The sequence below is a fragment of the Marasmius oreades genome, chromosome 6 (assembly GCF_018924745.1).
Source record: "Marasmius oreades isolate 03SP1 chromosome 6, whole genome shotgun sequence".
Classification (NCBI taxonomy): domain Eukaryota; kingdom Fungi; phylum Basidiomycota; class Agaricomycetes; order Agaricales; family Marasmiaceae; genus Marasmius; species Marasmius oreades.
Genome location: NC_057328.1, coordinates 1 through 66,569, shown reverse-complemented (window position 1 = coordinate 66,569; position 66,569 = coordinate 1). Strand labels below are relative to the sequence as shown.

General features: G+C 45.9%; 18 protein-coding genes and 1 non-coding gene across 19 annotated transcripts; 10 read left to right on the top strand and 9 right to left on the bottom strand.

Moving 5' to 3' along the window:
* Nucleotides 1–1,066: 1,066 nt before the first annotated feature.
* Nucleotides 1,067–3,241, bottom strand: E1B28_009466 (uncharacterized protein). The gene is made up of 7 exons (XM_043154362.1): nt 3,017–3,241; nt 2,846–2,963; nt 2,547–2,789; nt 2,227–2,485; nt 2,027–2,173; nt 1,761–1,965; nt 1,067–1,689 (listed from the first exon to the last, which is right to left on the bottom strand). Exons 1-7 carry the CDS (start codon nt 3,077–3,079, stop codon nt 1,099–1,101), a joined length of 1,626 nt encoding a protein of 541 aa, XP_043006816.1. The 5' UTR covers nt 3,080–3,241; the 3' UTR covers nt 1,067–1,098.
* An 80-nt stretch (nt 3,242–3,321) lies between these two features.
* On the top strand, nt 3,322–3,909 carry E1B28_009465 (uncharacterized protein; the record flags this gene model as incomplete). Its single annotated transcript, XM_043154361.1, has 5 exons — nt 3,322–3,376; nt 3,452–3,520; nt 3,606–3,724; nt 3,781–3,839; nt 3,891–3,909. 5 exons carry the CDS (start codon nt 3,322–3,324, stop codon nt 3,907–3,909), a joined length of 321 nt encoding a protein of 106 aa, XP_043006815.1.
* A 237-nt stretch (nt 3,910–4,146) lies between these two features.
* E1B28_009464 (uncharacterized protein) lies at nt 4,147–4,751 on the bottom strand (the record flags this gene model as incomplete). The annotated part of the gene is made up of 2 exons (XM_043154360.1): nt 4,147–4,614; nt 4,668–4,751. The coding sequence occupies 2 exons, from the start codon at nt 4,749–4,751 to the stop codon at nt 4,147–4,149; spliced, it is 552 nt and encodes a 183-aa protein (XP_043006814.1).
* A 984-nt stretch (nt 4,752–5,735) lies between these two features.
* E1B28_009463 (uncharacterized protein) lies at nt 5,736–6,154 on the top strand (the record flags this gene model as incomplete). The annotated part of the gene is made up of 2 exons (XM_043154359.1): nt 5,736–5,986; nt 6,046–6,154. The coding sequence occupies 2 exons, from the start codon at nt 5,736–5,738 to the stop codon at nt 6,152–6,154; spliced, it is 360 nt and encodes a 119-aa protein (XP_043006813.1).
* A 2,389-nt stretch (nt 6,155–8,543) lies between these two features.
* On the bottom strand, nt 8,544–9,278 carry E1B28_009462 (uncharacterized protein; the record flags this gene model as incomplete). Its single annotated transcript, XM_043154358.1, has 1 exon — nt 8,544–9,278. One exon carries the CDS (start codon nt 9,276–9,278, stop codon nt 8,544–8,546), a length of 735 nt encoding a protein of 244 aa, XP_043006812.1.
* A 1,087-nt stretch (nt 9,279–10,365) lies between these two features.
* On the top strand, nt 10,366–10,822 carry E1B28_009461 (uncharacterized protein; the record flags this gene model as incomplete). The annotated part of the gene is made up of 2 exons (XM_043154357.1): nt 10,366–10,392; nt 10,457–10,822. The coding sequence occupies 2 exons, from the start codon at nt 10,366–10,368 to the stop codon at nt 10,820–10,822; spliced, it is 393 nt and encodes a 130-aa protein (XP_043006811.1).
* A 22,943-nt stretch (nt 10,823–33,765) lies between these two features.
* Nucleotides 33,766–34,176, bottom strand: E1B28_009460 (uncharacterized protein; the record flags this gene model as incomplete). Its single annotated transcript, XM_043154356.1, has 2 exons — nt 33,766–34,011; nt 34,078–34,176. The coding sequence occupies 2 exons, from the start codon at nt 34,174–34,176 to the stop codon at nt 33,766–33,768; spliced, it is 345 nt and encodes a 114-aa protein (XP_043006810.1).
* A 437-nt stretch (nt 34,177–34,613) lies between these two features.
* Nucleotides 34,614–35,544, bottom strand: E1B28_009459 (uncharacterized protein; the record flags this gene model as incomplete). Its single annotated transcript, XM_043154355.1, has 6 exons — nt 34,614–34,662; nt 34,722–34,800; nt 34,866–34,887; nt 34,949–34,993; nt 35,055–35,399; nt 35,455–35,544. 6 exons carry the CDS (start codon nt 35,542–35,544, stop codon nt 34,614–34,616), a joined length of 630 nt encoding a protein of 209 aa, XP_043006809.1.
* A 10,008-nt stretch (nt 35,545–45,552) lies between these two features.
* E1B28_009458 (uncharacterized protein) lies at nt 45,553–47,863 on the top strand (the record flags this gene model as incomplete). Its single annotated transcript, XM_043154354.1, has 8 exons — nt 45,553–45,593; nt 45,654–45,792; nt 45,848–46,478; nt 46,539–46,826; nt 46,888–47,082; nt 47,149–47,309; nt 47,367–47,431; nt 47,497–47,863. 8 exons carry the CDS (start codon nt 45,553–45,555, stop codon nt 47,861–47,863), a joined length of 1,887 nt encoding a protein of 628 aa, XP_043006808.1.
* Nucleotides 47,864–48,133: 270 nt separating this feature from the next.
* E1B28_009457 (uncharacterized protein) lies at nt 48,134–51,874 on the bottom strand (the record flags this gene model as incomplete). Its single annotated transcript, XM_043154353.1, has 25 exons — nt 48,134–48,178; nt 48,239–48,313; nt 48,373–48,439; nt 48,490–48,689; nt 48,748–48,894; nt 48,960–48,989; nt 49,047–49,220; nt 49,285–49,332; nt 49,392–49,550; nt 49,610–49,642; nt 49,701–49,765; nt 49,833–49,896; nt 49,950–50,020; nt 50,077–50,162; nt 50,234–50,446; nt 50,506–50,519; nt 50,586–50,681; nt 50,738–50,852; nt 50,908–51,037; nt 51,090–51,186; nt 51,242–51,265; nt 51,321–51,347; nt 51,409–51,426; nt 51,489–51,619; nt 51,667–51,874. 25 exons carry the CDS (start codon nt 51,872–51,874, stop codon nt 48,134–48,136), a joined length of 2,337 nt encoding a protein of 778 aa, XP_043006807.1.
* Nucleotides 51,875–52,749: 875 nt separating this feature from the next.
* On the bottom strand, nt 52,750–54,122 carry E1B28_009456 (uncharacterized protein). Its single transcript, XM_043154352.1, has 8 exons — nt 53,805–54,122; nt 53,596–53,751; nt 53,508–53,534; nt 53,394–53,453; nt 53,280–53,333; nt 53,200–53,223; nt 53,001–53,144; nt 52,750–52,949 (listed from the first exon to the last, which is right to left on the bottom strand). The coding sequence occupies exons 1-8, from the start codon at nt 54,028–54,030 to the stop codon at nt 52,855–52,857; spliced, it is 786 nt and encodes a 261-aa protein (XP_043006806.1). The 5' UTR covers nt 54,031–54,122; the 3' UTR covers nt 52,750–52,854.
* A 68-nt stretch (nt 54,123–54,190) lies between these two features.
* E1B28_009455 (uncharacterized protein) lies at nt 54,191–55,344 on the top strand. The gene is made up of 3 exons (XM_043154351.1): nt 54,191–54,387; nt 54,444–54,724; nt 54,788–55,344. Exons 1-3 carry the CDS (start codon nt 54,216–54,218, stop codon nt 55,094–55,096), a joined length of 762 nt encoding a protein of 253 aa, XP_043006805.1. The 5' UTR covers nt 54,191–54,215; the 3' UTR covers nt 55,097–55,344.
* Nucleotides 55,345–55,501: 157 nt separating this feature from the next.
* On the bottom strand, nt 55,502–57,746 carry E1B28_009454 (uncharacterized protein; the record flags this gene model as incomplete). Its single annotated transcript, XM_043154350.1, has 13 exons — nt 55,502–55,550; nt 55,614–55,821; nt 55,895–56,259; nt 56,329–56,396; nt 56,453–56,595; nt 56,657–56,753; nt 56,813–56,872; nt 56,928–56,957; nt 57,022–57,072; nt 57,146–57,249; nt 57,306–57,506; nt 57,566–57,579; nt 57,634–57,746. The coding sequence occupies 13 exons, from the start codon at nt 57,744–57,746 to the stop codon at nt 55,502–55,504; spliced, it is 1,503 nt and encodes a 500-aa protein (XP_043006804.1).
* Nucleotides 57,747–58,070: 324 nt separating this feature from the next.
* Nucleotides 58,071–59,149, bottom strand: E1B28_009453 (uncharacterized protein). Its single transcript, XM_043154349.1, has 3 exons — nt 58,871–59,149; nt 58,435–58,661; nt 58,071–58,348 (listed from the first exon to the last, which is right to left on the bottom strand). Exons 1-3 carry the CDS (start codon nt 59,070–59,072, stop codon nt 58,298–58,300), a joined length of 480 nt encoding a protein of 159 aa, XP_043006803.1. The 5' UTR covers nt 59,073–59,149; the 3' UTR covers nt 58,071–58,297.
* A 68-nt stretch (nt 59,150–59,217) lies between these two features.
* Nucleotides 59,218–59,316, top strand: E1B28_009452. Its single transcript has one exon. It is a non-coding gene; the product is annotated as a tRNA-Val (tRNA).
* A 47-nt stretch (nt 59,317–59,363) lies between these two features.
* On the top strand, nt 59,364–61,678 carry E1B28_009451 (uncharacterized protein). Its single transcript, XM_043154348.1, has 4 exons — nt 59,364–59,564; nt 59,621–59,758; nt 59,817–60,331; nt 60,404–61,678. The coding sequence occupies exons 1-4, from the start codon at nt 59,448–59,450 to the stop codon at nt 61,527–61,529; spliced, it is 1,896 nt and encodes a 631-aa protein (XP_043006802.1). The 5' UTR covers nt 59,364–59,447; the 3' UTR covers nt 61,530–61,678.
* Nucleotides 61,679–61,703: 25 nt separating this feature from the next.
* Nucleotides 61,704–62,217, top strand: E1B28_009450 (uncharacterized protein; the record flags this gene model as incomplete). The annotated part of the gene is made up of 2 exons (XM_043154347.1): nt 61,704–61,922; nt 61,981–62,217. 2 exons carry the CDS (start codon nt 61,704–61,706, stop codon nt 62,215–62,217), a joined length of 456 nt encoding a protein of 151 aa, XP_043006801.1.
* A 351-nt stretch (nt 62,218–62,568) lies between these two features.
* On the top strand, nt 62,569–63,507 carry E1B28_009449 (uncharacterized protein; the record flags this gene model as incomplete). Its single annotated transcript, XM_043154346.1, has 4 exons — nt 62,569–62,673; nt 62,730–62,809; nt 62,877–62,983; nt 63,047–63,507. 4 exons carry the CDS (start codon nt 62,569–62,571, stop codon nt 63,505–63,507), a joined length of 753 nt encoding a protein of 250 aa, XP_043006800.1.
* Nucleotides 63,508–65,147: 1,640 nt separating this feature from the next.
* Nucleotides 65,148–65,681, top strand: E1B28_009448 (uncharacterized protein; the record flags this gene model as incomplete). Its single annotated transcript, XM_043154345.1, has 1 exon — nt 65,148–65,681. The coding sequence occupies one exon, from the start codon at nt 65,148–65,150 to the stop codon at nt 65,679–65,681; it is 534 nt and encodes a 177-aa protein (XP_043006799.1).
* Between the last annotated feature and the right edge of the window lie 888 nt (nt 65,682–66,569).

Below are 66,569 nucleotides of genomic sequence, written 5' to 3'. Positions count from 1 at the left end.
GAGAAGTAGAGGAGTAATTTCATTTTCAAGCTTTCACCGGTGAGCGGAATGTACATTACATTGCCCGTTCGTTCCAGGAAACTCAGCACTCCGTAGTCCTTCTTTCACTCGAACAGGACACCCTCGCGCCTCTGCAGCCCCTACATTTTCGCTTCATCTATTTGGTCATAACAGGCCATTTGTTTGATTACTCCATTACTCCATTTTCCAAGACAACGATTATTGTGTAGCCATTTTACCCTTCCAGAAAATTGTGTTATAATTTCAGGTGTTGATTTTGACCTTATACTAGTGTTTTTCTTTAGTCTGAGCCTGATATTGTGTGTAAACAGCTGACGGTTGGGTATCTTCACAACCGTTCATACCCGTAAATTTGACTCATACCACGGTACTGTACCTGTGCCTGTACCTTGGATGATGGCGTTGCTCAGGATACCATTGATCTTTTCTTTACTAAACCATACTTATGGAAATATGTAAGTACGTACAAAGACTGGTGGCTACTAATTTTTCTCTTCTCGTGTTCTCTACCGTTATCGACTCCACACTCGGCATGGCGATTATCCACTGATTATCCTGAAAACCGGTTGGTCGCATGTCCAAAAGCACTTCAACGTCCGCTCCTGGCTACCAGTGCGACGCGGAAATCAGAACAAATGGTACGAGTTTTCACTTTTTTCTTCTTGGCTTCTGGTCCCTGGATGTGGTGGAGCTCGCACGTCGGCATAATTCGGTTTGTCGCGTTATCGGAAGATAACCCAAAATAGACTGGACCGCTGCCTCGTTTCGCAACCGCAATGCTTCCTTCATTGACCTGGTCAAGTATTATCGATGATACATCTCTTGATTCGCCTCCGAACAAACTATTTCCGAACTAGATGACTTCCCTACATCCCGCCTCCTGTCATTCTCAATACACTTGCGGGTGGAAAGTTTTCTCGTCTTGAACGATGATGATTAATATGATTAACGTCTGGAATCCTCGGATTAGTTTGGTTTCCTGGTTCGTGGACACTGAATCTGGAATATCAGGCAAGAAAATAAGAGATAGCTGAATACAATCTTAAGCAGTTTCAATGCATTCCATGCCCCCTGTATTTAAGCAGACACGTGTTCGAAGGATTTGACTACTACTGATCCACCGAGCGCCCTCGTCGCAAAGTTAAAAATTCCAAATCGGTATCCCATGAAGAACTGCCACCCGTCGTTCAACTTCAGGGTATTCCCCAAACCCATGAAGGTATTTCCATCCGTACTGTACGAAAAAGTTGCCTCCTTGGATCCAGAGGAGCTAATATCCGCAGACACTCTCAACCACACTTGATTTCCACTCAACTCCACCTCGGTGGTAGCGATATCATCCCCTTTATTAGTGGTGCTCCAGCAACATGTCCCGCCAGGGTCCTGAGGACTCAAGTTGACGTTATTTCGCATGACGAGATTCCGACTGGTACCACTTTGTTGTACGGCGATGTAGCCAGATAGGTCCCGAAACATGGAGATACCAGCACGGTCGCCGTCCGTCATGCCGCTAACGTCAATGAGGATGGTCCCGTTAGCTTTTGGCCCCAGGATTCTGTGACATGCTGTGTTCTTGGCTTTGTACAAGTCGTCAGTGACAGAGGCGGTTTTGAGCACCAAGCCGCCTTCGATGGACCAAGCTGAGTTAACGGGGTTGTGGTTCCATTCCTAGAACAGTGAGCAGAGGGTAAGTTCACATCGACAGCCCTCACTAACGTATACGCAAAAGAATGACCTACCCACTCGACACCGAACGACGTGAATTTGTCCACACCAGTCCATGACTGTAGCGAGCCTGTGCTGGTGGGAAGGGAGAATGCGAGATCAGTAGGCCAGCTGTTTCCGGAGAAATTTGCCTGAGGCCAGCCATCCTCGGTCCATGTTATTGGTGCTAGAACAGGTGAACGCCCCTCAGGGAACGCCCATGCAAAAGACATAAAGTACCTGCCATATTATGGGATTCTTGAGCATGAAGAAAGACAGAAGAGTTATACTGAGCACGTACCAATCGCCTTCTGGAGTATCAATTAGGGAACCTTGAACGACGGTGCCCGAACCAGGAATTGGCGAGTTCACATTCTCCCAAAATGTCCGTTTCTCGTAAGGACCCAATGGGTTTTGCGACCTTAGTACAAGCTCAGATTGTCCTGGACTGTAGAATCGGTTAAAAAAAACTTCAAAATAACGCTGGACATGAATACTCACACATCGGTGATAATGTAATAGAATCCCTCCCTCTTGTACATCCGGTTTCCTTCCCTACCAACGTCGAATGTGAAAACCACCTGGTTGGACACTTCCTTTGTCCCAGTATCGTCGAGCTGGGCCACAGAAAGCTGCGTGTTGCCACCGTAGGCGACATACAACTTGTCACCTCCGTTACCATCTTCGTCAACGAAAAGTCCGCAATCGTAGTAACAGTTATTGATAATCCCGGCCTGTGTCCATTCACCGTCAACAGCATCTACAACGAGTCTCAGCAATCATTCAGGTCCAACCAGAGCTTGTTCATCCGTTCTGCTTACCTGCGGTATAGACGAAAGACCTGACCCAATCCACACACCCAATCCAATACCACTTTCCATTACTTGGACGGAATCTCAGAGTTGACGCCCAAATACCACGAATGTAAGCCGTAGAGTTCACGAGACCGTACGCGTTATCATCGAGGAAGTCGAGACGTGGGACTGAATGACCAATAAATTCCCAATTGACCAAGTCTTGCGACCGGAGAATCGGAGCGCCAGGAGAGAAGTGCATGGTCGACGCTGTTCAGCGGTGTTAGCAATTCCCTCTCTCTACAAAAGACCATACGTCTACGTACCAGAGAAATAATACGTGTCGTCGACTCTGGTAATATCGTTGTCCGCAAAATCTTCGTAAATCACAGGATTGGTCCTAACTTCGGCTGGGCGAGATGCGGCGGTGGCGTCATCCTGAGGCTAACAAAGTTATGAGCGTCAGACAGGTGTTTCATGAGAGTGTGAGCACATACCTGACTTAGTACGAGATTACTAGTTAGCCTCAGGGCCAATGCAGCTAAACTGAGAAGCAGCATCGGTGGGTTTCAATTGAGGAAGATACTCAAGTCGGACAAGTCCAGACAGAGGATAGTAATTTGTGCGGCTATAAGTAGCCAAAGAAGTAGTCTCGTGCAACCCCGAGGAATATTCGAACAAGTTCCGTGTCGAGTCCACCGAAGTTTGAGAGAAGTTCCTGCGATTCACGTTGAGAGATCTGCCACGCGTCCTCACGGACGAGGCACACACCTGCCGGAGTCCGCCGGACTTGAATATTTGAATGCGTGGACCAGGGAGACAATGTCCGAGAGGGGCTGTTGGTCCCTATGGACCGGGTAAGGGCATTTTTCCATCTCTGAGGTCCACAACCATAGGGATTTTCTGACGATTGGATCATTACGAACCCACAGAAAACCTTGCAGCTGGTACGGGTGCATTCAATGGCGTTGCAGGTGTTAAGCTGTGGACTAATGAAGCTAGTGAGTACCGCTGTATTTGTGCTTCCCGCTTCCGAGTCGTTGCCATTTGGAAATGATCCTAAATTCTGTATCTGTTCCATTACAGAGGACTATAATCCGAAAAACCCCCAGACGTCTCATTTCACTCAGGTGGTATGGAAAAATACAAAGGAAGTCGGGTGTGCTATCAAGACCTGCCCAAACTTGTTCGACAGCAAGTTCCGGGTACGGTTTCGGCTTTTGTTTTTTGAATATCTCTGATACTCATCTTACTCCTGCAGGACGCCCAGTTCTTGGTTTGCGAGTACAACCCTCCTGGAAATGTTATCGGCCAATTCCCGTATGTTGTCTTCTTCCTGTTCATTGTCCTTCCTTACATATTTTCGTGCAGTCGAAACGTTCAGAAGTGAGCGTAGCGCGGGCGAACAGAAATTTACGCAACGGGGTAATGTCGGAAAAAGTAATTTCGGTGTATAAGCGTTTATAAACGTTTCTGACATCCAAACCCCACTGACAGTTACCTGCATGGCCAGCATTGCTTGACCTGCCAAATATTTTTCGTTCCAGCACTGATAATGACTTGCAATCCACATCAACCGCTTTCTTCCTTCCACGATTACCTCTCTCATCAGCTCCTGTATATGCGACTACTCGTTCCCATGCTTTCCATTGAATATATTTCTCCTTCTCTCCTTGTATTGTTGGACATTCCACTGCCTGAGACTCAAATTCGGCCTATCCCGATGCTCAATTCCAAGCATCAGAGCATCTTGGAGGACTCCATCCGTAATCCATGTAGCCAGACGTATGTCCTCTATTCCGGGAATATTATTGAATATCCAGTTGATGAAATGTGACATAATCTCCAGAGAAAAGCCTCCTGTGAATGGCAAATAAGGGTGACGTTGTTGGTGCATGTCCTTGAGCGCCGGAAACTCGTCGAGTTGTTGGATGTTCAAACGGTTGAAGATGAGCTGTACAAACCGTTCATGATGAGGGTCTAGAGCTTCATGAATTTCAGGGGTGTATTTCAATGTACTCTTTGGATCTTCAATGATTGTCAGCTTTTGGTCATCAATATCTCGGCGTTCGGGGGTTGTAATGAACCGACCAAGCTAGTTGGAGGACTACGTCACTCAAAGTCAGGAATAATGAAAAGAGCGCTGACCTGGATTCCTCTTCGGCCAGTGACATCTCCATACAGTGCATCCACAATTCGAGAGGTCGGAATGACTTCAAAGTTACCGGGCATGTGCTTTTCCCCGTTGGCAACACAATTGTGAGCATGCCACTTAATGGTCCACTTAGACTTCGAGACTACCTTTGCGTACCTGTTACTTACCTGTTACTTACTTTCAGGTAAGTAACGTTACGCACCTCCGTTACGGAAAATTATATATGCCCGCGTAGCGCCTAGGTCCGTTCTGAGACAGGCTCAAAGTCGAGGATTTAAGTTTGCGATATTTAATTTGTTGGATATTGTTAGTTCATTCAATTTTTGAATCCGCTTGGTAGTTATGACACAATGAAATGGAATCATGAAATCTCCCGAAAGCATAAATACCTAACGCCTAATTCGATTCACTACTATACATCTACGGGCAGTTTGAGGCAAACTTCTTGGGGAAAACGAATCACTCCGCAGCGCGCGTTTCGGACAAATTGTGTGCTGGACAACGCTGGGAAAACCCTATTTTCAATAGTAAAGTTACAAAGTGGCACTGCCAGATTCCCGAAAGACTAGACTTAAATGACAACTTCGAACTGAAGGCTGAGTCTAGAAGATAAATAAGTCGTGAGCGGACCGATGACTCGGGGACTATGAGTCATGACGACGGCCTCATAGTCCGAAACACCGCCTCCATCATGGCTTTACTTCTTCCTCATCTTCCAACACATTCAACGATTTCCTACTCATCGGTTTCTTGATTACAAATGGCTCCCACAACCGAGTACTGAAATTCACGAGGAAGCCTTTTAAATTCTGTGACTCATTTCATTGAGGGTATGTCGCGATTCCTAAATTGAATATCAGTTTACAAAATACAACTACTTAATCAGCTGAGCTGAAATATTCTTTCAGATGATACTGGATTGACCTGAGAAACTCGGTGATAGATGTCCCCTAACCGAGCGAGACCCCGGCACCGAGATCAGCGATATTTAATGGTTCTTCCCAGCAGCCCACCATCATATTGTCATCGCCACTGTCACCAAAGTCATCATATCCAATATCATGTCTTCAACGTTCAAGATCTCCGTTCCAGAAGATTCTATCTCTTCCCTCAAACAAAAACTCGAGTTAACTCGATTACCTGACGAACTCGACGAAGCAAGATGGGATTATGGTGTACCGCTGTCGGATATCCGACGATTGGTCGCTAGATGGAAGGATGGGTACGATTGGAAGAGACTTCTGCACTGCTTTTCACCAGCGTTCTCTAAGTTTTTGAATACAGGTAGATTTGAGCTGGGATTTCCTCAGATGTGCGTCTGTTCAGCTCATTCGCTTTATAACCCACAAAGCAATTCTATTTGAAATTCAGGTATGATGGCGCGGTCATTGTAGAGCGCTCAATTGCACTCGGTCAACCGGCCATTTATGTTTCAATGAATTACCAGGTTACGAAGAGGATGAGAAGACGAAAGAGGTAATAACAACGTCACGGTGATGGCTATGCAGGAAATCTACCAGCCTGGTAAATTCCCTCAGGAACACCTCGTTACTCGTATTGGCAATCGCGGTCAGAGTCGAATTGCTCGAGTTTCAAGCTTCAAGGCTGACATCCGTTAACGTTGTGTCATCCTCCGTTCAGGTTCTCTCCTCGATTTGTTCACCAAATGACGAAGTTCACCTCGCCTTCTGCATGGCCTTCTCATGCTACCTGTGTGCTGGCTAAAATCACGTTGACGCTGTTATGACCGTGGAAGTAGGAGGTCGAGTCATGAGGTGCTACGCTCAGTAATTATAATTTGGGCCAGCCATGGCCGCTGCATGCCCCAAATCTCCGACCCCGTACCGAACAGAATGGATTGGTCGCTGTCATTGATTGGTGGACGGTGTATAGTCCGTATGTCTCCCTCAGCTATCACTTCTCAATCTGTTACTTTTGTCTTACAGAACGCCTTCAGATTCATCCATTGTACCCCTATTGAACGTCACCATCGCGTGCGGTAGCATCTGTTGCCTCTGAGCCGGTTTGAAGAGTTTGATGTGTGATACGGCCGCTTCGAAGCTTCTTCCCTGGAAGTGATCCTCAAATTTCTCGCGATCCCACTACTTATTTATATCTCGGTTCTGTCGGACGCTTGTAGAATCTTGGGTCTAGCTCGGATCAAAGCAATAGAGGTGGTAATCATTCGAAATGGTCGGAGTAGGACAATTACTCCCTGTACGACAGTCGCTAGCGAAGCTCGACGCTGTACGCAAAGGACGGTGCGATTCCTTTATTCCAGTATATATAGGTACGTCTTTCTCCGTCTTATCGTATCATCAATCTTCAAAGATGGTGTTTTCTCAGCGTGGCGTGGTGCAAATTAGTCCCCATATTTACTTCCATCATCTTGCTCACTCGAAACTCTGCTCAACACCTTTCCATACCCACAAATCACACACCTACAGCTCCATAACAACACCGACCACGTACTCGATGTACTCCGCCTTTGCCCCAATCTCGTATTGATCAGGATCAGGATCAGGTATGGGGATTCAACTGCAATGCGGTATTGGGACCAGTGGGCCACGTCGAGTCCCGAGATACATCTGCCTTCGTTACGGACTCTTTCCATGAGAACGGATGGTCTCCTTGAGTACTGGAAGCGCAATACTTCCATACTACGTATCTTCATAGAATTCCTCTTGGGTCTGCCAGTGCCGAGTAGTAACAAGGACACTGAGACCGGGCCCAGCTTAATAATATGGATGTGAAAGTATTAAAAAATATCTGAACTCATCGGAGCTGTGGAGCACTCACCCACTCTGAATCACCTTATTCTCCTATATTTTCAAAGACACAGGTCATGTGAAAATCCTGCTGAAGGTAGGCGAACTTAAACTATGTGAAACTCACCTTCTACAGGTCTGTTCAGCGTCGAATTCGACTTATAATGGATTCCCATCGATAAGGAGGGGTTTGACTGCCTTGAACACATGACCTTCTCGTCGCCTTTGCCTTCGCTGACCCACCCCGATACCTGCCAATACGCCTATACATCAGGAAACAGCGAAATGGCCGGTACACTCGGGCCAACACCCTGTACATGGTAGGCCAGCGGAGAAGATAAATGGCTGTTACGTGCCTTTTATCACTCTTCCGAACTAGAATAGTCCTGATAGTCGTATTTCGCGAAGGCCAATCATTAGTATACCCATATAAGTCCTCACTCATATTTCAATGGACACAAACCGGAGTCTACACCATCGGTGTCTGGTTTATCATCACGGTTGAACGCTGACTTGGCGATGCCCCTGGAATCAAAATGGCACTTCTTCATGCTGCCAATCAACGCAATAAGAATAGTTGAATGCGAAGAGGGCGGGAGCTGCCCGACTTTGTTCTACCAACTCAAGCAACGAAAAGAGAAGAAAATGACGGGGAAATTCAGATTGCGACTGGCAAGAACGGTAGTGCAATTTGCTCTTTGAGCGCATGTCAAGGGAATAACAATTCAGAATCTTCAATCAACTATCAACTATTCAACTTCAATTCTTGGGCTTTTTGTGTATAGACAACCAATTCCAACAAAATGATTCATAAAATCCAGTTCAATTCGATTCCAACGCTGTAGTAGGGGGATATGGCCTTAGGCCCGCCCTCAAGTAGTCACCTGACCTTGGTTGATAGTGTTCTCGGCTGTCCGTAGCGTAGATCATCATCATCTTGCACTTTGCCTCTGGCATAGCGATAGCCAGCCCGCTGCCCCGCTCCAACGCGTCCGGGTTTCAATCCTGAACGTGGCACACCACACAGTGTATGCTGAAGAAAAATACAGTTAGGCACCGCGATTTAGCTTCTATTGGAGTGACATCTGACTCACCATCGATTTAGTGGATCAAGCCGCCAGTGTTGGTGGCCCAGACAGGTCTACCGCCCTTGGCGTACACGACCAAGTTCCCATCATTCTGGCAAACGAGGTAGTATGGGTGGTCATTGCCATTGGTGTGGGTGGCCCACATCGCGACACTATTAAGTGTGTAGCCGCAGCAGTTGCCGTCGGTTTGCATCGTCACCCATGCCGCGTTTTTGCCCTTTAAGGACCACAATTCTTTGCCGTCACCAAGGAGCACGAGGTCACCATTGTGGTCGACCTTAAACTGTACGCGTCCGCTGTCAGAGATGAGTGAGTAGCCACGACCGATGGCTCCGTTCTCGGGGAGGCTGGATCGATAGGGTGGAACAGAGGGGGGAACGGATGGGACTAAGCCACCAGTGTTGGTGGCCCAAACGGGTCGACCGCCCTTGGCATAGACGACCAAGTTTCCGTCGTCCTGGCAGACAAGGTTGTATGGGTGGTCACTGCCGTTGGTCTCGGTGGCCCACATCGCGTCAGGACTGGTAGCTGTGTAGCCGCAGCAGTTGCCATCGGCTTGCATCATCACCCAAGACGCGTCTTTACCATTGAGGGACCAGAGAATCTTGCCGTTGCCCACGAGCTGGAGGTCACTGTCATTGGTAACCCTAAATTCTACACGTCCATTTTTAGATCTGAGGGCATAGCCATGACCGATGACGCCATGCTCGGGGAGGGTATCACCATAGGGAGTAACATAGCCAGGCATGTTAACTTGGCAGGTAGATGAGAAAGTGGTGACTGTGGAAAGCAGGTAGTTGGTGTACTGGACAACTCAAGGACTTGTGGTTGTCCTTTTATAACCCTTACCAGACCACTTCTCGACCCGGAGTTCTGGTCTTTTTGCAAACAAGGCGGATGCATCATCGGATACCTCCAGTGGAAAGTAAACAAATCAACATGAGCCTTCCAATCAGGGAAGCCTATTACAATGCAGATCAAGTGAGCGGCGGCAGCATGTATGTCATGTTGTTTGCAGTGGGTGGTGGTGCCTACTTTTGGAAGGAGGGGCGATCATCTAGTATGCCAACTCTAATTAGAGTTGGCTGCAAAATCATACTTAGTACACTACACCATCAGAACAAGTTCAACAGTCAACATATGACCTGCATATCACCAACATAGGAGCCACATTTTACCTGTATATCACCAAAGGAAAATACAATGCTGAAAGCTTGTCTGTTTTGTTTCAATTTCAATTCAATCTTGCTGTTGGATTGTTCCTTCTTCCATGTTCATTCCAAGTGTCTGCCTTCAGGAGTAGTTCGTTGTTCAAAATCAGATGGTGGCATTATATACTTTGCTGCTTATCCGCCTGCGGACGCCTTCCTCGTGAGTTCTGACCTGTGTCTTTGAAGTTGTCCCCATGCAATCCTGCTTCAATTGTAAGCACTGGTGGAGAAAAGGACGACAAATTTAGTTAAGAATATATCAATATATTCTCAAGCAACCTTGTCCTGCTGCAACCGGTGGATTGAACCTGTCCGCGACATGTCTTTTTGGCGTAAGGAGCCTCTGGTTTTACCCATCTGAATACCTCCGACTTCTTGGTTCTTTCCTCCATTCAAGCCAACTTCAAGCAGTCAGTCCAGCTGAATGACCCTCAGACTTTTTTGATTGATTCCTTCCTTTGAGCTGAATTCAAGCTGTTGCTTCTAGTCAGTCTTAGTCAGTACTCCATCATTCGCCCTGTGTTCCGTCATATTCGGACTCTGTGGGAGCCACAATTCACTATAAAACAAGTGTTTGAAGGTCTCATTGGACTCATCTGCCTTCAATTATTTGGTGCATCGACCATGTTCAACCTGAAGTCTGCTCTCTTGGTATGCCCTTGACTTTAAATGGAACATCCCCAAGGATTACTGATCTGAACTATTGAACCCATAGGTATTCACAACCCTCTTAATCTCTGCTACAGCGGAACAAGTGGCACTGGCTGCAGCCACTGATGTAACATTGCCCTCACCCAATGCCAAATCCATTGTTCCAATTGACCCAGTGGGTGATGTTGTTGCAGTCCAAGGTGGTCTGAACAAACCCACACTCATAATCTACCAACACCGTCTGGGCCACCTTGTCTCTGTTCATGTCAAGGGTGCATTCTCCACTGGCAGCACAAATACAGAAACCATTGTACCTGCAAAAAATGTTCTTCATGGCACACCTCTTGCTGTGGCTCAGCGATCAAGGACAGACAAAGATCCCCTAGGAGTGGTGAGCAATATTCTACCCTATATCTCTACATCATATTAACTTTTTTGGTCCCCAATTATGTGTTAAATCAGCCTCAGCTTTTCTTTTTTAATAAAAATCATATCTTGTCAGAAGCCAGATGGGATTCTGGCTGGACTAGGGGTGCAGACTGTCCAGTTTGTGTTGACCAGACCCAGCATTTCCAAGCTGTTTCTGGTAGTACTGTTCTTTATGCAATGGGGGCCAGCCATGGAGATTTTGAGTTTGGTATGAGGGTTGGATTCAAGTCAATTGCCTATCCTAATGGGCTTACAGAAGGGCAAAGAAAAGGGGGGGTTTGGACCCTAGCTCCTTTGACTCAAACTGTCTGAGGGTTCTCAACTTGTCACTTTGTTGTCACAGTAATTCTTCCTTCAGTACCCTTATCCTGTTAAAGCTATAACAGTATTGGAATCAGCTCACATTTTTTCTCTTTTGATTTTTGTTTCAAGTTTAAACATTTATTGGTAATGAATGCTCAGTAGCTGATATATTACCAGTATGGGTTCAAAGTTTCAACATATAGACCACCAAAACTTAGACTGCTAAAAGCCTATTTGGATGAAAGGCTTAGCTTAGCTCCCCTTGCCAGACTCTATGTGTTAGCATATGTTGGCATTAATACAGAGTTGTCACTCTCTGACTAGGGCTCCTACCGGATCGGATTCGGATCGGATTCGGATCCATCCGTTCGGATGGGCCTACCGAAAAGGACCATCCGCATCCGGCGGATATCATCCTTCATCTGTCGGATGATCGGCAGATCGGCGCCTAACTGCGCCTCTCAGTAGTGTTTTGTTCCCGCGACTATATTTTTCTGCCACTTCGTCATATCTTGCCGCTGGCCATCAGCTGCAAGCATGTACCTTTCGATTTAAACCCCAAATGGTTAAATGGTATGACATGTAATGAAAATGAATATACTTTTGATACATTTCAACATTTTTACAGTGTACAAATAGGTAAATACAGCCCGGCAAGCACATGTGACCCATCCGCTTGCCATCCGCCGTTCATCCTCGGATGATTCGGATAGCATCCGCCGGATAATGGTTGCCAGAGAGCCCATCCGCCATCCGCATCCGAGAACCCATCGCTCGGATGCCGGCAGATCATCCGATCCGATAGGAGCCCTATCTCTGACACACACCTCAAACTGCTGCATTGTCATGTCTTGCCCTACTCCTGACATTCTCTATTCTAGATACTCTGCTATTTAATCTTTCAATGGCTAGTGCAAAGGTCCAACAAGCTGTCTGGATCCCAACAGATAGTGATGTGTGGACTTAGGCTCAGGCCCTAGGCCAGCCCAAGCTGACTAGATACCTGCTATCCCTTCTCCTAAGGTGTATTCTTCTATACATATGATATTGTCTTGATCATGCGCTGAATCTGGTCATAACTGCACTTTGGGCACCCACCAAAGTGGGCCATGTTAGGTGTAACTGTATCACTAGAAAAATGGACCTAACTAGGAGGTTATACCAGTGGACTCCTGACATCCTTATTGGTACATACCATTTTGATTTTTTCTTCTTCAAAAATAGCCTTATTTTGGGCCTATCTGGTTCCCCCTGCTTGGCTTCTATGTATATTGGAGCTTGAGAAAGAGGGAAATATCCCTTAGAGACCTTCAGTTTGTCATCAAGATATTGAAATCTCATTGGTGACTATATATTTTTTAAACACTACATTGCCTGGCATATGTAAAAATGCCACACATCTACAATTTGATTGAAGGTCCCTTGCTTACATATAATGGAAACTCACAACTACTGCATCGGGTTGGCGGGCCGGTGGGTGGCAATAAACAAACTGATGCCAAAGTTCTTGAACTACAGCTACGGAATTCATCTATACCAAAATTTTATTCATCTCTAGTTGCTACAATGTTGTAATTAGAATTAGATTGCTTGAGAATTGTTAGATGCTACTATTGTATGGTTCAAGTTCCTGGCCAACTTATTCACAATGAGATCATTGATTGCCTTGTTGTCCTGCAACATTCAGGCTAACGCAGGCCTTTGTGTTCCTCTGACCTGCCTATTGAGCAAGCATATTCAAATTTCTGAAGAAGAATCTGAGTTTGAAGCTTGAGGTGAGGTCGATTTGAATGTGAGGGTATTGAGATACTTCTTTGGCGAGTTTGCGCTGCCACAAATCCAAGAGTGTCCTCTACCTCCCTAATGCAGTACTCCCTTTTTTACCCCATGGAGATTCTGCCACTGTTCTCCGAGCTTTTCAGGCATTTGTCTTCAATCCCAAGTATGGACAAAGGATAGAGAACATAGTGGTTGAACTCAAGATAAGTAAGGGGAGTACGGGGACAGTGGTAGGGATAAATTCAAACATGGGGGAAAGAGGTATGCGACATCAGTTAATGTTGAAGTGAGGAACTATATCAACGGTAACGAAAGTGCAATTTACCCCACATACGACGAGAACTATAGAAATGAGACAATGCAACACAGAGACTTCAAGTTCTGATTATAGCAGCCTTTTCCTTTACGATACACAACTCGCAAAGTCAGAGCTTTCCTTCAGCTTACCTCCATCTCGAGAGTAGTGCAACCACATCAGTAGCATATGTATTAATGTCCTGGATTAAATGTGGATGGGACCAAGAGCCGAGCATGAAGATACTGGGAGATATCGATCCTTGTAAAATATCTGTTCATGCTACAGAAGCTCAAAGGCAAGAAGAGAGCAGATTACAGGTTTTGGCAAAGGCAACATATGAGTACACAAGAGAAGAATTGAAATGGTACAGTGACCTCAATTTACCTACAATATTACTATGAATATTATTATGGTTTATAGCCATTTACATAAATAATGAGACTTGTCAATTATCTATTTTATATAGAAATCAATGGCATTGACGACACATACCTTATAAGTCCAGATCTCTCCAGACCTTCCCATTAGTTTAGAAGGAGCGGAGCAGTGCTGTAACTGTAAGAGTGAGGGTAACCAGTGTCAATCAGCGTCGAAGGCTGGCAGGAGAATGTGACACGTCTGGAAGGCAGGCAGGGCTCAGAGCACCAAATTGTTAGCTTTCTATATAAAATACACGTTGAGTGATTCTCATTATTGTAAATCCATCGAGTGCATACTCAATATGTTAACAAAACAATAAATGTTCTGTGTAGAAGATGAAAAGGCAATTATATAAGCAAAAGCAATTATGTAATAAATGGTGACAACGAGGGAGTGGGTAGAAACAAACCTAAATTGGTTTGTTAATGAAACAGAATCTGTCATGAACCGAACCAAGGGTACTACCCCTACCTTTGAACATTCACTCTTGGAGTCAAGCCCGAAGTCTGAATTGTATTCAGATGGTAGAGATGATAACGGTGAAGAGAACGGTTCAATCTCTTCAGCTAAAATCTCTGGGGTTTCATATGTAGTTTCTAATGCTTGGTTTCTAGAACCTTGCATAGATCTCGTATCTCTGAAAGCTCTCGGACTTCGGTCAAAAGAGAAACCTGGGTTTCTTAAATTGTTTGGGGTAACTTGGGTAGTCTCTCTTCCTTGCATAGAATTGCATGTAGATCGAGAAGACTGACCAGTTCTCGGTACTTGAGCTGGGGTACTAGATGCTAAAGCTCTAAGACTATGTATCTGTAAGACTTGTTTGTCAGCAGCTAGTGATGTGCGAGTATTATGTTGCTGTGAACTAATCTTTCTGAGAGAAGCTCTTTTGGGTTTTGTTGTTTTTGTAGTTCTCACTGTAGGGCTAAAATTACCAGAATTTTACAATATTTCTTTTGATATCAAATGTAATCTTATTTCCACCCCCTGTGGTGGTCACCAGATAATGGGCATGGTATACCACTCAAGAACCAAACTAATGTCAGAGCTACGCAAGTAGCACTAACACCAAATCAACTCTAAAACTAGTAAACCTCCATGTAAAGTCTATCAACAACTCTACACACCAGGAAGATTGCAAGGGTGGACTGCTTGGCAAAGGTTACGCACAAGATCACAGTCTCAATATCATTTGAAGGTTTTGTCAAATCAAGTTGCAACTGCAAGTGTAAAACACCACAGCTATGGGGGTTCAAAAGGGTTGTACAAAGCTCTGTTTATTGTCCAGTGGACTAAGTGGGACTATGAATTTCGTCTACGGTAAGACTAATTCAAACGATTGAGACTATTGCCCTCGACGGACACAAAAACTAAGTCCTTGGCAGACATGAACACTAAGGCCCTCGATGGATCACGAAACAGTAATCAAGACCTCAGTGGCCTACAGACAAATAGTTCTCTAAGTTTGACCTCAGCGGTCTCATATGTTCAAATCAATCTTATTGTATCACTGCACAATGACAGGGTAAATCTCTCTATTGGTTGTCAAGAGGAGCTACGTACAGGCAACTACACTCAAGACTTTCCTACACACAGGTAGTACTTTTCTATCTATGGATACATGGGCTGCTTTTATACTACTCCTACACTAGCTTGGTAATCCTATCAGTACTTGTTTCATCTCTAAAAATAATGCACCGTAGCTATGAATCCATGCAGTGTTCCTCTATCATCCAGGGGAATCTCATTGATAAGGACTGTTACATGTACAGAACCTTGTCTACGGAACTTTTCCGTATTCGAATTATATGTTTTGGGCTAGTCTGGACTGTTCTTCATTCTTATTTCAGCATGTAGATTGGACCTACATAGGCATACCATGTAGTGTTTCCTGCCTACGGGCCTTATCCTGCATTTCAATGTTATCTGTTCATATGGACTTTGTGTGTCCAAGTAGTTCCAGCATATGGATCCAGAGTTCCGAGTTGCCGTAGTGCATGAATAATAAGGATTCCAAGATCTGTTGTTCATTCCTGCCTGGTTCCTAGATACTCTATCTGTGATCTGGGATCTGTATCATGTCTTTTTGTTATTTATTTTGATCGGAATGTGATCTATGGTCATGTCAAATTTCTCATAGTCTAGATGGTCCTATGTCCAAATTCTTGTAAACTAAATCCCCCATAGAAGTAGGTACTCCTAGTATGAAGGTCTTTAGACTTCGTTAAGTTCTGCTACGAATGGTTCTGTGAAGACTACAAGTCCTCTAATAGTACAATCCCTTGATATGCTAGTGCATAGTAGAATGTAGAGAGTAGAACTTGCAAATTTATCGATCAAGTCCTCTGCTCATAGTGTTCTACAGTTTTCGAACAGTCATACAGTTTTCTGACACAATCTACAGCTCTCCCTAACCAATCTAGCTGTGCCTATGGCACATCCCACTAGCAGCACTAGCTTTAACTAGCAATTCAGGCTCATTATAGTTCTTAATATGATAGTTATTGCTCCGTAGCACTGTTTAAAGTGCAAAAAGAACCTTGTAGCATAGTCAACTAAGTCGCATTACCTCCTCCGCTTCATCCAGTACTGCTAATGTCCCAATGGCTGCTGCATCATATGTTACCTACTTGCCCGTCCAAACCTATGCTTTGGGGGATTTGACCGACACCAGTTATGTGTTTGACGTTCCACCATCCCTGGGCATCTACTCATTCCATGACCTCCAGATCTGGACCGTATTGAGCAGGCCATGGAATGGTAATTAGTCATTCAGGTAGAATGTTGTCACGAACTTGCCGTACTCCGAGTACTCCTCCATAGTACTTCACATGCTATCACGACTCCTCCCGCCCTCGTGCTTGATTGTTTCAATCTCTGCGATCATCCTCCCTTCGATCCCTTCGGCTCCTCACCGTTGAGCACTCTGTCCAACTTGTGATCACCATAGACCATCGTAGATAGGGAGGCCCCTGCCCCTCAACTCCTTACCCCTTAAGTAGTGTAGTATATAAGTACTCCATGTGTACAGTAGAACTTCACTCTTGTCTGGTCAATCCTACCTAGGAGTCATTCCTTTTTCCCTTCAATTGTCAGCTTGCCTCACTCAAGGATCGACTCCTGACAAACGTTGAACTATGTACTTGCATCTACATACAATTCAGCAAGCAATACCAATCAATCGAGTCTTCCGACATACCTTGATAGTGGTGCAAACATTACATGCATCACTGAATGTGCCCAGTTTGCATCATTCAAGCCTGGTGCTGTAGCAGGGAACACAGCTGATAATGGATTCCAAGCAGAAGGGGAGGGAATTGCAAAGTTTGAGGTTTGTCTTAGGGACGGAGGGATTTGACGTCTTTTGATACCCATGTTATACACGCCTTCCTTCACCATGAACCTGATTTCTCTTCCTGTGTTAGATCTGAAGGGGTTTCATGGTATGTGGGGGAATGGGGTCCTATCTGTCATCCAAAAACACAGAAGACAATCGTTGATGGAGAGCTTCAAAAGATTAGTGGCTCAACAAGACTGTACAAAGTTGAAGTAACAGACATACTGGTAGCGGCGGCGGTATCAAGGTGCCAGATCGCAAAATAGGCCAGTGGGTCTTGAGTTGTGGCACATACATTTTGGTCATGGAGATGTGAAAGCCATCAAAAGGATGGCTGACCAATTGGTTGTAGATGGCCTAGAAATCACAGATAGATCTATCAGTGGGATGTGCAAAGATTGCATATATGGAAAATTTACCAGGCATCCATTTGACAATATCGTGGTCCCTGAAGTTGATCTGGAACACGTGAGCTTAGATTTATAGGGGAGATTGAGGACGAAGAGCTGTGGAGGGGCATGGTACATGCTTTTATGCGCAGATGGTGGCACCTCAATAAAGATCCTGTACTTCCTCCCTTCAAAGGATTCCATGATGCTACTTGATACCTTCAAGAAGTTCAAGACAATAACAGAGAAACAGACTGGATTTCACCTTAAGTATGTTCGGTTTGACTTGGGATGTGAATTCAACAATAAAGTCTTCATGGGGTACTTTGCAGAGCATGGTATCTTGATAGAAAGGGTACCTAAAGCTTCGTCATCAGCAAATGGACATGTGGAAAGGGGAAATTGTACCGTTATTGAAGGTACAAGGATTCAGCTCGAGGATGCGAAGATCGCAAAATATTGGTGGGCAGCGGCACATTGCTATACAAGGGGCTTTATTCCTTCTTCACATCACCCTGACATTATCCCCTGGGCGAAGTGGTTTGGTCTGAAGGTAAAACCAAACATTTCACACCTTCATCAATGGGGTTCTGATGTTTGGGTCAAAGATCTTGACTGTGTTGAAGGGAAGTTGGGTAGATGTCATGAATTGAACACAACACCACACGTAGTACACTCAAAACGCTTCTGGCTACTCGAAATACCAGTCTTCACATGCCCCCCTCTCAATTCCAATTTAGTTCCTTAAGTTCTCCTTCGAAGATCCTTTAATCCCACTCCACCAGTTCTAGAATATCATTTGTCCCCCAATAACAGTGCCACCGGGTCATATTTCCGTGTCCCCAAGCCCCTCTGCTACTATACAAAGTCTAGACCGTCACCATCAGGCTCCACACTATGTCATTGGAGCTCCCACTGACATCCCCGAGGTCTCCAAACATTCCCGCCAAGATCCCTGAGGTTTCCAGCTCTTCCTCAAAATTCCCCCAATACTCACTAGCTATCACAAAAAGTACATAGCCTCCCACAGTAGTTACAGTGCTCTCAGCAGCATTATTTACATAGAATATTCCATAGAATTAACTAGTATTTAGCATATAAAAGGCTGCTAAAGCTGCCTTGGCTCAATAGCCTTATTATTTTGTATCTTTTGTACCTTGTTGTACTTTTCTCCTCTCTCTCTCTGCAATTGTAGTTTCTCTACTTGCTCTTCTCTATTTTCCGTGTGCCCCAAAAGCATTTCTCCAGCATCAATAAGTGTTCTTAAGCTCCTAACAAGCTTCCCCCCAAGTTTTCAGTGCCTTTTCTAAGTTCTATAATATTTACAAGCTTATGACCCGGCCCTTTGTGCCGAGTTTTTTTGCATGTTTATACACCTGCTTACTTGTGCTCTGTAGGAGTTCTGCAGGTAGTGAACAGCATGAATCACCCATGGGGGAAAAGTTTGTGTTTGGCCCACTGTATTCATGTCACATGACCCGTTCTGTGAATATCCTGTGTCAGAGGCATAATTACACCGGTACCTGTTCTACCCGTTACCCATGGAAAAAAGTATGGTGGGTATGGGACTTGTACAGGGTGACTAATCCATTCCAGCCCCATCCCATGCACAGGAAAACCCACCAACCCATGCTGTTCCAACTTCCCTATCTGCAGGTATGGCCATGCTCTATCCCATTTTACAGGTGCAAACCCATGGGAAAAGTATTCTGTGCCAAATCAGTACATGTTGTATAGTGGGTGACATAAATAGCAGGTAGAGGACTTGTACTGTGTACAGGACTTTGTACAGGGTGGCCTACCCCATTCCCTCCCTGCCCCATGCACAGAAAAACCTGTAACCTGTGGAAAAACCCACCAAGATAGTACAGTTAGAGAAGGGGAGAGGAGGGACCACAGAAACAGTGAGAGATGACAAATTATTACCAAAAAAGAGTGTGGGAATATAAAAGTTACATCTAATAACAGTTGAAGTATAGATGCATGTCAGATAACAGTAGGAATAAACAGGAACTTGAAAAATACTACATTAGCTCAAAGGGAGGGGACATGGATATTGTCGTGCACGCAGGAAATTTCGATCTCCGCTTTAATTTACCCTGGTCCTGTCGCATAGATCATTTTTTGGAGATAATCGCTGATAATCGCTGATAATCAGGTCTCTTTGTCCCATTATATATAGGATTCTTGTGCTTAGATCCCTCACAATCAATCCTGCTTCATAAGTAAATCTATTAGTCTAACTAATATATTTACTTTGTTCGTTTAGTCTGTAGGTTCTTTCAGCATACATTTTGCTATTTAATCTCCCCTTTGTGTTGTGTCAGTTCGTATTTGCTCGCCACGTAAGACTTAAAACCTCACTTGTTGAGTGCAGTGGTTCTAGGGTAAACTGTTCGTTTCAGTAGGCAGGGTTGGAAAGGGATTATAGTGGGTTATATGGACAGAAGAGGGTACCATATCTTCGATCCAGCACAGAACTGCATCTTCGAGGTTCGAGATGTTGTGTTTGAAGAGGGTTCAATGCATAGGACACGTCTGTCGAAATTTGACAATCAATTTGACGACGTGGAAAGTCCCGGGATAGTCTCCGTAAGTGAGTTACCAAACAGGGATCCTGTCGGATCTCCTTCACGTATTGCCACTCCTCCTCTGATGCTGTCTACACCTCCCCAACCTCCTAAGCCTACTATTCCTGACCCATCTCCAGCTCCAGTCAAAGAGACAAGAGGTATTTGTGCTCCCAAACCACCACCATTGCTGCCATCTTGATACTCCTTCAGAATTCCAAAACCCTTGGAAGCACAGTTGCGTCTTGAGGAATACACAATTCGGGAACAGCAAGACTGGGCAAATGACAACCCCCACCCATTAGCGAACCTCGTTGACGCATGGAATCTGGATTCTGATCAAATGGGGTTGATGTCGAGGGCGTTAGTCTTAGCGAGTGATGTCAAAGCTGGTGGGATCACTGTTCCCTGTAGTTTTGAACAAGCAATATGAGATCCCAACCTTTGGCTTCCACCAATGAAAGTGGAGTATGAGATGTTAGTGTTGCGTGGTACATGGGAACTCGTAGACCTGCTGGATGGTCAACATGCAGTTGATTGCATGTGGGTCTACAATGTCAAAGTCAATGGAGAAGGAAATTTTGTGAAGTGCAAGGCGAGACTGGTTGGTAGAGGGGATACACAGATCACAGGTATTGACTACGACAAAGGTTGGGCCATGGTAGCAAGGATGGAGTCAGTAAGGATGACGATGGCAGTCACTGCAGTTGAAAGACTGGTACCCTGACAATTCAATTTCTCGGCGGCATATCTAAATGGTTGGATGGATCGTCCTGTCTACATGAAATGGCGAAAAGGTTTCATCAGACAAGGGGAGGAAGGGAAAGTGTGTCTGATGAAACAACCACTGTATGGCTTCGTTCAATCTGGTCATATCTGGTACAAAACCCTCGAAAATGAATATCGGGAGCTTGGCTATTATTCATTGAAGGCTGATCCATGTGTCAGGTCCAGGAAAATATCCCACTCATACACCCTCACTACAACACATACCAATAATGTGTTCAGCTCATCTTCATCTACTCCTGAGGCTGATAATGTTGTGCGGGAATTTGCTGCAAAATAGGATCTTAAAGAGGTGGACCACCTCAATCTTCTTCTCAGACTCACCATCAAACATTTGGGGAATGGTGACATTGCAGTCAGCCAAACTGTCTACTTCAAAAAGGCACTTTGACACTTCGACTTATGGGATCTTCACCCCCTCGATATGCCTCTACCTCCGAAAGTACAAGTTTGGGTCCAACAGGAAGCTTTGTCGCATGAAGAAATCACATTTATGAAGAACAAACTGTACCAGCCAATCCTAGGTATCCTGTTATGGGGGAGTTCTAGCACACAACCTGATATTTCCTACGCATGTAGTGTTCTTGGTCAGGTACAGGCCAATCCGGTTTCCGAACATTGGGAATTACTTATTGGGGTTTGTCAGTACGTTCGAGGAACATTGGACTATGGTCTGCTTTACAAGGCAACCAACGACGGATCTCCTGGGTCTGGATTGAAACTGCAGGGATATGTTGACACCAATTGGGCTGGCTGTGTTGACACGAGAAGGTCAACATCTGAGTACATTTTCTTCATGGCAGGTGGTCCTGTTTCATGGTCTTCAAAGTGCCAACCCATTGTTGCACTATCATCCACCAAGGCTGAATATGTTTCTCTAGTGAGAGGTGCCCAACAGTCAATGTGGATGAAAAACTGGCTGGATGAGGTTTTTCTACCTCAAGGTTTCTCTATGTCCCTATTCTGCGACAATCTCAGATCCATTAGTCTTACTGGAACGAAAAAGCCCATGGACTTTTGAAGCATTTGCAGATTTGTTACTACTATGTGCAGGATCGGGTCCAAGACAGCAAAATTGTGGTTCAACCTGTCCCGACTCACATCAACATTGCAGATATTCTCACTAAACTGCTTCCGAAATCAGCCCACCAGAAGATTGTTACGTTTATGAACTTAGACTGGTGAAGGTGTGGTGCTGTTAATGATGTGCAGAATGACTCGGAACCGAAGGGAGAAACGATAAGATAAAATATAAGATATGTACTGAAGGATATACTAGAAGAGGAATGATCTAAGATGAAGAGACGAAAGAAACAGAGTTGATCGGAGTGTGTCGGAGAGCGACAAGGAGAGCGAAGGAGATAGTGAAGAGAATGACGGAGTCTTGACAGTAGCCGAAGTTATTGGACAATGGCTCCCTGAGTTGAGCTGCCTTAGACCAGGTCACTGGGAAACCAGATTCGAGTTTAATTCTAAAGAATGTACTACTAAGTCGTACATCTTATATAGGATAGAAATGTACAAGGTCTGAGATGGAGACAGTAGTCAGATCCGCATTCGGACCGCCGACTCCCAAGCCGATAGCCTAGGCTTTAATGGGGAGTACAGAGATTAAGGTAAGTGGAGTAAGTAAGAATAGAATGAAAGTGATTGCGACCAGTTGGTCCGGTAATGCGACTTAGTTGACTATGCTACAAGGTTCTTTTTGCACTTTAAAACAGTGCTACGGAGCGATATTTATCGTATTAAGAACTAGAGTGAGCCCGAATTGCTAGTTAAAGCTAGTGCCGCTAGTAGGATGTGCCGTCGGCGCAGCTAGACCAGTTAGAGAGAGCCGTAGATCGTGTCAGAAAACTGTATGACCGTTCGAAACCTGTAGAACACTATGAGCAGAGGACTTAAGCGGTAATTCACCGAGTTCTACTCTCTACATTCTACTATCCACTGGCATATCAAGGGATTGTACTATTAGAAGACTTGTAGTCTTCACAGAACCGTTCGTAGCAGAACTTAACAAAGTCAAAAGACCTTCATACTAGGAGTACCTACTTCTACGGGGGATTTAGTTGACAAGAAATCGGACATTGGACCACACAGACTAGGAGAAATTTGATATGACCGTAGATCGAGTCCCGATCTGAGGAAAAGACGAAAAGACATGATACAGATCCCAGATCACAGATAGAGTACCTAGGAACAATGCAAGAATGAACAACGGATCTTGGAGTACACGCTGTTCATGTGCTACGGCAGTTCGGAACTCTGGATCCATATGCTGGAACTACTTGGACACACAAAGTCCATATGATTTGATAACGTCGAAATGTAGGATAAGGTCCGTAGGCAGGAAATACCATATGGTACGCCTATGTAGGTCCATTCCACATGCTGAAACAAGAATGAAGAACGGTCCAGATTGGTCCAAAACATATGATTCGAATACGGAAAAGCTCCGTAGACAAGATTCTGCACATGTAGCGGCCCCTAGCGATAAGACTCCGCATGGATTCGTAGCTACGGTGCATTATTTTTAGAGATGAAACAAGTAGAGATAGGATTACAAAGCTAGCGTAGAAGTAGTATAAAAGCAGCTCATGTATCCGTAGATAAAAAAGTACTACCCGTGCGTAGGAAAGTCCTGAGTGGGTTGCCCGTGAGTAACTGCTCTTGACACCAATAGAGAGATTTGCCCTGTCTTTGTGCAGTGAAACGATAAGATTTGATTTGAACTATACGAGACCGTCGAGGTCAAAAACTAGAGAACTATCCGTCCGTAGGCCGCCGAGGTCTTGATTACTGTTTCGTGATCCGTCGAGGGTCTTAGCGTTCGTGTCCGCCGAGGACTTAGTTTTCGTGTCCGTCGAGGGCAATAGTCTCCAATCGTTCGAATTAGTCTTACCGTAGACGAAATTCATAGTCCCACTTAGTCCACTGGACAATAAACAGAGCCCCTACAAACCTTAGAATCCCGTAGCTGTGGTGTTTTTACACTTGCAGTTACACATTGATTTCATAAGAACTTCATACGATACTGAGACTGTGATCTTGTGCGTAACCTTTGCCAAGCAGTCCACCCTTGCAATCTTTCCTGGTGTGTAGAGTTATTGATAGACTTTACACGGAGGTTTACTAGTTTTTGGGTTGATTTGGTGTTGGTGCTACTCCCGTAGCTCTGATATTAGGTTGACTCTTGAGTGGTATTCTTCGCCCATTACCGGATCGGGCCGGCATGGATGTAACAGGTGCCAGGGGGAGTGTTGAGGAATATATATGATATGGTGCATGCCGCTGTAGGCTTGTAGATACTCAATTGTTCTATTCCATTTCTGTTCCTGTTTCTGTTTTGTATCCGTTATTTCATATAGTGTTTCCTCATTTATACTGTCAGTACATGATTTGACACCCTGTCTTCCTATGTCTGAGGGTGAGTACCTCTGTTATCTGTCTCTACAGTTCTTACTTATTTACTATTTACCCTGTAGTTACTTATAGTGTTTCTACAGGTGCAATACTACTCAGTCGTCTTCCTATGTCTGAGGTTACTTATAGTGTTTCTACATTCTCATCTTCCAACAGGTTCAGTGATACTCTGAGATAGCTCCCTCAACTGAGTATCGTAATTACCTTCTGTGTGACTCTCCTGGATACATCACTATCTCTGAATTCCAAGTCAAGGCATCAACCCCGAACCTTCTGCTGATGTGAATCATATTCTGTATTACCAAGTAGAGATGGCATGGGTGCTGGAGATTAAGGTAATAACAAGTACAGAAAATTAAACAAAGCTCGACCAGTCCTACTTATTGGTTTATCAGTATGACCGGACTGCCTGGACCTCCACAGTTTACTGCACTTCTGACTCTGGCAGCAGTTGAAAAACACAGTGGTGATTTTCCATGAAAAATGTACCCCATAACCCATATCTGCACTCGAAATTTGATGTCTGGAGACACTTGTCAGCAATATACTCATAGTCACCTATGATAGCGAACTCACACTTCTTCCATATGGTTTAGCAAGGGCCACTTCCAGTCACTGCAACCCGTCGTATTCTTGTGATCTGCCTTGCACAGTTTGCAGATGATGCAGTGATTATGGAAGTGACCATCAATTCTCTTGGCCTCTTGTACTTTGTCCTTCTCCAAAGCTCTCCTGGTCTCAACGTCAACATCAGTGGCAATACAAAGGTCATGCATATACATCCCAGCCTCCAGTCAACATTCATTCATTTAGAGTCCCTTATATTGAGTAAATAGATAGAAAATGTTGATTAAATTAATCTAGGCATACATTATAAACAAGTTTAGCTAGATAATGTGGGGTTGGTGTGACTGAGGGAATGGAACAAGGGACAACAACAGTTGAGTATGCTGACACAATGTTAGCTAAAAAAACGGCTAAGTCGAAAATTGAATTAGTACAGTATATTATAGTGAGGGTGTGACACTGAGGGCTGCTTGGTCATTGTGGCCTACAGCACTCATTGATTGTAATGATGTGAACACTGTAGGCTGCAATGACTGAGTGGTCCGTGGATTCAGCTACTAACCTCATTACGTGGCGCATTTAAATTCTGTGCACAGCTGTTGCTATCCCTTTTTCCCTTCCCTCCCCCTCCCTCTCATCCCACAATATCTTTGTCCCTCTCCCTTGCTCTCAATTGACACCATCCCATGTGAATTTATTTTCTTCCTTTGTACATTCATTATCTTGACTATGATTCTCTGTCACAAACTCATCATACTCCGAGTACTCCTGCATAGTGCTTCACGTGTTATCGCGATCCCTTCCGTTTTTGCACTTGATCGTCCCGATCTCTGTGATTACCATCCCTTCGATCCCTTCATCTCCTCACCGTCGACCACTCTGTCCAACTCACGATCTCTGTAGACCATTGTAGATAGGGAGGCTCCTACCTCCTCGACCCCTTACTCCTTAAGTAGTGTAGTATATAAGTACTCCAAGTGTACTGTAGAACTTCACTCTTGTCTGGTCAATCCTACATAGGAGTCATTCTTTTTCCCTTTGATTGTCAGCTCGCCTCACTCAAGGATCGACTCCTGACATTCTCCTTCCACTAGAACATGATCTAAGAACATCATAAACCATGTGAGTTCATATCCTCCCTTGTACATTCAATTTGTATTGATTCCTTGTTTTCAGACTCTCCGCCTTTTTACTTTGAATCTGCTTGCCCATTAAGTTGAAAGTTGAGAGAGTTGAGAGGGCTGATAGTGTCATTAGTTTCTTTTAATTAGCATATCTTTTTATTTTATTTTAAATGAACAATCATAATAAATGTCTCTTGTTTTACATTACTGTCTTGTTCTGAATGTAAATGAAGCCCTATTAAATGAGTATACAGGTGCTGCTCAACGTCATTCAAAAACTCTGCAATGGCACAAACTCAAGTCCTCAGTACTCCTTGCGCACCGCACTACTGGACCAAATCTCCAGGCAAATTGAGCCATTGAGTGCATGGACATGCATTCCCAGTGTCTGTTAATGGCGATGTTGGCCATGGTGACTGAGCATTGGCATGTGTTAGTGACCATTGGTGTGCGTTCATCTCACAGAACTAACTAACCAAGGGGTGAGCCGCATTGGGAGTGTTGGTGCGTTTGACATGTGGAGACGTGTTAATGGGCAAAGTATACCACTCAAGAATCAACCTAATATGAGAGCTACTGAAGTAGCACCAACACCAAATCAACTCAAAAACTAGTACACTTCTGTGTAAAGTCTATCAATAACTCTACACACCAGGAAGATTGCAAGGGTGGACTGCTTGGCAAAGGTTACACATAAAATCACAGTCTCAATATAGTATGAGGTTCTTATAAAATCAGGTTGCAACTACAAGTGTAAAACACCGCAGCTACAGGGGTTCTAGGGTTTGTAGGGGCTCTGTTTATTGTCCAATGGACTAAGTGGGACTATGAATTTCGTCTACGGCAAGACTAATTCAAACAATTTGAGACTATTGCCCTCGATGGACACGAAAACTAAGTCCTTGGCAGACATGAATGCTAAGACCCTCGACAGATCATGAAACAGTAATCAAGACCTTGGCAGCCTATGGACGGATAGTTCTCAAGTTTGACCTCGATGGTCTCATATGTTCAAATCAAATCTTATCGTTTCACTACACAAAGACAGGGCAAATCTCTCTATTGGTTGTCAAGAGCAGTTACTTATGGGCAACTCAGGACTTTCCTACACACAGGTAGTACTGTTTTATCTATGGATACATGGGCTGCTTTTATACTACTCCTACACTAGCTTGGTAATCCTATCAGTACTTGTCTCGTATCTAAATATAATGCACCATAGCTATGAATCCGTGCGGTCTTCCTCTATCATCCAAGGAAATCTTATCACTAAGGACTGCTACATGTGCAGAATCTTGTCTACGGAGTTTTTCCATATTTGAATTATATGTTTGGACCAGTTTGGACCGTTCTTCATTCTTGTTTCAGCATGTAGAATGGACCTACATAGGCGTACCATGTGGTATTTCTTGCCTACGGACCTTATCCTGCATTTCGACATTATCAAATTATATAGACTTTGTGTGTCCAAGTGGTTCCAGCATATGGATCCAGAGTTCCGAACTGCCGTAGCACATGAACAGCGTGTACTCCAAGATCCGTTGTTCATTCTTGCATTGTTCCTAGGTACTCTATCTGTGATCTGGGATCTGTATCATGTCTTTTCGTCTTTTCCTGAGATCAGGACTTGATCTACAGTCATATCAAATTTCTCCTAGTCTGTGTGGTCTTATGTCCAATTTCTTATCAACTAAATCCCCTGTAGAAGTAGGTACTCCTAGTATGAAGGTCTTTTGACTCTGTTAAGTTCTGCTACAAATGGTTCTGTGAAGACTACAAGTCCTCTAATAGTACAATCCCTTGATATGCTAGTGCATAGTAGAATGTAGAGAGTAGAACTTGCAAATTTATCGATCAAGTCCTCTGCTCATAGTGTTCTACAGTTTTCGAACGGTCATACAGTTTTCTGACACAATCTATGGCTCTCTCTCTAACTGGTCTAGCTGTGCCTATGGCACATTCTACTAGCAGCACTAGCTTTAACTAGCAATTTAGGCTCACTCTAGTTCTTAATGCGATAAATATCGCTCTGTAGCACTGTTTAAAGCTCAAAAAGAACCTTGTAGCATAGTCAACTAAGTCACATTAACGTACCCATCACTTATGTGTCAGGAGGGTGAACCACCTATGCATATGCCAGGCCTCGAGCCCTGATGCTGAGGATAGCATATGCCTAAAACAACCCAACACCCACATAGAGTGTACTCCAAGGGGTACCAAACCCCGGTACTCCGATCTACTACGAGATCATACTCCAGACTAATGCTGGGGGACCATCCTACGGGCCAATCGGCAATAGAGGATGACAAGAGCTGGCAACCAAGGAGAATGAATAAGATGATGTCTGGTATCGTGAATATCCGTGAACCGTGTGGTGAACCGTACGACGAACCGTACTCCTATAACAAGAGTAGACCTTCAGCCATGAGAGCATCCTGTGATGAGGACCGTATCCTCATGAGCCGGTACTCCAATGATAACGAGAGCATACAATAGACAGTACCCAGTGTACACCAATGTAGTGTACCACATACCTAATCCATGCATACCCCATCCTGTACTCTAACACAGGAGAAGGGACTCTAGGAGGAGTCCAGACCACAATTAGACAGTGAGTCCCTAATAAAGGCAACCTGGACAATGTAGAGTGACAGAGTGAATGGGGCAGAGGCGAAAGGTAAGGATAGGAAAGGATAAAGGAGGACTAAGGACAAAGGAGATCAAATTCTAGGGAACTATCTACCACTAAGTACTCCTTATATACCTATCTAATAGAAAGGGTTGTACTCCTATACCAATGACCCCTTCTCTAAGATTAGGAGTACTCTCCTATGAATCGACCCATTCACATGATATTTCCCTTGATCGTACGCCGAGTCCAACCACAGTTGACCGTATAGGTGGAAAAGTCGGCGGTAGGTACTACTCCTGGTTCAGTTCATGACACTTCATGTACCTGTCACTTGCCCTTCAAAAACTTTCGCTTACCTGTCACTTACCCTTCACTTACTTGTCACTTACCCTTCACTTACTTGTCACTTACCCTTCACTTACTTTCCACTAACCTTCACTTTCCACTAACCTTCACTTTCCACTAACCTTCACTTTCCACTAACCTTCACTTTCCAGTCACTTACCTCATGCTACTTACTGTATATGTCTGTCACTGACTTTAAGTAAAAGTAATTGAAGCCTGCATATCTACTGGTAGGGGTTTCACCAAGTAGGTAATGGCGCCATATGCATTACAGTGCGACGTGTCATTGGCATACCTACAGCTTCTCATATAAATATTATCATTGTCACTAAACTTACGGTACTTATGTTTTAAACAATCGCCTTGGTTTTAATTGAGGTTGTTCACAGTGTTTCTTCACCTCTTCTTCCTTTCATAGCTTTTCTTCTTGCTTCCACCTAATGGTATACTGATCTGTTCTGAACTGTCACCCTGTCCGTAAAAAAAGAAGTCAAGGTTTTTTTACTAGTTTCGCCTGATTGCCATAAAATCTACCTAGAGCTCCTCGTTGACAAAATCATCGCTCCGTACCGTTAATAACGCTTGCAACGCCCTACTAATGGGACTGGAAAACACACCTCAAGCACAAAGTGCGCAAACCAATCACACCAAAAGAGTGTTCTTAGAGTATGGGGTGGAGGTCGGTATTCGAAGGCTTCAGTTTGCACTAAGAGGCCCTAAGAAAGAGAGAATATAGGGATATTCGGTCTTTAAGGTTCAATCAAAGTTCTATTCCTTCTTATCAAATGACAAGACAAAACACTAATTCAATATTTCAACAATAAGGATTCAACAAAGCTTTTCTCAAGACTTCGCAAAGTTCAAGTTCAAGTTCAAATTTTGATCAAGTCCAAATGCAATTCCAATTCAATACAAGTCCAAAATTGACTTCAAAATCCAAGTTCAATTCCAATAACAATCCAATCAAATCCAAATTGCAATAGGTCCAAATCAATCCAAACACAGAACACCAAACCTCGACGAAGTAAGGGGCAAAGGTATAATCCTTGAGCTAGTCCTAGTAGGTGAACTGCATCTCCACTTGTAGGCTGCTGGGGGGAAATTTCCTGCTACCCTCCCTCCTTATATACACTTTTCAAAATAAAAATAATAAAAGTCCAAGATATGTAGTAAACTTGAGAATAATAATAAAAGCCCTTTCAGTCGAACAGAAACTCGCCTAATCAGGTATGATACCAGAGATTGTGCCAGAAACCATGAATAAAAATAATAAGCCAAGAGTCCCCTGTCTGTATCCATGTTACGCTGACAGAGCCTAGACTTCCCAAGGTCTCCAAGTTGCCCACATATCCTTGGAAACATGTCTCCTATGTCACCATCGTCCTGTTGTCCTCTAAATAAGGAAAAGAACCAGTCGCTGCCCATGACATATTTCCTGTGTTCCTGTCTCCAGTAACAACCATCATGTCAACCTCGCGAGGTCTAGACTTCCTTTATTTTGGAATGTTGTAATCCTTTCCTTTTCCTATAACTTCATGGGAGTCGGATATTTCTATCCTAAATCTGCATGTAGGTCCTTTGTCTGATATATCCTTTGTTATTTCCTTTAAGTCCGAGTTGTCCAACAATACTTTGTGAAGTTCAAGTAAAGTGTTCAATAAATTCCCTATGTTCGCCCCAAGCATTCCACAAGGTAAGACAAGGCCTTCTATTCAAAATACAAAGGTTTTTAAGAGGCTGCTTCTTGAAGTTTCTACCATTTTCAAAACCTTGTGAAGTCTCTCATCTTTCCAATTCTGTACTTTTCGTACTGCTAAAGTCTCATGTAGAGGCTTGTGCTTAGACTAGTAGTTAGGGCTCACCCTAGTCCTACATTCCCTTATTTTATAACTCAAATGTTAACAAAATGATTAAAAATATGCATATTAAGGCTAAATCCGATTTTCAGCGCGATACTGTGGTTGTAGTGTGGCTGTGAATCTTCACAGCCACCAGTCCATTGACCATCACTTACCTGTTACGGAACTTCACTTACCCCTCATGGAACTTCACCAGTCACTTACTGGTGACGGAACTAGAGGTAAGTGACAGGTAAGTGAACATCACTTATGCCCAGATATTTAAGGGTTTTCTCCCATGCCTATGAAAACTGTATTATGGTGATCCCATCATTACACGAAATGAATTATGTTAACCGATTATGAATTGAGTCTGGTCCCCATGAGCCAGTTCAGCTTGGGCGAACTGGTTGCTGAAAGTGACCACATGTACTTGCTATACATGTACCAAGACGCGTACTATGTCTCCCACTTTGAGCTCGCATTCAATGCCAGCTTTCTAGTGCATCACATATGCAAGGGAAAAACACAGAATATTCATGTATTACTTGTGTATAACGTACTCTCATGAATTCACTAAGAAATAGACAGTATGGCCACTACTTGATTGAAATAAGTGGCATAAGCTCTCAAAATTGGTGAATAAGTGAGATTAAGTGCACCTTGAGCATATTTAAGCTGGCTGACGTGATATTTAAGATATTTAAGATGGCATCAGCAACTTAACAATTTACTGGTGGGAACTTTTTAGGGCTTTTTGGGGCTTGTACAAGTTGACAAGCCACCAGCCACAAGTTATGTCCGATTTCTGACAAGCTCAGATTTACTCGGGTCCCTCTGCCAAAGTTTTCCAGTAAACATGCATTTTTTGGACAACCCCCAATGTTGGGGGTTCTTAGAGAGCAGAAATCATGTTCAGCAATTTATATTAAACTATTTAGGTACTATTTGGTGGGGGATAGTTGGGAAGTGCAGACAAGCCAGTGGACTCATGAGCTTGTGGGCTGGTCAAACCAGCCGAAAAGCCCAGAAAAGCCAAGAAAGTTCACCAGTAAATTGCATAAGTTGCTGATGGGCTGGCTGCTCAATTTAACCAATTTAAGAACAGCTTGTGCACATTTACCTACTACGGTGTTAACCAGGCTGTGCCAATGCTAGCCTTATCACCTGTCATAATCTATTTCTTCTTATAATTCCAGGCTTTCCAATCTCTTCACTATGTATTTGTTCCTTGTATATGTGAACATTACGAAGGCGGTGGCATGATAGGGTTCGAGAAAGGGCGATAATGGGTCTGTCGATGAGAGGATGAATGTGAATGTGAATGTAAAGGAAACGCGCCAAGCTGGAACGTCGAGACTTGATATTGGGAGGCATAAACGTTGAAAACTGGTCTGAACCCTATTAAGGTCTTTCTGTGCCCATTTTCTCCAATTGAACTCCTACAAATCCGTGATGTCCATCTCCACCGAATCAGTCACCTGTTTCTTCCAGCGTTAATTTCGCGCAGCCTGATGAAGATAAGGTCAGCCGAAAAATTGAGAGCATTCGTGTGGAGGCATATACACGGTAGATAGTGAGTACACGGCGATCCCGGCGAAATCCTTTAGCAGCAGTCAGGATGTGTATCTCAGGACTTCAGTTGCGATGAAGAGTATTGACCACGACTAGGTCAAGTTTTGAAACGTCCGCGACGAAGTCAGCCCGCAGGGGGTTTGAAATGGTCTAAGCCACAGGGTGCATGCACCTTAACTCTCATAGTCTGACCTCTAGTACGAATATTTGGTCAAAGAACATCGTAAAAGATCAACGAGAGCAGAACGAACATTAGGCGTGTTTCCAACTCTAACCCCTTCATATTCGAGAATTGAAATATTGTCATGTAAAGCTCTGTACCACCTTGGCAGGAAAGGGGACAGAAGTACTGATGATCGAAACGAGCCATGGTCTGTATAAGGGCGAAAAAATGATAACCGACCCGTTCTGAACGGAACCGACGGCAAGATTCTTATACAGCAGCCATCAATCTGCCTTCCCCGTTGTAATCGCTTCTCACGGAGAGCCTACTATCACCGGGTAGTTGGGTTTAAACTTTTATACAGATCTTTAGCAATTTTGACCTGCTTTCCTCAATACAATGTAGAGGACACACCAAAACGTTACACTACTAAACCATAAAGGTTTGGAAGCTAATCCGTAACGAGAACGGTTCCCCTACGGCCCTACGAACTTCGTGGTCAAGGGTTTGATTGGTGGCAGCGACGTTAGCGAAGGCGAGAGTAATGGTTATGCCGTTGGTCCTTCCGCTGGGTCGTCGGGTTGCGTGTCACTGGTTTCACGGGTCAGTGCTCTGGCTCGTTTATCTTCGCTTAAATTTACTTTAGGTCTGTTTCTTGAAGCAAACGAAGGCTTCAATATACGGGAGGTAAAGTTTCCGAGACGTACCTGGATCCAATTTCCTACATTGTAATACTTTCTCGCCAACTTCTCAGCTTTTGCTTTTTCTTAGCCAATAACTCGAATTTTCAGCTCATTCTTGAGGTTATGAGGGCATATTTGGAGACACTCGAGGGCGAACGCGTGAATCGAGGTGCGAGGAGTAATGGGCGTCGCGTAACAAGAGGGATGGAGTGGCTGTGCGGGGCGCGGACGGGGGGATTTTGCCGTCTATTTATCTCCGATCACCGACCGGAAGCAACGGCAAGATGTTTAGTGTAGGGGCAGACTCTGAAGGGAGGTGCCTTCATGCCGCCCTTCTTTCCAAATTAGCCGGAAATCCGCTTCCTGATTCCAATTTCACGAATGGCTTATTCACCTACACCGGTAGGTGATGTAAATTTTTAGAGAGTTTCGTCACGCTTTGCTCAGTCTCTTCTTCTTCCTCAACCTCTGTACACAGGCGGCAACGCTGTTCAGTGGCAAAACAACAAGATTAATCAATGATTATTCGGATCTTAGGATATTTCTATGATTGCCGGGGTGCCGCATTGACGAGCGGGCATAAGGAAGTCGGACACACTTCTGAGATTCTTCCACCCAACCCTACCCTCCAAGTTTTCCTGACAAAGTTGACGACTTGGTCTTGTTCGAAAATTACAGAATCAAACTCGTTACCAGGCCCATTATAGACACTTTGGTGTCATCTACTGGCGACTATTTTTCTCTTCTCACTTTGCGATTCCAACTCTACCATTATCGAATCCACACTCGCCCTGTATTGAGTATCCTGAGAACCGGTTGGTCGCATGTCCAAAACACTTCGTTCACTCATGGTGGTTACCACCGCGACGCGGAAATCAGATAAAATGGTCTCCCTGAACGTTTCCTCGTCTTGAATGGCAAGTCCGAGCGCTGCCCGGACTATGATTAACGTAGAGGCAATCCCCTATAAATAACCCAAGGAAAACGTTAGCTGCTTACGGACTTAAGGGTGCAAAGGTCTAGTGCTTACCATTACCGGGATCAGCATTGAATAAAGAATTTCCGCTCCCAAGTTGACCCGCCAAATATGAAGTTGCCCCGCTTCCATTCCGGATGTTTGCCTCCCCATCGTTGTATTAAGCATCATTAAGATGACATATAGAATTAGCACGATTGGGTAAAGGAGGCCAGATTCGAGTCTATCGGTTCAAAGTGTTACTTGGAAGGATTCCGAGCGAATTAGCTTGGTTACGCGCACGTACGTTGCCGAAATGACCACTCGGTACATATTCCGCGTAGATGTTGTTGCGGAAAAGCGTGTAACTTGCCGACTTATGGAGAATATCCTTCCGGCTTTGCGAATTTGTGAAAAAAAGAGTCAGCGAAATTATAACAGCCTGCCACGAACCTATCAAAAGCGTAAGCAGGACGTTGGTAACCGCGCTCCCGATTGCGAAAGTTATCAATAGTATAGAGTCCTTGCTCAACTTCTGCCCTGCGTCGGACCTGCCAAAGCTTACCGAAAAGAAATTCTCACCCGTCGAAATCGTGCTGGAAGTTCCTCTACTAGGTGCCGGAGGTTTGGGTAACAACGCGACATTGACGATTCCTATGACTAGTCAATTTGTTTAGACACGGATTCATCTAGCCGTACCGGGATTAACCCTTACGTACCATTGTTTGCCACGCAAAAGAAGAGCAGTGGGAGTACCATTCGGAGTTTTCCGCTCCAAATCAGGAAACATCTCCATAGCTACCACACACGAGATAAGCGCTCTTTGGTCTGCGATGTTTGGTGGAGTAAAAAAAAACTCGTACTAAAATTCCATCCGTCAGGATACTGTTAAGAGAAGGTCAGTTAGAAAGTTCGGATCCCCCGAAAGAAGAACATGAAGCCTTACTTGGCCAATATAGTACAAATTTGAGTTGCGCGTTGCAAGCGCCGACTGAAAATCGACCCAAAAGTAACAGGTTAGGACGTGACAATGATAAGAAGCAGATAATCACTTGCCCAGTGTTATATAACGCAACGAATTTATCATCTCCAAGCTGAGCGGTGGTGGGACTAAATATTTCTCCTTCTCGGGATACGGTTACTGGGGTTGTCCCGTGAACCAGATGGAATTTGGCTTTAGTGAAGAATGCAGCGACGTTGAAGCCTAGGCCGCAGCTGGCTACTAAGAATAGTGCAAGTATGACGACCCAATTGCGTCGTTGTGAATCCGGTTTGCGTCTCAGAACACAAATACAGGCGCCAAAGAGCATGAGATATCCACCTAAATAGTTGATACGATTAGGTATGTCGTCCAGTGCTGTCGTATCCAGCGACTTACCATACAGGACTAGACTAACCTGTAGAGTGTAAGGGTCAGAATAAGCCCGTGAAGATGGAAGATCAAACAAGTACCACGGGAGCAACCAAACTAGAGTCGACGACGTCGTAGATACATTGATCAAGACTCAACCAGCAAATCGTAATTGTTTGGTCGGAGGACATGAGAATAGGATCGACGGTCCGTCAGCTAGGACGGTCTAATATAAGTAACCATGTGCGTTACACATTAGCTCTGGGTTACCCGTTACAGTTGAGGATTGTGCAAAGGAGGAATCATATGTGAGTTACTTACTACCAAAGGAAAAAGATTTCCTGCGATAACCTGTGGGCAAATGTAGGCGATAAAATGCCTCCTTACACGTTACCGCTGCTCTGACACTCCGGAATAGTACAGGTCCTACTGTCCATATCATGTCGTACCCGCAAATGATTTTTATCACTGATGAACTTGCAGCTGTGATTTTGTTGATAGCCGCGTGGAAGCTCGTTTAACCAACTTTCCATCCACTCGGATCGAAATCCTACGTGGTGCAGAGTCCTTGAGGGGTGTTCTACACATCTGCAATTTCTGGATCCCTATACTTTGTGGACGGAAGACTAAGGACTACCCTCGGTGAGGGGACTTACGTAGTGATCTATATTCAACGCACGAAAGACTGTCCCGCATGTTAATCATTGTTGAATTGAATTCTGATACCGAGAATGAAATGGAATCATACCGTCACCGATAGAATTCAATTCAATCCATGGGAGGATGCAACTGGAAACAGGAACAGCTGATACAGCATGCACAAAAATGACAGACACACCAATTACCTTTACGAGCCGTCCAGTGAAGACCACGGGGCGGAAACACAGTTTCAATTTGACAGATTAAGAGCCTGGTTCCCTCCTCGGAGCTCCAGGTATCAGAGCGGGTAATGAATACGAGGCTCTGTTCAGGTTCTGAGGGACGGTAAAAGCAAACATCGATGGATTTCCTTTGAGCTGGCAAGACCGGGCTATCCGAACTGGTAATGGATACGTTTCTGAACACGGTTTTGGGTTTCAAGTGTAAGATTGGATGTTAGTAGTGGGCACATACGCCTACAGACCTCAGAGTTAAAAAAGAGACGCCTGCCGCCGCCGGGACCCGGAATATTAATGGTTGCGAGTGGTGACCGGTGAGGCCGTGTTGCCGACATCATAGTTTTGGCTCACGCCAGTCGGAGTTATAGACACGGCAATCAGCCTAATTCCGCCGCTCACGAACGAGGGTTCTCCCATCGATAAAAACATCAAACCGACAGCTCGTCTTGTCCGAGTGGTGTGGCCCTAGTTGCATTTACTTCACGAGAGATGTTGAGGTGAGGATGCATAATAATCAATGACAAATTTGCAGGTCGGCAGGGTCGGCTCAAAGTTCACGTTCACGCAAACAAGAACCAAATAAGTTCGGATGAAGTTAGACGGCACTTCGGAAGCGGATATCTCTACCCTCCTGAGATCAACACTACCGACACTGAGCGTTGCTATTCCTTTCGTTCGCTCCTGTTCTCACTTCACCTCTATCAGATACGAACGCAGTACCAAGTCCGATACGGACGATTATCAGTGCCGGTGCAATTCCCTAAGGAGAAAAATTAAATTTGAGAATCGAGGAGGTGGGAGCAAGGTGGGAGAAACAATGGAGAAATCAAGGAGAAACAGCTCAGATTGGTCAACCGCTCAACCGCTTTGCAATTGTGACGATTAGTTCAAGGTACTCACATGGATGTGAATCAGCGAAAAGGTTATCGCATAGTCACGGAATGCAAGGAGAGCTATCAGAGCGACCGGGTACAGCATTCCGGATTCGACGCTATGAATAATTAATAACCAGTCAGCCTATAAGTTCGCCAATTGATGAGCCTAAAACCAAACCTACACGACAGCCATAACGGTTGAATACATCTTTCTGACGTCCTCTCCCACAACACCTCTCGTTTTGCGAATCACGGAGAATATTTTCCCAGCTAAAAACGGTCAAAATTACAATGATCTTCGTTGAAGGACTGTAGTAGAGAACCCAAAAGGTTAACGTACCAATCAACCCAGTTAGCAATAAGTGAGTGAGGGCGGAGAATAGCATAGGTAAAAAAACGCTAAGAACCGATATATTTACTGTTTTGCCCGCTTCGTTCGTGAGATGCCAGACTGAGATAAGGTGGCTAGGTGCTGAGAACACGTTGAAGTTCATTAGTTGGAGAGAATCTTGGATTGCAAATAATGTGAGGGGAACTACGATGAGCGCGCCTTGATCAAATTGAACGTTTTGTAGGCGAAACAAATCAGCCTCTTGGTCGGATCGGAAGTAGGAATTTGAGGATCCTCGGGTTTGAAGGACTCACCATCAGATAGAAGTAAAAACACGGCTGGAACAAGCATGACCAAGGTTCGGCGATTCCAGATGATATAGCAGCGGGATAGCTAGGTAACGTGACCTATTTTGTTTGGTTTTCTGTCTGGTAACGGGACGCACCAGAATGGCATCTGAAATGAAGCTAGAGCGAATTGGAACCTTGAACATGTATCCGGATTCCTCATGTAGACAACGCACCCTGATATCCCCGCAGCGACAACCGAGAGACGTCTGGTTCACACCAACAATAGTTCTGGTTACGTTGCCTTGGCAAAATATGAATGGCTGTTAAACCACATACAGCAGTAAATCAATCCGAGTCAGCCCGGGATCCCTAACGTCTGTTTCTCTCTGCTGTTCCCCAACCTGACTGATTCGAATTCTGTAGGATCCCGCTAGAACGCTGATAACAGCGTTCAAGAATGCTCCGATGGTGGATAACGTGAATAAGGCAGTCATCGCAAGAACGTATACACGACGATTTTGTGTTGGCCTTTTGTTGAGGAGTCGGATGGAGATGCAGTAGAGAACGGTGTTTATGCCTGAGTGTATCGTACAGCCGATAATTAAGACATGGCGTAGGGTGAACGGGTTACTCACCATAGAAGAATATTGGAACCTGGTGCCGAAATATTCGAAATTGTGTTATGGGAATGCAACTGCTATGATCACAAGAACCCACCGCAACCTTGAGAACAGAGTCAATGAGTATTTGATTCACCGTCTCGATTGATGATGGCCCTTGAGAAGTTGGTGAACTAGAATTCATGAAGTGAAAGAGAATCCTGGGGGCGATTTCAATGTTAAATAACGTTCTACGTTCAGGTTTGGCGAGAATTATCGCACCTTATTAAATGGTCTGAGCACCCAATCAATCTCCCACAATGATGTCACCTTGAAGAACCCAGTGCACTGTTGCTCGGAGACAGTGTCTATAATGATGATTTAGAAAAAAGATATCAATCAGTAGACCGTGGTGGTAGTGATAACAGCACTACTGCCCCCAACTCTAGTCCATATCCCAAACAAACCATTGTTAGATCTTTCTTCATCGATACGGTTGATATCTCCTTGACGAAGCGCGCGTACGAACTGTCGCCGAGGGGAATAATTGGTTGATATCGGGGGTGGAGTCTGACCCTTCTTCACTTGTCCGCTCCTTCTTCAGTGTCAAAATAGTAACAGCGCTTCTCGACTCAGGCGATAATAGATCTGGTTGGTCGGGTCGAGAGATTGATGAGATGCCGTCACCTGCAAGCCACAAGTTCGGAGCTCTCCGATGCCGGCAATGCCAGCCACGTGTAACCCAAACTCTATATTCCATTTGACAGTCTGACAACTCCGTCTCGACTCTCATCTCTGAAACCTTGTACCACGCCATTACCACCTTATCTTATCTTTCTGGCCCTGAACCGCTGCCTGGAGCTGGATTGAACTGGGCGTTTCTCGATACTGGAGAAAATCGTGCAGGTGCGTGAAATTGTTTGTGTTTTTGACCTTCCCTGCCAAGTTGACCTGTAGCGCAACAGATTTCTTTTCAACTGCTTTCATCCACATATGAGCATTGAACGTCAAGCCAGCTCACAGCAGGTCTTTCGTTTAGATGGAACATCTGACGAGTGAATGCGGATAGGGATCACGTACCGTTACTCTGTATGTTTTGAATACGGTTGCCAATAATATGACCTAACGAGCGTCCAATGCAGATGAAGATATTGAAAAGCTGTCCTTTTTCCTCGCTCGACGCGGAAAGGAGCCCCACGACGGTCAAAATATGCTGTACATCCGTGCATCAATGCATCAGCGCCCATAGAACGCCGTCGGAGTCATCAAGATGTCTAGCCTCACGAGTTTCTATAAAGAAAATTCATGCCGTTACTCTTCCTCTCGACACTCGCATGCACAGTAATGTATGGAGAAGAAGGCGTCATCTGCCTCGAGTCCTTCTAGTTTACGGAACCGCAGTATCCATTCGAGCTTGTAAGTTTTGAATCTTTATTCCTCAGTTGTTGCGTATCTATGCTCAACGTTCCCCAGTACAAACCCTTCAATTTCCATCTTTCGACACGTTGAAAAACATCGTGTCAAGCGTCACCGCAAGTGACATTGGCTTGACTGACTCGATTCGACGTGGGCGCTAATCGTACCGCCCACCCACGCGTTGCGACCCCAACCATCCACATCCGATTAACAGCTTTCCTGTTACATAAATAACCTAGCTCGAAATATTCCTCATTCTCTTCCTGCACTCCACATACACACCAACGTTCCCCCATCTCAACTCAAGCTATGCATCGCCGTTTCTCACATCAGCAAAAATCTGGCCACGGTGCGACGCCGTTACTATGCGTAGTGGCCGTTATAGCACCGTACTACGGATAGTGAGCATTACAGTACACTTGTAATCAGCTTACAATAGTCTTACAACAGAGATGGAATTTAATGTAACCCGCCAAAATGTCCACCACGGGATATACAAGATTTTGAGCATGTCGCAATACTGTAACGAGAGTGTCAGTTCTCAATGAAAGCCGATACAATGTTCCGAAACCGTTGCAATGCCATGAACGCGTAGCATAACGAAATAAGGAGTTGTGGCCGTAGTAACGGGTTGTGGCCGTTGTGCTGCGTTGTAGGCGTTGTGAGCCATTGTATTGTATTACTATTGGTAAAATTCGTTACAACGCATCCTTCAGAACACAACGCATTTGGCATAAGTGGTCTCGAATTCTCAAATATCTAATAGTCAGAACTAGTGCCACCGCATTTTGAACATAGATCCTGCAAATTAAGCGAGCGAGGGTTATATTATAAAGTGGCATGTTGATACTCATCCCCTCCATCGTCTTCCTCGTCCTCATCATCTCCACTATCCTCGCCCGCACTACCCTCTCGGTCGCTCAAGACCCAGTCGCTATCTGATTCCGACTCTGAAGGGGCTAAACCTTGCGGATCAGACCGTTCGCTCTCGTCTTCGTCGCCGTAATCGGTTTCCGCTGCTATCTCCTCACCGTCTGAGTCGTAGGTTGGCAATATTTGTTCGGGCAGGCCAGCGTCCTTCTGAAAGTATCTCAGATGCTCCTGGAATTGGGCATGGCCTACCCCACCTCCCCGGTAACGCATGACCATGTCTCTATCCACAAACCTGCCATCATATCAAGTCAGTTTACAACGGGTAGTACAGAAAGTTGAGAGATCTTACATGTTGATATAGTACAATTTCCAGTCTTCTTCCTCACGTTCCCGCAATCCACGAGTATTCAATGACTGCAGTTGACGCGCCAATGAGTAAGGTACCAGAGAGGTGGTGGTATCTGCAGGTCCATGATGAAAGGAGGGAATGAGATGAGAACCTCGTATAACGTCGGCTGGATTCAAGAAGCCAAAAGCTTCGGGGACCTCAGGCTGAGGGAAAAACACGCGATACAGTCGCTTGGCTTTGAAACCAGCGTTGTGAGATGTATCGAGTTCGTACCACCGAACCCAAAGAAACTCCATGCGCCTAGTGATTGATACCTTGTTCGTTTGCAGTGACGGTGAAAGACGGACATTGGCGTGGAAGATTCCAACTACTTGTGCGTACTCGTATGGATGGATTTCTTCGTTTTCGGCTGCATTGGAGTTCAGAGTAATGATATCTGGATGGCTACGAATATTGATAGAATCTTGGGATCTGAGCCTGTCATACGTATTGTAGTTGACGCGGAGGGTTCGATGGGCGTAGATGCAATCATTGGTGAATGAGAGAAGCATTCGCTCCTCGTCCGTGAATTCCGTTTTCGAATCCGGCCCTAGTAAGCGATGAATAAGGTGGTCTTTCAGCTTGGGAACGAAGTCCTACGTACAACGAATTAGTCGAGTAATGGATGTTTATAACGCGGCGATACTTACCAGAAGTGCGATATCTTCATCACCGTCTTCATCTACCCAATCCAGTTCTGACAAATCTACTCGAAACTCCTGTCCATTGGCGATGTGATAACGGACAGAGGGGTCTGTCTTGGGCAACCGTTGTCGGCTCGAAGCAAGGTATCTCACCCTTTTGGGCTTTATGTTCCTTTTCTTCTGCTTCTGTACAGTGGGGATGTTGCGAGCAAGGGCTTCAAGAGCTCGTCCCCGCTGCTCAAGGCGAACGACTTGCGCAGTGTGGTTCTGTTTGTTGGTTCGCCGATAGAACTGCTTCACCTGCTGGTGTTGGCATTCACTCTGTACGCGGGTAGGGATTTCAGTCAGTGGCAGACGATGGATAGGTAAAAAAACGGACATTTCGAGTAGTATAGGAATCAGTAGATCCATATTCCTTTATAGATTGCGGATAATCGCCCAGGAAATGTGTTTTAGCAGTAGACAAGTTGAATTGTCTCTTCTGTGCGGTATCAACCTTCTTCTTCTTCCCCTTCATCGACTCTGGCTCTGATTCACTGACTGCTCTGGCTTGAGACTTTTGACGCAATGCTGCCTCACGACGCTGGCGCGTAGCAAACTCCTTGGGAGTCTCATGCGTATTGAACTTTTTGGCAGTTGTTTGGAAGGATCTGAGCATCTTTCCCAACTCTCTGGTGACCTCTTCGAACGACGCTACGGTAGAATCGGTGTGTAGATGGAGTTTGGCATACGCATGCCATGTAATGAGGTCGAAGAGGAGAGCCGGTATGAGGTTTTCTGTCTTCCTTGAATTAATCTTCTCGGATTTGAAAAGGCCCTCGAAGCACGGAATGGCGCACTGCAAGATATCCTCGTAGTCGCGAGCGGCCAGTTTCTTCATTTGCGAGACGTTGTTGTGAAACCTCCGTATAGTATCCCGTCCAAAAGTGGAAACACGACGATAACGTTCATCCAAGACATCGACGGAACTGTCTTTGAGAGTGTAAAGCATGCGAATCAGATGAGTTAGGACCGATTTCCACACCCCAAGCTCGAATTCGTGAAGAAGGTCTACCGTTAGAAGTTGGTAGATGTCGAAGCCGAACTGCGAAAGCTTCTCTGAAAAGGCATTGACAACGGGTGTGAGGGATTTATCGTCGAGTAAATCCTTCACTACTGTGCTTTCGACGCCTCGACCACCACTGAATACATGCCAACGGGCAGTTTTCACCAATCTCTGACGAGCTGTGCTATCAATGCGCCGCGACCTTTGGCGACGATCCATATCGAGCTTTGAACCTAGCATTCGGACCTGATGCTTTTCAACTAAGCATCGAACACAAAGGCAGTTACCGAGGTATTTTATGCAAATAACAGAGATTTTTTCGGGGTAGTCAGCCGAGTAGGAAAAGAATTCGGGGAGGAATCGTCGCGAGATCTTATCGAAGCATTCCAGGACGATGGAGTTGTCGTAGGCATCCACGAAATCGTCGTCCATGACCAGTTTCCAGATCGCCTGCATGACCTCTCGTTTGAGATGTCGCATGACAGCATCTGAAGGAGGTTGGTTGTAGGCTTCGCGGTAAACATCGCGAGCCAGGTCAGAAATCTGGGGTATGTACGCAACATGATGAGCTGCGTGGAATTTAGGGTGTCCACGTTCATACTTGCTGCGGTTACCGAAATACAAGTAGATCGGCCATAGGGAGGCAGTCCCGAAATTAGTGAGGTGGGTGGAGTCGGAGGCTAACATCATCCAGAGGACTACGACTTCCAAGTTGTCGTCAAGTAAACCCTTCTCTTTTAACCGCTCCATCTTATCGCGATCAATTTTCAATGCGCAATTTGATGTGTAGACTTCTCCATAAAGCCTCTGAACGTGTCCATCCCAATACCAAAACTCTTTGAAGGGACGAACATGGAGTTTCATGAACTCTTCGTCCTTCACAATGGACTTGATAATGTCTAGCGGCCGCCGGTACCAGACGTCTGTGATGACGAGTTGAGGAGCCAAGTCCTCAGAATCGAATGTATAGCCTTTACACGGCATCGGGATGGAAATCGAACCGCGACGCCAAACACCACTAGCCTCGAAAGGTAGTAAGTGAACGTTTTTCGGTTTTGGATCTTCGTTGTTGAGCACTTCTAGGAACCTATCGAGTCTTTTCAACTCACGCTGCGCCTCGAAACCTTCAAAATGACGCGGATCAAAGTCTGGCTGGCAGATAACTTCATTTGAGAGCCTGTTAAGGGAAGCTATGCTGATGCTGGTCTCCTTGGATGCCCAATGAGTGAGCCGAAGGGTGGATACGTTGGCGAATGGACCAAGGTTCTTGGGGTCTACTTCAACCATTGCATCCTCCTCCTGCAGTTGCAGGGCCGGGTTTTGGTTAGGGAGACCCATGCTCTTACATATATGTTCAGCTGGGCTCGGTGCTTTGGGTTGTTGAAGGGTGGGAGCGTCAATGAACCGCGATATGTCTCCGTCGGAATCTGGACATCGGGTTGGGTCATTCGAGTCGTAAACTCGGTAGATACCGATGTCATTTGGTTCAGTTTTGTAATAAAACCGTTCGATGACAGGTAGAGATGGGGGAGAAGGGGTTCTGAGTGCTGGGAGTTCTGGAGGCGAAGCTAGCGCAGGAGGCGTAGGTAGTGCGACAGGCGTAGCAAGTGCCGAAAGGACCACAGTTGACTTCCCTCGTCTTCCCCTGAGAACTGCGGACATCGATGAAATTTCGAAGTCCTCGAATCTTCCCGGAACCTTCGTCTCTCTCCTCCTCCTCCTCGGCTCTTCAGGAAATCCCCCATCCAGCTGTTCCGTTTCCTGCTCGTGACCCAAGTTCCCCGCCTCTAACTGTTCTATTTCCATCCAATTCTCCCTAGATGGACCCGCTTCCGGCTGTTCTTCGACTGTATGGTTCAATTTAACGCGTTTTTTCGTCGGAACATAGTGTAATTGATCCTTCTCTTTGCAAAGCGATTGGTGTATCCTCAGTGCATGTTCCGTATTATAGCGCTTTCCGCAATCCGCACAATTAAGCATTAGTTCTACATTAGAAACGATTAGTTTTGAATCCAAGAACATGGAAGGAATGCTCACAATACAATAGATACAAACGAAGGATAGCGGCCGTCGAGGTCTGTCAATCTACGACTGCAAAAAGCGATAGCTTGCCCTGTAAAATTGACTGTCAGCACTGTTGGATCGTTTTTTTTTTTTTTTGACGCAACAAAAAATATATTATGGGGCTTTTTTGCTCCTGTTCTTCTCTCTTTCACATTCATAGGAGACATTTTCATTGATAATACTGTCTACTCTATGTACTATACGAGAAACGAATGAAAACGAACGGGGGCTTACCATAAATTCACCAACGCGAACGTTGATGATGGAGGTTGGGGAAGAAGGGTTGCATGACTTGTTTCCCACGCGAGTCATGGTACTTGTTGTGCCGTGGCAGGCAGATTTCGTCGCCCGGACTCAAACCGGTCCGGTGGGTAAGATAAAAGATATAAGATAAGGATTATCTTAATGAAAGATAAGGTGTTATCCGTTATCACCGGTTATCTATCTTATCCTTATCCCCGCGGACCGGTGATAACGGATAACTTAGGGTTAGGGGTTAAACCCGTTTCTCAAGCATAATAAGCAAGGGAAAAGCTGGCGAATCTTTGTCTGTTGCCCCAGATGTCCCCATCAATAAAGAGAAAGGCGACAGCAACTCGGATTCCACAACTGCTCCTCGAGAGGTGTTGGAAGCACCATCTCTCAAGATCAAGCGAGTCGATCATTATTATAGCAGATGGTCTAAGGAATGGAAATATCGAGCTAGTTTCCTCTTCCGATGATCATACGGAGCACATACTGACTACATGGGTTACAGAACACCAGCTCAAAAGTTATTGTAGAATCTGCACCAATCATGGGTCGTGCGAGCGGCATGTGGGGGGATTTTAGTTTTGTGTACGTTCAGCTCCACCTGCTTCAAGTTTTCCTAAGCTCATCTACTGTTTCCTGTCTCAGCCTCGTGCGCAAGATACCCCAGGAAGAGGGAAAGGAGCCCACATTCAAGATCGTCATCAAGAGCGAGTACCTCCTCAAAGCATGCAAAGATGTTATTGTATCATGGCCTGGTGTCTCGTGGAACTCAGACCCCCTTGAGGTGCGCTTGCTATTTAAACAAACGTTATGTTCTAACACCACCTTCCATCTCTAAGGTCGACCCCGAAATGTTCCTTACTTTCCTAGAAGAGTTCACGGCATATCGTGATGCCCTCCAGGCCAAGAAACGATCCCTCATGGAGACTCACATCCTCTCCTCCGTCAACCTCCTCCTCAACTTCCTCCACACCGACTTTCAAACCACCATTCACCGTATCAACACTCACAAAGCTCATCGCGAAACAAGCTTTGACCTTCTATTTGCTATCCTCGTCCCCCGCACTCTCCTCGTTACAGAATGCGCTATAACCGGTCGACCTAGGCTGTTCAAGTTGATGTCGTGGACTCGGGTGGTAACGAACACGTGTTCGTACTACCAACTGTTCTGCGAATCGATGGATTTGGTGGACCATCAAGCTACAGCTACCGTGTTACCGGGAAGAGTGCAGACGATGATCATCCTTCCTAGTTTCAAGGGAACAATCCCTATGTCCGAGTTGGATGCGTATCCCTTGAAATACCACGCATACCCGGAGAGGTTGAAAGAGGGCATCCTCAGAAGAGGCCGTAAATGGGTTGACATCATTGGCGTACATCATATGGAGTTTGATGGAATTGCTGCGTTTAGGACGGAACAGCATAAGATTCGAAGGCATGCTGTGACAGGGAGGATTATGATTGACCGTAGTGCGTGTTTCTTTGAATGGCTTTTGAAAATTAGCACTCACCCTTTGCCGGCTTTGATAGCGACTTTCAAACGGTTTAATCCCAACTACAAGTACCCCATTCCCGTCGGTGGATCATCCATAAGATATTCACCACCTATAGTCAACGAATGGGGGGATTTTAGGCCGCCTCCGCCTCCGACACCTCCTTACGAAGACGGGCTAGCGAACAGTTTGTTTGCAGGAGACCTGGTCCAAAGAAAATCTCCAAACGACGGGAAAGACACTCAACAGCCCGACTTGTCGGAGGAGGAACTCCTCCTCACTTCCACTGTCGTCTATGGGTTCTCGCTCCCGGATAAACTATGGCGTGCGTGTTTCTCCTTCTTTCCTTGGTTATTCTTCGACTAACTTAATACTCCTATCCTCAGTGGAATTCGACGTCGAAAAAATCACCTCAGTCCAGTGGAACCAAGAAGCCTTTGCAAATCTCGTTCTACCAGACGGCAGGAAACAGATGCTACAAGCTCTAGTCGAAGCTCATCATCAGGAACTTGGATTTGATGACTTCATCAGAGGGAAAGGACATGGGCTTGTCATTAACTTGTTCGGTCCGCCTGGCGTTGGTGCGTTCTATTTTACCTCAACTTCAACCGGACTTTCGAAATTTGACTCTGCCCTTCCAATTGTAGGTAAAACCTTCTCTGCTGAAGCTACAAGTGAACATGTAAAGAGACCTCTTTATCTCGTTGGAGCGGGGGATCTCGGAACCGACCCTACGAGGTTGGATGCAGCACTCGAACGCGTATTTGAAGTGGCAACGGCTTGGAAGGCTATTGTGCTGATCGATGAGGTACGGCGTGGTCGTTCTCCGATGGAAACATTTGTTCACTGCCGCTATTCTTTTCAGGCCGACGTCTTCCTTGAACAACGCTCACTACATGATCTAGACCGGAATGCGATGGTGGCAGTCTTGTATGTTTTCTTTCTTTTCCTCTTCGTCTTTCCTTTCCTCGTTCCTAAAACCCCTTCCTTCACAGTCTCCGCCACGTCGAATACTACCGTGGCATCCTCTTCCTCACCACCAACCGCGTGAAAGCGTTCGACGAAGCCTTCCTCTCCCGTATCCACGTAGCACTCCACTTTACAGATCTACCCATCGAGTCCAAAATTAAAATATGGACGGCTTTCATTGCCAAAGTCGGAGCTTCAGATATCATCGGCCCAGACCAAATCGAGGTGCTGGCGAAACGAGATGTTAACGGGAGACAGATCAAGAATGCAGTTAGGACTGCTAATTCGTTGGCTGTGGGGCGAGGAGAGAGGTTGGAGTTGAGGCATTTTATGGATACATTGGATGCGATGGAGGAGTTTGAGAGAGATTTTGAAAGCGTTAGGGCGAATTGAGTTGAGGAATTTGGCTTGGTTTGGCTTTAGTGTTTGAGTAGCGACGATTATACGACCGCTTACGACTCCCGAATGTAAAACTATCCTGCGAATCTATATATCCAAAACCCGACGCTTATATCTCGTTTTACACAAACCTACATGGTCTACTATCAAGTGGATGCACATTATACCCCCGCACATAGTGAAATGAAGGGAAAGGGTACGATGGAACTGTAAAGAAGATACGAAACAAATAACAAACTGCCACTACTACGATAATCCGCCGACTCAATCAGTTAAGCGTTTACAGTAGTCCGGGTTTCCTTTGGGGTTCTGAAGGATGCAATTCAGCTGACCTTCTCATGGAACAAGGATGGATGGAAACAAGCTCACCAAAGCCCATATTGGGAACGGCCTCACAGTTCCGCCACCACCGCCCACAGCGAAAGTGTAAATAAACACCATGACCTGGTCAGCTACGTGATGAAACCCGTGTTTAACAAAATGGCAATAGCAGAGATACATACGGAGGTTCCTCCGTCCAACGCGGCAGACATCAAGAAGTTGTACTTGCGGAACCAGGTGGCGCGGTATCTAGAAACATTTTTCAACAATCAAATCCTTCCTGTAAGCCCCCAACTTACTTTCGTAGGTAGTACTGTGAGAAGACGGCGAGCAGGAAGGTAGTAAAGACACTCGAGTTGATTCCGACGGAAAGGTATCCTAGCTCCGCGACCAAAATTGGGGTAAACACGAGGTTGAATCCGACCTTGGGCCACAGCCTATGTGCGATCCAGAAGGGAATTGGGAAACCGAGGCCGGCGAGGAGCATATATGGGACAAACTGGGAAGGCCATTAGGATTGAACTAAATGCGGAAAGTGTGGAAGAGCGGGAACGTACGCCATACCGAGTTCCCGTAGCATAGAGGGGTTTACCGAGAGCACCCCACGCGATGGCTGCACTGTTGTAGGATTGCACTTGTTGACCAGACCAAACGTTCGACCCCTGAATAGCTCTGAGAATTTCGCGCTGACTTGATATGATAGTCTATCCATCCCAGCGTTCTGCCGTCAAAAGTTGGATCACAACGCAATGTGAGCGGAAGGACGAACCGTCATGATGATAAAGTTCAAAAGACCTCCCTATTAATGAATTCAAGTCGTTTGTTAATCAAATAAAAAATCAAATAATCGACGTACGATAACTGTTCCAACCATTTGCACAGTGAAGGTTGTTCTCGGGGGAAGCTTGGTGTATTGACCGATCTTGAGGTCCTGGAAGAGCCTGTACGACTGTACGACTGGAATGTATCCATAGGCAGTGAAGTACATATTGGCGACTGGTTTTCCGGGTACTAGAGCTCCCCCAATCATCTGTTTGTGAGGTGGGCAGGTAAGTCGCGTTTTCCGACATATCCGAAGTGACGATGTGACGTACTTGAATCATGTTCTCAACACTGGGAGCGTATCCGACGGTAGCGTTTAGCTAGCAGACGTCATCAGTATCGCTCGGTGCAATCAAGGAAAGACCAAGCGAGAACTTACGGTTCCAACGATAGGGACAAATAACCAAGCAAAAAGAAGCGCAATGATTGCCGCCCATGCAGGAAGCCCTGATTGAGCAGCGTAGGATGTTCCGATCCCGACTCCAGCACAAACGACAAAAAGACCCAAGTATATCCAGTTGGAAACCTCCTTGTAGATCTACCATTGTTCCTCGTTCAGCCGGAAAGATACCAGTAGCAATTGTGAAATGCACTGACCTTCATCTTCTGGTAGTGAAGGTCGTTACATCCCTACCGAGCGTAAAGTAAGCTTCGAACCGACATCCTTCAAGTCAGCTCAGATCCTGACCTGACGATCCCAGAGAATCTCCCACATCTTCGGGCCATGCCAGAGCAAGAAATGAGTCACAGCGGCTGAAAGAAGAAATGTATAATCGTTAAGCGGTCGCACCAAGAACTGCTGTCAAAAAGAATGGTTTACCGCCGATGTACATCGTTCGACTAATTTTGTACAGCAGTTGAGAGGCGGCATACCAAGGAAGGCCCTGTGGACCAGTATGTATATGAATAGATGCAGAAACGGTGAATTGATACTCACAACTTGCTCAAGCTTTTCGTAGTCGAGCTCGTATCTGTCGGTCAAGATCGCAAGCTGGTCGTATTCCGTACCTGCACCGGGAGGATGTCAAACACAATTTGCAAGTTTAGAACTCCTCGGGACTAACCGTTCTCGAAGAAGAGGAGTTGAGACAAGAAAGGGAAGTTCTGAGCGTTCCAAGTGTTCGTCGCGAAACAAGCACAGAACGCGATTCTTAATGCACGGGACAAGATGATATCAGTGAAATATTGTGATGAAACATTTTAAAAGAAAAGCCCGCTTACATGCAAACGGCGCACCCAGCGTACAAAGAAAGTTGAGTGGATAACGGCGTGAAGAGAGCACCAATTGAACCACCGCTAGCTCCGACGTACACCCAATCTAAACAGATTGAGAACATTCCCAGACCTTCGTTACCGGCGGCACCACCAAAAATGCGAGTGAACCACGCAGAATCTTGATTTGCCAGACAGAAGATACTGATACCGGTCAAGGTTCTGCGATGAGATTGTCAGATCATTACGAACGCAGAACAGCGCGAGAAGCGCAAACGCACGGGGCAATGTATTCCTATAAATTACCTTCAATATCAGAACAAATCCGGGACCTCGGATTAGGGTCAAAAACAACACTCACGGGGAACCATTCCCATATAAATATGCCGATGAAAACCAGCCAGAAGAACCTGACCCGTTTCTTCTGAGCTAAAACTGAGTGGCCACGATGGAGAGCCTAGCGAAAGAACGGTTCTAAGCTCCAGAAATTTAAAAGAGTCGGCTTCAACTTACATCAAAGAGCTGAACCGTAGGCATCGATTGCGGGTAGACGGCAAAGGTTGGGTAAACCAAGAACTTGCGCAAGATACCAGCCATCCCGTATCCAATCAACTGAGTGGAAATCAAACTATGCAAAGGAAGGGGTCAACTGGTTAGACTCCCGATGAATGAAACTAATTCACGTGAAGATTGGGACAACTGCGTTGGGGCGAACGTTGTAGTAAAGGTCCTGAGCAGCGAAAATACTGATGGCCTTCGCAGCATAGGCGGCCGTCGAGGACATGATCGTAATGGCAACATGTTCCTTGATGTCTAAATGGAGGTCTAGAGCCAGTGGCAACATACTAAACGAGCGGATTCTCACTGAATGGAGAAGGATTCATGAACCTCCAGAACCAGTTATCGGAGGTCCGTAATCGAGGGGAGGGGTGGTTGGGACCAGGAAGAACTTCCTCGAGGATCTGTAGTCAAGCGAACTGAGTCTCCTTGTTGAACCTTTGGACGGTGTGTACCCACTTTCCCGAGGATGTAAGAAAAAATCTAAAATCCGCAGATGGGTAAGGAGCAAGGTATTAAAGGTCGTAAATGACAGTACCTGGATGAAGAGGACGCTAACATCGATCTAAAGAAAATGGATTATGAGAAAAATTCGTCACGCGATGAGATCAGTTTGTAGTACATACTGTTTGCGGGCGGAAGTACTAAACACAAATGTAGAACAGTTAATAAGAACATCGACATACTAAATCTTATGTCGACTCACGAAGATCTGTCCTAGCACAGCACCGAAGCATGATAGGCCAAGTCCCAAAATCCAAGTCCTGAAAGTGTATATCGGGAGGGTGGGGTCGTCCTCAAGAGATACAAGACGGAGGGCATAGTCGGCATCGGTGTCTAGACTAACATAAGTTACCAGCATCTGTAAGTTGTTCAACGCGTACCAATGGGCCGCTCTTTTCCATTTTCGCCCATATCGATAAGGCGGGGGCCTTCAGTATACACCTCCTCGACCTCGGTGTCGATGCCGATGTTTCCATTGTTGAGACGAGGTCCCTTACTTTCGATGTCGAAAGATCCTGTCGGGCTGGGATGGTCCTTCTCGTCGTATGTAGACAGCTTAGCCTCGTCGTGAAGCGTCGGGAGAGCCATCGGTTAACCCAGAAAAAAAGGATGGATTGGGATGCGCTTCGAAGGGTCTGAAAGAGGTCCGAAGCCATTTTAAGGGCCCCCCAAATTTTCACCGAATCCGCGGACAAATACCAGGCGTAAAGGCCACCACATCTGACCACCTATCACCACATGTTCACATAGAACAAGATAAGGGGAAAAGCCAAGAAATGCATCGTCATAATATGTTGCTTTGAGGAAATGCAAAGGAATTAGTACCGACCTTTATTCCTTCTAGCATAGCTTGCAGATCTTTTGAGTTCTTGCGGGACGGACTGTAATCTGGGAGAAGTATTCGGTGGATACCTGAAGGTGAAAGCGTACTCCGGAAGTAGTGGCGATACTAGTTGACCTATGTATAGGGTAAGTCGTTATCTTGCTTGGTACTGAGAATGGTGATAAAAAGCTAACTCACGAATTAACAAATGCATTTTTTCAATGAAGTCTAGACTGAGAGCTTCGGCCCGCAACCAAAGGCCACGAGGTCAACCCACAAGTCCAGTGAAAATTTGGCAAGGTACATCAACGGGATGGCCTTGGAGTGGGTCCGAATGGTATCAGCCAAGATGCTTGTTTTCTATCCGCTCGGGAGTTTGGAGTCGGACCAGATAAGCCAAGTACCTAGGATAAGGTCCGGCCAAAATTCGCTTGGAATCTCGACGTGATGCTTCTTGGTTATCCAAACGGCCAATTCCTATATCATTAGAAATCAAGGGAGATTTCAGTAGATTTAAGATTATACCTAATCGAAGGAACTTACTTGGCGGTTTAGCGTCTTGGCTGCTCAGAAAGGGTGAGATAGTTGACCTGTGCAGCGAGTGCCTTATCGGAATCGGTCCGGCGCTTGCAAAGTATTGGAGGCAGACATGTAGCTCAACTTAGCGTGTCGAAACAACCAAGCTGCCACTAGGTCGTACATTCAAACATATAAATATTCACACACATAATTTCACATTCCGTTTCTACAACTTGGCAATCTTGTTTTTGTGGTCTTCTTCATCTAAAAATCGTTTAAACCAGTTGATAATGCCTCGCGCAGATTCTTCTTTCGCCCATCCTGACGAGCAAGCTTGTCAGCCGAGGTCTCTTTGAGATGAATATCACTTACGGGTGTCACCAACTTCCGGATCGCCACGAACCGCGAATCCGTGCGCTACCCGCCCAAACACCTGAATCGTATACGGTGTTTTCAATGCGACTAGTATATCTTCGGCTCTGCGACGAGATGCAAGTGGAAAGGTGTGGTCGACCTCTAAAAACAACAGTCAGTGGCACTCAACTAGTACGGGTAAGCGATACACTCGTACCAGCGCAAGAGAGGAAAAGCGGCTCTGTAATATACACGTTAAGCAGGAAGACTGGATTCGAAGTTTGCCTAGAAACTCACTCTTGGCCTTACGGAAGTGATCTCCACTTAAGTCAGCCGGGTGAGCGATGGCAGCTAGGTCGAAGAAGACCGTCAGGACAACAGAAGTATCTAACATTATGAAAACCCACGTACCTGCAACAAGCCAATCAGAGGCAGCTGCATCCAAGGTATAGGGCGCTCCGTAGCAATAACCTTCAAGGCTCTTATTAGTTCTACCCTGTGATATATCAGATTTTCCCAACGAACCAACGGCAGTGTATTTGGCGGATGGACCTAAAATAGACGGAGCTTTCAGCACTGCAAACGACTGATCTTTCCCAAGCTTTGACCCCACCATATTTCTGTTTTACAGCCTCCAACCACCCAGGAAGAATCCTTTCCGTCTGTGTCCTCGACTTTGAAAACCACACCTCACGATTAAATCCAACTTCGTCGTTGTGCAAATAAATAGGATCTCCTAGGAAATAATCGATTCCGACAACGATGAAACCTTGAGAAACGTTCAATGTTCGATGTTTGAACAAGATTGAACCAAAAACGCACCGTTTTCAGCGAAAAAATCCTGGATTAGCTGATTGTTGAGGTAAAATGGGCCATATACATCCGAGTAGAAGAGGATGACTCGTTCCGTCCCTGGATCTTTGGGTTCAGAGATATAGGTCGGTACGCCCGCGATCGTGACACGTTTTCCAACCGCAGTTCCGCTATGTTTGATTCCCGCAACGCAGAGGTCTCCAGTAGGAGGGCCAGCAAGGACGGTATCCGACATGGGTGTGAGTGTTTAAGGAAGTATGGGAAAAGAAAACCGGGCTATTACGCCCTGTGAATGGCGAAGAGCATGGTCATGGGAAGGGATGAAGCCGACATTGCTGTGCTAAGTTCGGCGTTCGCGGGGAACGCGTTGCGTGTGACCATGTCACCCTCGACGCGTTTGCCTCTGTACCTCCACGACGAATGTTTGGCAGTCCGAATTCTCAGTCAATACTACGAATCGTGAACCATGCATGTTTCCGGCCAAAATCTGGCTTGAAATGTAATCCTTGCTCACAACAGCGGGTTTATTCCTGCATCAACTTGCTTGCACGCCCGATTATGATTCAGGCCCAACCTGTACACCCCGCGTTTGGCAAGTAGTTTCCCCTGTTCTCATCCCCGGCGGCTCTGAAACTGTTATTGATACAGCCTTTCATCGGAAGAACCGCAGGTTATTCTTTCCGCCTCGTTATTTCTCGAGTTCCTACACAAAATTAAACCATCCACAAACCGAAACCGAGACGACACCCGCGTTCACGTACCCCCCAGATCAACTTCTTCAATCGTTAGAGATGACTGCGAACGTAAAATTGCCTCCAATACCTGCATCAGAAGATAAAGAGGTCTTTTGGAGGGCCTACCTACTAGCAAATCAAATAATACTTTATCTGGGCGCTCGACCTCCAGCTGAAGCCGAAGCTTTTTCGTCTGTGAGTACTCTCGGGGCTCGTCTTGAAGCGATGTGACATACATATCTGACTATTGCTGAACAGGCTTTCCAAGCAGGTACGGTGTCACCCGAGTCAGAAATTGCGCGTGGGAGAGCTGCCATGACGAAAATAACTGAAATGTTGATCGAAACGACGACTTACCTCTCCCCGGAATCTACGCTACGGTCGGAACACCCTGAGGTACTCAAATCATTCGAAAACATCAAGTTCCTACTGGAAAGCTATAAGGTGAAGACAGGTCAAGAGGCAGACTTAGAGAGGTGGTCCAGGTTTTTCATTGGCCTTCGAACGGAGGTAGTTGAATTGGCGATGAGGCTTAGGGATGTCGTTGAGAAGGACCAAAAGCCTTGATGGGAAGAGTGAAAAGGACGTTCCGGATTGTTTACTAAGAGTACGTAGGCCAACATTGGAATGCTCTGCGTTATGAAACTCCCGATAGAGTGAATGCGTCACATCCTTATTCCGTTATACAGTACATTGACTGGAGTACGGATTGGCCGGAAGGAGAAAATGTCTGCCCATCCAGTTGTTTGAGCATTCCGGGAATACAGTACTTGAAGGAAGATGCTGTGTGGCAACATTTTGTTTTGTACACCGCCATTCAAGATTAATAACTAGTTGCGAGCCGGAAGGGAACGTCGCATATTACAGTGAGAATGCTTGGACACTTATAACTTTGACTATCGTACAACTTCGTGGCAGCCAGCCTACGTAAGGATCCTCCGCCTCGTATAGGACTGGAGTAATTCGACCCTCTCAAATCTCCATGCCTACATTAACATGTACCGACTTGATTTGTGTGTATCTACCATGACCGTAGCGATCAGTAATAGGCCTCTCATGACGACCAATAAAACGCGTGGCTTACTCATTGATACCCTCAGATCCCCACTCCCTTCCGATCCCAGACTGTTTATACCCACCAAACGGTGCGTTGAAGTCAAACACATTATAGCAGTTTACCCAAGCCGTTCCAGCCTCCAACGCATGCGCCACTCTCGTCGCCCGCGCGCCGTTTTGTGTAAACAATCCACAAGCCAACCCGTAAGTCGTATCGTTCGCCATCTTGATCACCTCTGTACGCATCAAAGATAAGATAAAATAAACCAGTAAGCAATTCCTTCCCAACAAACCACGAGCCGAACTCACCTTCTTCAGTCTTGAACTTAATCACCGACGCAACAGGGCCGAATATCTCTTCCTTAATAATCTTCATATCCGGCCTCGTATCCGTAATGATAGTCGGCTGTATAAAATACCCTTCCTTTCCATGACGCGACCCTCCAGTCAGAATCGTCGCTCCATCCTCTCTCGCAGAGTCGATGTAACCCATAACACGATTAAACTGTATCTGAGAAACTTGCGGTCCATGCTGGGTTTCCAAGTCGAAAGGATCTCCAGTGTGTTGGCTCCACACCTTAGTTTCTTCTTGGAACGCGGCAAGGAACTCGTCGTAAATCCCCTCCTGTACGAACATACGCGACCCGGCGGTACACGCCTGACCCATATTAAAGCTAGCAATGACACACGAAAATTCGGTGAGCTCTTGAATCTCCCGATAAACAAGCTTAGAGAGAACGTACTAAATGCCCCTTGCGGACCATTTCGCGGTTTGCGCAAGGTTACAGTCGTCGAAAATAATGTTTGGAGACTATCGGAAAAACTCAGCAGTGTGACTCCCTCATAGGAATAACCAAAGCGCCGTACCTTGCCACCCAATTCGAGCGTAACAACCTTCAGGTTCGATTTAGCTGAAGCCTCTTGGATTTTGCGCCCAGTCAAAGTACTACCAGTAAACGAGACCCTCGAAATCTGAGGGTGATAGGAAATCGTATGACCGACAGTCGAGCCTGTCATCACGAGTATTAATATTAACCTTGGATGTTCCCATAGAGATGACCAACCACCTACCTAAGCCGTTAACGATATTGACAACCCCAGGTGGGAAGCCGGCTTCGTTAACCAACTCAGCCACTTTGAGAGATGTCAACGGTGTGAATTCAGATGGCTAAAAAAAAGGTTGAGAAGCTCGGTATCAATGTCATCGGAGTTCGAGATCAAATTTACCTTTATAACGATGACGTTTCCCGCAGCAACAGCCGGTCCCATTTTGAATATGCACGAGAGCTAAATGAATAATCAAGACTAAAAGTCAAGTTTGAGGAGGGAAAAGCGTATGAACCAAGGGACCATTCCATGGAATTATTCCTCCCTATGAATATAGACGAGAAGTCGTTACATGTACAAGGCGACAGCAGGGAAATAAGATAGCTTACCACGATGCCGTACGGTTCGCGCCTAGTGTAGGTAAACTTTTGTTCCGATGACTATGTTAAGGTCGAGAACGTGAGAAGACGGGACAAATAATATGCGCTTGCACCACTGGCCTGTGACGCATACCTCTATTGTCTCTCCTTTGATTTTATCAGCCTGACCAGCAAAGTACCTCAAGCCGGCAATTGCAAACGCAACGTCCATGTTCTTGGACATATAGAAAGGTCTTCCTTGCCAAAAATAAGCACAGGAACACGTAAAGATGGGACGTAAAACCGAAACTGACCGACATCCAAAGTTTCGAGGGCCCCGAACTCGTCAATTTTGGCTTCAATGAGATCGGCAAGCTTGTAAAGCATCTTTCCGCGCTCCACACCTGGGACTTTCAAGCCCCAAGATTCTTGGTAAGCTTTCCTTGCAACATCTACTGCGATATCCACGTCCTTGGCCGTGCCAGCTGAGACGGCAACGAGTCTTTTCCCAGTAGCTGTGGGACATTGCGATAGGTTAGGACAATTCACAGACCACGAGTTTATCCACACAAACCGGGATTGACAACACTAGAACAAAGATGAGTAATAGGAATGAGAAACCGAGAGTTAAGCAGAACGTACTCGATGGTGCCCCCTTCGACAGGATCAACCCACTTTCCGCCAATGAATAGCCCAGTGTTGACTGAGACAGTCCCCTTATAAGATGGGGTATCGAGATCGAGTTTGAAAGACATGATTGAAAGGTATGGGTGACGGAAATCGACAATGACGTTTGCAGTTTATGTATCCACAGCTTGAGAACCTTCTTTGCTTTGTCCTCGAGTGCCAATTACCCCTCGTGTGAGTACCCGTACCCGAACCATGAAGTCAAATCAGGCATCGTTCTTCTCACACCACGATTCTAAGAAGAGCTACCACAAGGGAAACTGGCTATGAGGTCAGGTCAGGCTTCGGAGTGACAGCCGTGGACCGTGGTACCAAGGGACGGACCGGACTGGATGGACTGGATGGAACGCTTGCCCGAGTAGGACGTACCGTAACCTCTGGACTCTGGAGGTCGAAAATTTTGCGCACGGGGCCTTAGTACTTCCTTGCAATGAGCCTCGGCGCTCGCCGCATCCCCATCGTTCACAAATCGTTCGACGGCTTTACCAAAGTAGAACGTCACGTGACATTAATGAGGTATACGGTCAACGCATACAGTGGCACTGGCTGACGAACAGAAGAGGTACCGATAAAAGCGCCGATAGAGGGAAAAACGGTTGAATTAAGAGAAAAGTATCTTCTAATGCAGGTTGTAACCGACAAGACTTCTCCTTCCTATAATTTCTCCAATCTGAAAAACGGAAAAGCGAAACGGTGTGTTAGCGGAAAGAAGGGAACAACATGTTGGGATGGACACGAAAAAGAAGAAACACACACCTTGTACAGCCCATACGCTTCAACAGCATACACTCCAATCCTAGCAATCTCCCCAGACCGAATAGCATTCACCCAATATTCTCGACTACTAGCACGGGACCAAAGAGTTTGGTATGCTGAGCGAACGGTATCTATGGAAGTTGGAGGAGAGAGGCTTTCAGCGCGGTAGACGTGTTTGACGAGTTCGCGGGCTACGGCGAGATTGTAGAACACAGGTTGTTTGTAGGCTGGGATGGGTAGGGTTAGTAATATGAGATTGAGGGGGAGAAGCGAGAAGAGGAGATGAAATGGAGGAAGACGAAGGAAAGGCAAGGAAAGACTAGGCAGTCCAGCAAGTCTCAGTCGAGGTGCTTTGCACCGTTGACTACGCAAGCACGCGCCGTCCAACATTACACGTACAAAGTTCCAAAAAATGAAGAAGTAAAAGGTTAATCACATCCAAGTAATCCCCCAAGCCTCTCTCCAACAGGACCCAGCGCCTGCTTGGCAGTATTGAACGCTTTTCCTGCGGCTTGTTGTGTGCTAGCAAGAGCTTCCTGAGCTTTCTTTTGGGCTCCTTCGATGGGACGTTTTGAAGAGGAAGAGTTGAAACGAATGGAGCGTTTGAGAACGGATGGGCGAAATGATGGTCGGAACATCGTCGTCGTCGTCGAGGGAGGGAAGAAAAAAAAGCGGGAGTCGTGTCGTGACGAAACCCGCGGTCCGTGCGTGTGCGATATCCGGCGGGTCCCGACATTGCTAAAATAAGCGGTATATATATGAATAACCATGCATTCTAGTATCGGTTCAATGGTCTAGTGGTTATGATTTCTGTCTTACATACATAGCTTACAAGTGTGTAGAGTACACAGAAGGTCTCCAGTTCGATCCTGGATTGAACCATTTTTTTTCCGTGCTCAACCCGGGTTAGGCCACGGCATGGCGGTGACGCTGACTGACGCGTTGCGCCTAACGTTCCCTTCCTTCTCCCATCCTCCTGATTCTTTTTTTTTTCTGTCCCAAAACTCTGCGCTATGGACGACCTCACCGACGATCAGCTGGTAGCTCTGACTCGCTTTCGAGATATGACAAACGGAGGAGACGATGAAGTCGCGGTTAGCGTGCTGCAGTCTGTAGATTGGGATGTCCAAGTATGTTTTCTTTCTACATCTTTTTTGATCCATATTTTTATTCTTTCTTCTTTTAGAAAGCCGCAGAACTCGTTTTTGGAACAACAAACCCACCACCACCACCTCGCCAGCAACAAACAGCTACCACTCATATCCAACCATTTGACCATATAGATGACTCTGAACAAGGTTACCTTCTCGGTGGAACAGGAAGAGTAAGTTCAGGACCTCTTTTTTCACTCCAAAACCCTCTCATTTATCGCTACCCTTCAGCCCACAACCGGCAGCGGAAGATACCCTCCAAACTCCCCAACCCTCTTCGGAATCCTTTCCTACCCCTTCCGAATCCTCTCCTCTCTCATCAAACTCGTCCTATCCATCCTTCGAATACCAATCCCTTACATCCCATTTCTCTCTCTCAACTTCTACCGAGGACGTGGAGGTGGCCTTGGTGGGGGCGGTGGACGTTCCAACAGAGGTCCTGAAAGGTGGATTCGAGAATTGGAAGAAGAAACCGGCGCGATATGTATCGGAAAGGCATCCAGAGTCGGTCTTTCGTCTGCAATGGAGCTTGTAGAAGGCGAACCTGGGCCTTCCACGTTGACTACTCGAACGGGCGGTGGTGCCAGTTCGGGTGCAGGAACAGACCTAGGAAATGGGAGAAAGTACTTACCAGACTTTGCTCTGGGCACGTACGATGAATTCTTAGAGACGTGTACTCGGGAAGCAAGGATTGGATGTGTTATCCTCGTTAGCGAAGAACACGATGATATTGCGGAATTCAAGAGGTTCGTTTTTTTTTCCTTCTCTTCCCTTACGTCACCCATCCTAATTACAAAAAACATTCTTTCGCTATCCAGAACAACCCTCACAGACCCAACGTTCGTCAACCTCCTCACCACCAACAACGTCCACACTTGGGGCGGTGACGTCCGTGACACTCCCGCATTCACAGCCTCTCTCAAGCTAAGCGTGACAACGTACCCGTACGTAGCGTTCGTCGGTCTCCAACCCTCCCGTAGCACCCGCCCCCACCTCAACTCCAACTCCTCCTCAACTTCGGATCCCATAACACAATCCACACTATCCATTCTATCTAGACACCAAGGTCTATCCTCCACAACTCCCGAAGCGCTCTGCACACACCTCACAGAAACCTTACTCCCCCGCGTATCACCTTACTTGGAACGTGTCAGATCTTCTCGGGCTGTAGCAGAGAGGGAGAAAGAAAGACAAGAGGAGGTTAGGAGGAGTGAAAGGATGATGAGAGAACAACAAGATCATGCTTTCGAAGAGTCTGCACGACGCGATAGAGAGAGGATTTTGAAAAAGATTCAAGAGGATGAAGAGAAGAAGCGCGTTGAGGAACGGGAAAAACGGGAGAAAGAGGAGGAAGAGAGGAAGAAGCAAGTTGAGAGAGAATCCGCCGAGAGGAGAGTTCGGGAGAGAGCACGGAGGAGGGAGTGGTTAGGGGATCGGTTTTTCCCTTCTTCAGAAGAGGGAGAAGGAGATGTTAGGGTTGCCATTCGTATGCCAGATGGGAAGAGGGTCGTTAAAAGGTTCCGTGGGGATGCAGATACGTTGTCGTCCGTTTATGCGTTCGTGGATGTTCAGCTTTTCGATCCACGGTCTTATGAAGGCTCTTCCTCCTCTTTTTCTGCGTTCCCGTCTTCGACAAACGTACACGAAGCCATTCAAACCCTCATGCAAAACTTGGAATCGACCACAGAAGACCCCGCTACGTGGTGGGGATTCCGTCTCGTTTCAGCTTATCCTCGGAAGGAAATTCCTTGGGTTCCTGGGAAGCCTGTGTATGTGAGGGATATACCAGAGTTTTCGGGTAGAGGTGGGGGGCAGGTTGTTGTCGAACTCATTAATTCGGGTGACTCGGGGAGCCCGAGGTCAAGTACGGATCGGAAGGGGAAGGGGAAGGTGGAAGGTGGGGATGATGGGAGTGATGGGTATGACACGGAAAGTGATGAGTAGTTTACTTCAGTCTGTCATTCCTTTACAGAAAAGAAAGGGTTTATCATTTTCCTTCAAAAGCGTGTTGAACGTCATACTCTATTAGTATTTCACTAGACGTAGATAAAGTTGGACATGTGATGCGCGCCGCGGTGGTTGCTATTAACCCCTTTCTTCTCCTTTCCCCCCACCCTCATGGCCACAACCGACAACTCCAACAAATCAGCTACTCAGGATGAATTGGACATCTCAAACCTTGAAGGCGTACAGCGAAATCTAGTCAGAAAGGTCAAGAGAGCAAAGACGAAACAAGTCTCTACGAATGCCAATCCAGATGTCTTTCGTCGAACTTGCGGCAAACGTGGACTACTGGAGAAGCTAGCTAAAGAGGCCCCGCTGGACATTTTTATAGAGGTACGAGTCTACCTATATAATATGATTGTACTTATACCGGGGATCTTTTCCGACCCAGGTGTTCAAATACCTGGGGCCCCGAGATATACTATATCTTTCCCGGACGACCAAAGCTTTCCGAGCGTTTCTCATGACAAGCTCTTCCTTGCCTGTCTGGCGTACAGCTCGCGAGAATATCTCGGATCTGCCTCCATTACCCACCGACCTGAATGAACCCCAATATGCGAGCTTGCTCTTTGATAACCATTGCTATGCAAGTATTACAGCCTTCAACTACCGCTGTAACTTTGTTTGATTTCAAAATTTCTAGGCATGTCTCCGTTCTCCATGTGACAATGTTATCTGGGAATGTAGAGTTCGAATCCACAAGAATTGCATGAGCCAATTGTATGAAACATTTTATTTTATTTTTGATTCTGGCGAGTCGCTAGAGGTATTTACTAGGTTTATCAACTACAACCGAGTCGAAAATCGCCCCGCGCGCCTGAAATACAGCGAGTTACGGAAGGTTGTCGAGCATATTCCCTTCTACTGTGGACCAAGTGAGCCTATTTTCTATTTTAGACCTTGTGCTTGGAACATCCCAAACCTCTGATGCGATAATCATTAAGTCGACAGGAACCATGGTTCTTTTTGGTTTACTCCGATGTTTGAGCACCATCTCGCCAAGTACAAGGAAATTAAGCGCAACAGGTCTGCAGTGGAAAACTGGAACAGGGAAAAAGAACAGCATCTCAAGTTGGCCACGAGCGTAAGCATAGTACAATTTTACATTCTCTTTTTTCTCACTTACGCGCTTCCACTTAGCATGCTAGCCAATGTCGTATCTGGGACAGTAATAATCGCGGTACAGAACAAAAGAGACTCCGAAATGAACGTCGTCAAGAGTCGGTATAATTCCAATTTTTCCACGTTGACTCTGCTAAGTTGGCTGAATGAAATTTCGAAATCCAGAGCTATCAAAAGGTTATCTGCGTCAGGTTGGGGGCCAGAGGAACTGAGACACATGGAATTTTATTACCACCGTCTGTTTGAGCTGTCGAAGCCTATCACGGAACGAAGTACGTCCGATTTTCTCCTCAATCCTCGTTATTTTCATTTTTTCGTACTCAAATAAAATTTAGCATGGAACAACCTCGAACCTCAACTAGTTCGTGTTCTTCGCCGACTCAAGTACCGTCGCCTCGAAAAAGAACGTTGTTATTCTCTAAAGTCACGATACAAACTACTCAAGATCGCTTATGAGAACAAGAAGTACGGAAACAGGTTGACTATATATCCCCCACTCTCCGATCTCATTCTGGATGGAATCCTCGGGTCCATCGATGACACGATCTGGAACACACCACTAGAGCAGAAATTGACCATATCGGTCTTCATCGACGCTCTACATGACGCCGCGGCTGAAATCGCAGAGTTTTCGCTAAAATGGATCAAGCAGAACAGTCTAGACCTTACAAAACTCTTGCGAAGATCCGGACTCGATGGGGACTATGACTTACGCACGACAATCTTTTCCTGCAAATACTGTGGAGAAAAAACCTGGGTACCCAGGATTTTTATGCACGATTGTTACTACTTATAGACGGCCCCCCATATCGCACCTATATGGGCACCCGCTGGATCCCGCCCAAATCTCGTCCGTTTCCCCCAATTTTTTTTCCGTTGCAAAGCCCTCCTAAAGGCCGTCATTCGGTACCACTTACCCCAGGTCCCATTCGCAGCCCTTCCCCTTCGACGGACGGTGCATGCCTGGGCACCCAAAATCGGCATTTTTGGCTCATAATCGCCTCGTCCACCCCACCGTTCCTTTCGGTCTTGGTGGAAGAAACGTTCTTTCGGGTCCAGGGAACATTTCGTCCCAGGTGCCCGAGAGGGACGGAACGATTTCTCTTGCTGTAAACTGCCCGGAGTGCCGCAAGCACACCCACAACTTGAGGCCAGCAGCTATTTGGCCTTCATAACTTAGCATCCAGCTGCTCGTTTTTCGAGGTTCTGGGCTCGTTTTAAAGCTACGAGTCCGGAAACCGTTCTCGCCCACCTTCACTCCACCTCTAGAGTGCTTTTCCACCTCCCTGTAGCTAGTGCAAGCGCTGCAGGCCGATAAAAAGCGACTGTTTGCTCTGGGTCGGTCTGTCCTTCCCTCCGTTCCTCTTGAGTTTGGTGCAAGAAATGTTTGTTTATGCTCTAAAAACATTTCGTTACACTTCCACAAGCTGCCCCGACTTCTCGCTCTCGTTTTAGACTCCAGTAACCGATTGTTTCCCACGATATTTTGAGCCTTAGGGTATCTTTGGACTTTGTTTCCGAAAGAATACATAAATAAAAATTATTTTGGCATTGTGTGTACCCTCTATCACCTACGTTAACCTTCCAGACCACTATTCTGAGCGTTCAGACCTGCTAGAGCCCAAACGGTTGACCATCTCTCGTCTGCCGCTCACCAGTTTCCCAATTGGGTTGTGGCAGTGTAAACCGTACTGGTACGGAAATTTACCTGTCATGTTTTGTAGTGATATGAACACACGACTCCTTGGGACTTGAAATTCGAAATTTTCATAAACTACTCACATGTTGAGCTCCTGAATTAGATAGGAACTTGTATGTTACCCGCCGTATATTCCACTTCACGTCCAAGCCTGCAGATACTGAATTCCCACGATTGTTTAAGCCTCGGCATCTGGTCCAGAAAGCCGAGTCACCGGCATCTCCATCCGCCATGTCGGGATGTCACCTGCTGCTGGCGCGACAAAATCCTGGGAAACCGTCGCCAGATCAGGCAAACCCGCGTATGTAAGCAGTTTTTTTCCAACTTCCATCTCAACCACAACGTTCATCTGCTCGTTGTAGTATAAGTAATCGTTGTACACGTCGTGATAGCTTTATTTGACGTGTAAAATGCACTAGTGAGTATTAAAAGTAACTCAACTAAACTAAAACACCAAAAATCTAAGCAAAATAACCAAAGCCTTTGTACCGAACCTACCTGTTACTACCGATACACAACCCAGACCAAGCAGGCTCACAAGAAGCTCTACCACTCAACTAATCACACGTTCCGTTACAACAGTGAGTGAAAATATCTAAAATTAAAAAATGTACCCTAATAGTAAAATAGGTGAAGATGTTGTGGTCGTACGAGGCCCAGATGGGAAAGTTCCTTGCCCATGCACTGCGGCACTCCACAGTCGTTTAAACTGGCGCCTCGTACGCAACATATGCAACATGGCGACTCATCCGTCACCACACAACTCTACCGACTTCCCCGACACGCCTTTTATTCCATACACCGACGTTGTGCTACGCCTCCTTAGCATGCACTTCAAGGACACACCCTACACTCTCACCCCGCCACCTTTATCGGACGAACATGTCGATATGGTCATGGACTCAACGGAGGTTAGCCCTCCAGTTGAATCTCACGCTTCCACATCGAATGAACCGTCAACAACGTCTTCCCACCTTCCGAATCAACCTCTCAACCCATTCCCATCCATTTCTCGACCTGCCTCCCCTGGTGGAGATGTCGAAATGTTTCCGGCTGAGGAAATCTCTCCAAATGACCATGAGATGGACGACTCGCCACCCACTCTGTCAGCTACAGGTCAAAACACACCGCTTCAGGATGCTCTGCAAGAATTGGATTTGGACGGCTGTTCGACGCACTCAGACGGGTTGACAGATGACGAAGAGGACGAATCTGGTGTAGTAGAAGAGATTGTTGTGGAAAGAAACTCGGACACCGACGAAACGGCTTAGGGGTTATTAGGACTACCTAGGGGACGACTAGGGGCGGAAACCTTAGCGCACGGACAGGGGACAGCTAGGGACAGAGAAGGACAGATGCAGGGGACGACTAGGGACAGAGAAGATGCAGGGGACGACTAGGGACAGAGAATGAGAGAGGCAGGGCACTGTCAGGGACACAGAAAGAGAGAGCAAGGGGAGGACCAGGGTCACAGAAGAAGAGAGGCGCACAGAAGAAGAGAGGCATAAGACCACTAGGGAGAGATGAGAAGAACAGTAGGGACATGCTACGGATACAGAACAAGGGAGGGGACACATAAGGAGAAGCACATTATTTGCAACACACAACCATTGCGGCTTATCTCTTTGCAAGTGGTGAGTGAATTTATTGCAGATCTATTCGTCCAGGACGAATGCGATGAGTGACTGAACACACACGGTGAATTTGTAACAAATCTATTCGTCCAGGACGAACACCATGATTGACCAAACACATACACATTGCAGTAGATCTTTGCACAAGTGGTGAGTGAATTTATTGCACATCTATTCGTCCAGGACGAATGCGATGAGTGACTGAACACACACGGTGAATTTGGAACAAATCTATTCGTCCAGGACGAACACCATGATTGACCAAACACATACACATTGCAGTAGATCTTTGCACAAGTGGTGAGTGAATTTATTGCAGATCTATTCGTCCAGGACGAATACAATCAGTGACAGAACACACACACATCCCAGCGGGGTTAGGGGTTAGGGGTTAGGGGGTTAGGGGTTAGGGGTTAGGGGTTAGGGGGTTAGGGGGTTAGGGGTTAGGGGTTAGGGGGTTAGGGGGTTAGGGGTTAGGGGGTTAGGGGTTAGGGGTTAGGGGGTTAGGGGGTTAGGGGGTTAGGG

Bases quoted from the DNA above. Each gene is read 5' to 3' on its own strand.
- E1B28_009453 (XM_043154349.1), bottom strand. From the start codon at position 59,072: ATGTTCCGACCATCATTTCGCCCATCCGTTCTCAAACGCTCCATTCGT. The intron at 58,662-58,870 runs GTGATTAACCTT...TACCCATCCCAG, and splicing joins GCTTGGGGGATTACTTGGAT to CCTACAAACAACCTGTGTTC. The intron at 58,349-58,434 runs GTGTGTGTTTCT...TCCGTTTTTCAG, and splicing joins AAGCGTATGGGCTGTACAAG to ATTGGAGAAATTATAGGAAG.
- E1B28_009456 (XM_043154352.1), bottom strand. From the start codon at position 54,030: ATGTCGGATACCGTCCTTGCTGGCCCTCCTACTGGAGACCTCTGCGTT. The intron at 53,535-53,595 runs GTGGGGTCAAAG...CGTCTATTTTAG, and splicing joins GGCTGTAAAACAGAAATATG to GTCCATCCGCCAAATACACT. The intron at 53,454-53,507 runs GTTCGTTGGGAA...AGAGCCTTGAAG, and splicing joins CGCCAAATACACTGCCGTTG to GTTATTGCTACGGAGCGCCC.
- E1B28_009451 (XM_043154348.1), top strand. From the start codon at position 59,448: ATGGACGACCTCACCGACGATCAGCTGGTAGCTCTGACTCGCTTTCGA. The intron at 59,565-59,620 runs GTATGTTTTCTT...TTCTTCTTTTAG, and splicing joins CTGTAGATTGGGATGTCCAA to AAAGCCGCAGAACTCGTTTT. The intron at 59,759-59,816 runs GTAAGTTCAGGA...GCTACCCTTCAG, and splicing joins TTCTCGGTGGAACAGGAAGA to CCCACAACCGGCAGCGGAAG.
- E1B28_009455 (XM_043154351.1), top strand. From the start codon at position 54,216: ATGTTTGGCAGTCCGAATTCTCAGTCAATACTACGAATCGTGAACCAT. The intron at 54,388-54,443 runs GCAAGTAGTTTC...TTATTGATACAG, and splicing joins ACCTGTACACCCCGCGTTTG to CCTTTCATCGGAAGAACCGC. The intron at 54,725-54,787 runs GTGAGTACTCTC...ATTGCTGAACAG, and splicing joins AAGCCGAAGCTTTTTCGTCT to GCTTTCCAAGCAGGTACGGT.
- E1B28_009466 (XM_043154362.1), bottom strand. From the start codon at position 3,079: ATGCTGCTTCTCAGTTTAGCTGCATTGGCCCTGAGGCTAACTAGTAAT. The intron at 2,964-3,016 runs GTATGTGCTCAC...TAACTTTGTTAG, and splicing joins GTAATCTCGTACTAAGTCAG to CCTCAGGATGACGCCACCGC. The intron at 2,486-2,546 runs GTAAGCAGAACG...GACTCGTTGTAG, and splicing joins GTCTTTCGTCTATACCGCAG to ATGCTGTTGACGGTGAATGG.